Below are 72089 nucleotides of genomic sequence, written 5' to 3' on the forward strand. Positions count from 1 at the left end.
GAGCATTGTGATGACAAGGGACATGGAGCATTGTGATGAGAAGATCATGAAGCATTGGGCTGAAAATGTTCATGGAGTTTTGTGGTGACAGGGGTCATGTAGCATTGTGATGACAAAGGAATGGAGCATTGTGATTACAGGGTTCTTGGAACATTGTGATGAAAAGGGCATGGATCATTGTGATGAACAATGCATGGATCCTTTCCATGACAGGCTTCAAGGAGCATACTGATGACAAGTGTCAGGGAGCATTTTGATGACAAGTGTATTGAGCATTGTGATGACAAAGGTCATGGTGCATTGTGAGAAAAAGACCATGGATAATTGTGATGACGAGCATCATGGGGATTTGTGATGACAAATGTTATCGAACATTGTGATCAAAAGCTTTTGAACATTGTGATGACAGATGTCATGGATCATTTTGATTTCATTGTGATGACAATAGCATGAAGCAATATGATGATGGGCATGTTGCATTGTGATGACAGTGTTCATGGAGCATTGAGATGAAAAGGGGCATGGAGCATTGTGATTACATGGGTATTGGAGCATTTTGATGACAAGGGAATGGAACATTGTGATGAGAAAGCCATGGACAATTCTGATGACATGCATCTTGGAGCTTTGTGATGACAAGGGCATGGAGCATTGTGATTACAGACCAATGCTTTATGCACCTGTCATCACAATGCTCCATACCCTTGTCATCACAATGATCCACGAACCCTGTCATCACAATTCTCAGTGACTCCAGTCATCACAATGCTTCATGACCTCTGTCATCACAATGGTCCTTGCCCTGATCATCACAAGGTTTTGTGACCTTTGTCACAACAATGCTCCATTAGCTTTTCAACACAATATTCTGTGACCATTGTCATAACAATGTTACATGCTTTTGTCAGCACAATGCTTCATGACCCTTGCCATCACAGTGCTCCTTTCGCTTGTCAGCACAATGATCCATGATCCATGTCATCGCAATGTGCCATGCGCTTGTCATCACAATGCCCCACAACCTTGTCATCACAATGCTCCATGCACTTCTCATCAAAATGCTCTCTCACCACTGATACCACAGTGTTCCTTCACTAGTCATCACAATACTCCCTCACCCCTATCATCACAATGTTCGATGATACCTATCATCACAATGCTACACGCACTTATCATCACAATGCTCCATGAACACTGACATCACAATGTTCCATAACCCCTGTCATCAAAGTGATCCATGACCCTTTTCATCAAATTGCTCAATGATCCTGTCATCACAATGCACCCAGCCTTTCTCATCACAATGCACCACACACTTCTCATCAAAATGCTCCATGACTTTTGTCATCACCATGCTCCATGCCCCTTGGGATCAAAATGCTCCATGCCATTGTTATCAAAATGCACCGTGAACCATCTCATCACATTGCTCCATACCTTTCACATCACAATCCTCCATGCTCTCCTCATTAGAATTCTCCATGACCCATGTATCACAGTGTTCCATGACCTTGTCATCACAATGCTCCAAGACCCGTGTCATAAAAATGCTCCATGACACCAGCCATCACTATGTTCCTCGGCCTTGTCATCACAAGGCTCCATGATCATTGCAATCACAGTGTTCCACGACCACTGTAATCAAAATGGTCCATGCCTTTGTCATCACGAAGCCCCATAACACGTTATCAGAATGCTCCATGGCCTTCTCATCACAATGCCCCATGCCCTTGTCATTACAATATTCCTAGACTCCTGTAGTCAAAATGTTCCATACCGCTTTTCATCTCAATGCTCCATCAACCCTGTCATCACAATGCACCATGCCCATCATCATAATGCTTCATGCTATTGTCATCACAATGAAATCAAAATGCTCCATGACCTCTGTAATCACAATGAACCAAACCCATGAGAAAACAATATTCCATAACACTTGTCATCACAACACCAAATGACCCTCGTCATCACAATTTTCCATGGTCTTCTCATCACAATGCTCCATTAACTTTGTCATCTCAATGCTCCCTGACACTTCTCATGAGTATGCTCCTTGAACCCTGTCATGACAAGGCTCCATGCCTTTTTCATCACAATGATCCTTGCCCTTTTCTTCACAATGCTCCAAGACCCATGTAATCACAATGACCCATGTCCTTGTCATCACAAAGCTCCATGACATATGTCATCAAAATGCTCCATGGACTTCTCATCACAATGCTCCATGCCCTTGTCATCACAATGCTCCAAGAACCCTGTAATCACAATGACCCATGCCCTTTTTCATCAGAATGATATATGAGAATTTTCATGACCAGGCTCCATGGCCTTCTCATCACAATGCTCCATGACATTCTCATCACAATGCTCCATGACCACTGTCATCACGATGCTCCATGACCACTGTCATCACAACACTTGATGACCCCTGACAACACAATGATCCGGGACTCTTGTCATCAAATGTGATATGACACTTCTCATCACAATGATCCATGCCTTTGTCATCCCAATGCTCCATGACCCCTGTAATAACAATGCTCCGTGACAGTTGTCATCACAGTGCTCCATGAATTGTCTCATCAAAATGCTCCATGCCTTTGTCATCAAAATGCTACATGACATTGTCATCACAATGCTCCATGCGCTCATCATCAAAATCCTCCATGAACCTCGGGATCACATTGCTTCATGGCCTTTCATCACAATTCTCCAACCTCCTTGAAATCAAAATGATCCGTGACCTCTGTCATCACAATACTCCAAACCCTTGTGTTCACAATTTTCCATAACATTTGTCATCACAACGCTCCATGATGCATGTCATCATAATAATCCATGCCCTTGTCATCACAATGATCCATGACCTTTGTCATCAAAATACTCAATACGCTTGTCATCACAATGCTCCCTGACACTTGTCATCAAAATGCCCCTTGAAACCTGTCATGAAAAGACTCCATGTCATGTTCATCACAATGCTCCATGCCCATTTCATCACAGTGTTCCATGCCGTTGTCATGCCAATACTCCACAAGTTTCTCATCAGAATGCTCCCTGAAGCTTGTCATCAAAGTGCTCCATGACCCATGTCATCACAATGCTCCATGACACCTGTCTTCACAATGCTTCATTTCCCTTGTCATTACAGTGCTCGTTGACGCTCGTCATCACAATTATGCATGATCTTCTCATCACAATGTTCCACGGTCTTGCCATCACAATGCTCAATGTCCTGGTCATCACAATGCTCCATGTCCCTTGTCATCACAATTCCCCACGTTTTTTTCACCACAATGCTCCATGACACTTCTCATCACAATGCTCCATGTTATTGTCATCACAATGGACCATAACATAAGTCATCACAATGCTCCCTGACACCTGTCTTCAAAATATGCCATGCCCTTGTCATCACAATGCTCCATGCCCCTGTCATCACAATGCGCCATGCACATTGTCATCACAATAATCCATGAAACTTGTCAGAACAATGATCCATGCCCCTGTCATCACAATGCTCCATGCCCTTTTCATCACAATGCTCCATGACCCCTGTCATCACAATGCTCTTTGACTCCAGTCAACACAATGCTTCAAGGCCTTTGTCATCACAATGGTCCATGCCCTCGTCATCACGTGGCTCTGGGACCTTGGTCACCACAGTTCTCCATGAAATTTTCATCACAATGCTCTGTGACCCTTGACATCACAATGCTCCATGCCTTTGTCAGATCAATGTTCCATGCCTTTGTCATTAAAATGCTACATGACATTGTCATCACAATGTTCCACTCGCTTGTCATCATAATACTCCAGAACCTTGGGATCAAATTGCTTCATGCCCTTATCATCAAAATGTTTTATGCTCCTTGTAATCAAAATGATCCATGACCACAGTCATCACAGTGCTCCAAATACTTGTGATCACCATGTTCCATAACACTTGTCATCACAATGCTCCATGATGCCTCTCATCACAATACTCCATGCCCTTTTCATCTCAATGTTTCATGACCTTTGTCATCACAATGCTCCCTGACACTTCTCATCAGAATGCTCCTTGAACCCTTCATTAAATGGCTCCATTCATTTTACATCACAATGCTCCTTTCCCTTTTCATCAAAATGCTCCATGCCATTGTCATCACAATACACCACAATCTTGTCATCAGAATGCTCCAAGACCCTTGTCCTCACAATGCTCCATGAACACTATCATCACAATGCTCCATGACCCCTGTCATCACAATGCTACATCTCCCCTGTCATTACAGTGCTCCATAAGGCTCGTCATCACAATTATCCATGGTCTTCTCATCACAATGCTCCACGGTCTTGCCATCACAATGCTCCATGCCCTGGTCATCACAATGCTGCATGACACTTCTCATCACAATGTTACATTCCCTTGTCATCAAAATTCCCCTTGCACTTGTCATCCCAATGCTCCTTGACCCCTGTCATAGCAAGCTCCATGCGCTTGTCATCAAATGCTTCATGACATTGTCATCAGAATTTTCAATCGCCCTTGTCATCACAATGTTCCATGACCTTTTTCATCACATTCCTCCATGACACTTGGCATCACAATGCTCCATGCCATTGTCATCACAATGGACTATGACATATGTCATCACAATGCTCCAAGACACATGTCTTGACAATACTCCATGACCTTGTCATCACAATGTTCCATGTCCTTGTGACCAGAATGTGCCATACCCAATGTCATCACAATAGTCCAAGAAACTGGTCAGAATAATGCTACATGATCCTGTAATCACAAGGCTCCATGCCCTTGTCATCACAATGCTCCATGAACCCTGTCACCACAATGCTCCATGACTCCAGTCATCACAATTCTTCATGACCTTTGTCATCACAATGGTCTATGCCCTCGTCATCACAAGGCTCTCTGACCATTTTGACAACAATTCTCTATGAACTTTTCATTACAATGCTCTCTGACCCATGTCACCACAATGCTCCATGCCTTTGTCAACACAAAGCTCCATGACTCTTGTCATCACAATGTTCCATGTGCTTATCAGCACAATGCTCCATGACCCATTTCATCAAAATGTGCTATGCGCTTATCATCACAATGCTCCACAACCTTGTCATCACAATGACTTGAAAACATTGTCCTCACAATGCTCCATGTACTTCTCATCAAAATGCTCTCTCACCACTGATATCACAATGTTCCATCACTAATCATCACAATACTCCCTCACCACTGTCATCACAATGTTCCATTAACCCTGTCATGACAATGCTACATGCCCTTATCATCGCAATGTTCCATGACCCCTGACATCACAATATTCCATAACCCCTGTCATCAAAATGTTTCATGACACTTTTCATTAAATTGCTCTATGAAACTGTCATCACAATGTTCCCTGACCTTCTCATCACAATGCACCTCCCCCTTGTCATCAATATGTTCCATGACATTTGTCATCAAAAAGTTCCATGACCCTTGGCATCACAAGGATCCATGCCATTGTAATCAAAAGGCTTCATGAACCCTCTGATCACATTGCTCCAAGCCCTTGTCATCACAAAGCTCCATGACGCTTGTCTTCACATATGCTCGATGCCCTTCTCATCACAATGCTCCCTGCCCTTGTCATTACAATCCTCCATGACCAATGTATCACAGTGTTCAGTGCCTTTTTCATCAAAATGTTCCATGCCCACTCTCATCACAATAATCCATTAAATTTTTCAGACCAATGCTCCATGCCCTTGTCATCACAATGCTCCATTACCCCTGTCATAACAATGCTCCTTGAACCCTGCCATCACAATGTGACATGACATTTTCATCACAAGCCTCCATAACCCTTGTCATCACAATGCTCCAAGACCCCTGTAATCACAATGCCCAATGCCCTTGTCCTCACAAATCTCCATGACTCATGTCATCAGAATGCTCCATGGCCTTCCCATCACAATGCTTCATGCCCTTGTCATCACAAAGCTCCATAACGCATGCCATCACAATACTCCATGAACATTTTCAGCCAAATGCTCCATGACATTCTCATCACAATGCTCCATGACACATGTCATCACAATGCCCCATGACCACTGTCATCACAATAATCCATGACCCTTGAAACACAATGATTCGGGACTCTTTTCATCAAAATGTTCCATGAAAATTCTCATCAAAATGATCCATGCCCTTGTCATCCAAATGCTCCATGACCCCTGTAATGAAATGCTCCGACAGCTGTCATCACAGTGCTCCATGACTCTTTCATCACAATGCTTCATGCCTCTGTCATCAAAAGGCTACATTACCTTGTCATCAAAATGCTCCCTGTGCTTCTCATCAAAATACTCCATGAACCTTGTGATCACAGTGTTTCATGCCCTTGTCATCACAATGCTCCATGCTTCTTGAAATCAAATGATCCATGACCTCTGTCATCACAATGCTCCAAACTCTTGTGATCACAATGTTGAATAACACTTGTCATCACAACGCTTCATGATGCCTGTCATCACAATACTCCATGCCCTTGTCATCACCATGCTCCATGACATTTGTCATCACAATGCTCAATACACTGGTCATCACAATGATCCCAGAGATTTGTCGTCAGAATGCTCCTTGAATCCTGTCATGAAAAGGCTCCATGCCTTTTTCATCACAATGTTCCATGTTATTTTCATCACAATGATCCATGCCATTATCATCACAATACTCCACAAGCTTGTTTTCAGAATTTTCCATGACACTTGTCATCACAATGTTCCATGACCCCTGTCATCACAATTATCCATGACACCTGTCATCACAATGCTTCATGTCCCTTGTCATTATAGTGCTCCATGATGGTCGTCATCACAATTATACATAGTCTTCTCATCACAATGCTCCACTGTCTTGCCATCACAATGCTCCATGGCCTGGTCATCACAATGCTCCATGTCCCTTGTCATCACAATTATCCACGTCTTTGTCATCACAATTATCCATATTTCATGATAGTTTTCATCAAATTGCTCCATGACCGTGTCATCACAATGCTCCCTACCCTTCTCATCACAATGCACCACGCCCTTGTCATCAAAATGCTCCATGACCTTTGTCATTACAAATGTCCATCACCCTTGGCATCACAATGCTCCATGACATTGTCATCACAATGCTCCATGAACTGTCTAAGCACATCGCTCCATGCCCTTGTCATCACAATGCTCCATGACACTTGTCATCAAAATGGTCAATGCCCTTCTCATCACAATGCGCCATGCCCTTGTCATTACAATCCTCCATGACGCATGTATCACAATGTTCCGTGCTCCTGTCATCATAATGCTCCATGCCCACTCTCATCACAATAATCCATGAAACTTTTCAGACCAATGCTCCATGCCTTTGTCATCACAATGCTACATTACACTTGTCATAACAATGCTCCATGAACCCTGCCATCGCAATGTTCCACAGCGTAGGTATCACATGGCTCCGTGACCCATGTCACTACAATGCTCCAAGACCCCTGTCATCACAATGCTCCGTGCCCCAGACAACACAATGGTTCTGGACTCTCGTCATTAAAATGTTCCATGACACTTGTCATCCCAATGCTCCATGACACCTGTAATCACAATGCTCCATGACGCTTGTCATCATAATGCTCCATGGTAAATGTCATGACAATGCTCCATGTCCTTGTCATCACAATGCTCCATAACCCCTGTCATCACAATGTTCCATGACTCCAGTCATCACAATGTTTCATGACCTTTGTCTTCAAAATGGTCCATGCCCTCATCATCACAAGGCTCTCTGACGTTTGTCATCACATGGTTCCTTGAACTTCTCATCACAATGCTCCGTGAACCTTGTGATCACAATGTTCGAATCCTTTGTCAGCAAAATGTTCCATGACCTTTGTCACCACAATGCTCCATGCAATATTCAGCACAATGCAACATTACCCATGTCATCACAATGCTCCATAAACCTTATCATCACAATGCTCCATGCACTTCTCATCAAAATTATCTCTCACCACTGATATAACAATGTTCCATCACTAGTCATCACAATACTCCTTCACCGCTGTCATCACAATGTTCCATGACTCCTCTCATCACAATGCTACATGCCCGTATCATCACAATGCTCCATGACCCATGACATGACAATATTCCATAAAACCTGTCATCAAAATGCTCCAAGACACTTTTCATCACAATGTTCCATGACCCCTGACATCACAATGTTCCATAACCCCTGTCATCAAAATGTTCCATGACAATTTTCATCAAATTGCTCCATGACATTTTCATCACAATGCTCCCTGCACTTCTCATCACAATGCTGGATGGCCTTAACATCACAATGTTCCATGCCCTTGTCATCACAATCCTCCATGACACATGCATCACAGAGTCCCGTGCCTTGTCATCACAATGATCCATGACCCTTGTCATCACAATGATCCAAGAACCCTGTAATCACAATGCTACATGCCTTTGTCATCACAAAGCTCCATGACACATGTCATCAGAATGCTCCTGTCATTCTCATCACAATGCTCCATTCCCTTGTGATCACAATGCTCCATGACCCCTGTCATCACAATACTCCATGAATATTTTCTGCCCAATGCTCCATGAATTTCTCATCACAATGCTCCATAACACCTGTCATCACAATGCTCCATGACCACTATCATCACAAAGCTCCATGACCCCTGACAACACAATGATCCGGGACTCTTGTCATTAAAATGCTCCATGACCCTTGTCCTCACAATGATCCATGCCGTTGTCATCCCAATGCTCCATGACCCTTGTATTCACAATGCTCCATGACGCTTGTCATCACAGTCCTCTATGACACTTGTCATCACAATGTTCCATGCTTTTGTCAACAAAATTCTACATGACCTTGTCATCACAATGCTCAATACGGTTGTCATCACAATCCTGCATGAACTTGGGATAACATTGCTTCATACACTTGTCATCACAATGCTCCTTGCTCCTTTAAATCAAAATGATCCATGACCTCTGTCATCATGATGCTCCAAATTCTTGTGATCACAATGTTCTATAACACTTTTCATCACAACGCTTCATGATTCCTGTCATCACAATACTCCATTCCCTAGTCATCACAATGCTCATTGACACTTGTCATCACAATGTTCCATGACCCCAGTCATCACAATTCTCCATGACACCTGTCATCACAATAATCCGTGAAACATGTCATGAAAAGGCTCCATGCATTTTTCACATCAATGTTCCATGCCATTGACATCACAATACTCCACAAGCTTCTCATCAGAATGTTCCATGACCGTTGTCATCACCATGCTCCCTGACCCCTGTCATCACAATGCTCCATGACACCTGTCATCACAATAATCCATGAAACTTGTCAGACCAATGGCCCGTGCCCCTGTCATCACAATTCTCCATGCCCTTGTCATTGCAATGTTCCATAGCCCTCTCATCACAATACTCCGTGATTCCAGTCATCACAATGCTTCATGACCTTTATCATCACAATTGTCCATGCCCTCGTCATCACAAGGCTCTGTGAGATTTGTCACCACAATGCTCCATGAACTTTTCATCACAATGCTCTGTGACCCTTGTCATCACAATGCTCCATGCCTTTGTCATCACAATGCTCCATTACCCTTTTCATCACAGTGGTCTATGCGCTTGTCAGCACAATGCTCCATAACCCATGTCATCAAATGTGCCATGCACTTGTCACCATAATGCTCCACAAACTTGTCATCACAATGCTCCATAAACCTTGTCATCACAATGATCCATGCACTTCTCATCAAAATGCTCTCTCACCCCTGATATCAGAGTTTTCCATCACAAGTCATCACAATACTGCCTCACCACTGTCATCAAATGTTCCATGACACCTGTCATCGCAATGCTACATGACTTTATCATCAAAATGTTCCATGACCCCTGATATAACAATGTTCCATAACCCTTGTCATCAAAATGTTCCAGGACATATTTTATCAAATTGCTTCATGAACCTGTCATCACAATGCTCCCTGGCCTTCTCATCAAAATGCACCATGCCCTTGTCATTAAAATGCTCCAACATTTGTCATCCAAAGCTCCATGACACTTGGAATCTCAATGCTCCAAGCCATTGTCATCACAATGCTCCATGAAAACTCTCATCACATTGCTCCATGCCCTTGTCATCACAAAGCTCTATGACGTTTGTCATCACAATGTTCGATGCCCTTCTCATCACAATGATCAATGCCCTTGTCATTACAGTCCTCCATGACCCATGTATCACAGTGTTCCGTGTCCTTGTCATCACAATGATCCAAGCCAACTCTCATCACAATAATCCATTAAAATTTTCAGGAAAATGCTGCATGCCCAGGGCATCAAAATGCTCCATTACCCCTATCATAACAATGCTCTATGGCCCCTGCCATCACAATGTCCCACGGCCTTGTCATCACAAAGCTCCATGACGCATGTCATCAGAATGCTCCATGACCTTCTCATCACAATGCTCCATGCCCATGTCATCACAATGCTCCAAGACCTTGTCATCAAAATGGTCCATTACCTTAGGCATCACAATCCTCAATGACACTTGGCATCACAATACTCCATGCCACTGTCATCACAAAGGACCATGACATATTTCATCACAATGATCGCCTACACCTGTCTCCACAATAATCCATTACCTTGTCATCACAATACTCCAAACCCTTGTGATCACAAAGTTCCAAACACTTGTCATAAAAACGACACATCACGCTCATCACGACACTTATCCATGGTCTTCTCATCACAATGCTCCATGACCTCTGTCATCACAATGCTCAATAGGGTTGTCATCACAATGCTCCCTGATACTTGTCCTCATTATGCTCCTTGAACCTTGCCATGACAAGGATAAATGCCTTTTTCATCACAATGATACAAGTCCTTTTAATCACAAGGCTCCCAAACACCTGTAATTACAATGCTCCATGTCCTTGTCATTACAAATCTCCATGACACATGTCATCAGAATGCTCCATGGCATTCACAACACTATGCTCCATGTCATTGTCATCAAAATGCGCCAGGCCCCTTGTCATTACAGTGCTCCATGACGCTCCACATCACAATTTTCCATGGTGTTCTCAGCACAATGCTCCACGGTCTTGCCATCACAATGCTCCATGCCCTGGTCATCACAATGTTCCATGTCCCTTGGCATCACAATTCTCGACGTCCTTGTCATCATTATGCTCCATGACACATCTCATCACTGTGTTACAGGCTGTTGTCACCAAAATTTTCAATGCATTTGTCATCGCAATGCTCCATGACCCCTGTCATAGCAAGCTCCATGCGGTTTGTCATCTCAATGCTTCACGACGTTGTCATTAAATTTTTAAAAGGTCCTTTTCATCAAAATGCTCCATTCTCTTGTAATCACAATGCTCCATGACGCTTGTCTTCACAATGCTGCAAGCCATTGTCATCCCAATGATCCATGAACCCTGTCATAGCAAGCTCCATGCACTTTGTCATCAAATGCTTCACGAAGTTGTCATTAAAATTATCAATGGCCCTTGTCATCACAATGTTCCATGCTCTTGTAATCACATTCTTCCATGATCCTTGTCATCACAATGCTCCAAGACCTTGTCATCACAATTCTCCATTACCTTTGTCATCACATTCCTCTATGACACTTGGCATCAAAATGCTCCATGCCATTGTCATCACAAAGAACCATGATATATGTCATCACAATGCTCCCTGACACCTGTCTTCACAATAAGCCATGACCTTCTCTTCACAATGCTCCATGCCTTTGCCATCACAATGCGCCATGCCCACTGTCATCACAATAATCCATGAAAATTGTCAGACCAATGTTCCATGACACTGTCATCACAATGCTCCAAGCCCTTGTCATCACAAAGCTCCATTACCTTTGTCATCACTATCCTCCATGACACTTGGCATCACAATGCTCCATGCCATGGTCATCACAATTGATCATGATATATGTCATCACAGTGCTCGCTGACACCTCTATACACAATAATCCATGACATTGTAATCACAGTGCTCCATGCCCTTGTATCACAATGTGTCATGTGCACTGTCATCACAATAATCCATGAAAATTGTCAGGCCAAAACTCCATGCCCCGGTCTTCACAATGCTCTATGCCGTTGTCATCATAATGCTCTAAGCCCTTGTCATCGCAATGCTCCATTACCTTTGACATCATAATCCTCCATGACACTTGGCATCACAATGTTCCATGCCCTTGTCATCACAATGGACTGGACATATGTCATCACAATGCTCAATGACGCATGTCATCACAATGCTCCAGGGCATTCTCAACACAATGCTCCATGCCATTGTCATCACAATGTTCCATGACCGTTGTCATCACAACATTCCATATCCTTGTCATCACAATGCTGCATGACAATTTTCATCACAATGCTCAATACACATGCATCACAATGCTCCCTGACACTTGGAAGAAGGCTCCTTGTACCCTATCATGAAATATATCCGTGCCTTTTTCATCACAATGCTCCATGACCTTATCACCACAAAGCTCCATGCCATTGTCATCACAATGACCCATGACCCTTTTCATCAGAATGCTCCAAGCCCTTGTCATCACAATGCTCCACTACCTTTGTCATCACAATCCTCCATGACACTAGGCACCACAATGCTCCATGCCATTGTCATCACAATGGACCGGACATATGTCATCACAATGCTCCTTGACGCATGTAATCAGAATGCTACTGGGCATTTTCAACACAATGCTCCATGCCATTGTCATCAAAATGTTCCATGACCCTTGTCATCACAACGCTCCATGATGCCTGTCAGCACAATATTCCATGCCCTTGTCCTCATAATGCTAAATGAACAATGTCATCACAATGCTCAATACACTTGTCATCACATGCTCCCTGACACTTGGCAGAAGGCTCCTTGAACTCTCTCAAGAAATAGATCCATGCCTTTTCATCACAATGCTCCATGCCCTTATCATCATAATGCTCCATGCCATTGTCATCACAATGCTCCATGAACCTTGCCATCACGATGCTCCAAGCCCTTGTCATCACAATGCTCCATTACCTTTGTCATGACAATCCTCCATGAAATTTGGCATCACAGTGCTCCATGCCATTGTCATCACAATGGACCATGACATATGTCATCACAATGCTCCCTGACACCTCTCTTCACAATAGTCCATGACCCTGTCATCACAATGCCCCATTCCCTTGTCATCACAGTGCTCCAAGACCTTGTCATCAGAAAGCTCCATTACCTTTGTCATCACTATCCTCAATGACACTTGGCATCACAATGCTCCTTGCCATTGTCATCACAATGGACCATGATATAAGTCATCACAATGCTCCCTGACACATCTCTACTCAATATTCCATGACCTTGAAATCACAGTGTTCCATGCCCTTGTCATCACAATGTGCCATGTGCACTGTCATCACAATAATCCAGGAAACTTATCAGGCCAATTCTCCATGCCCCTGTCATCACAATGCTTTATGCCATTGTCATCACAATGTTCCAAGCCTTTATCATCACAATGTTCCATTACCTATGTCATCATAATCCTCCATGACACTGGGCATCAAATTCTCCATGCCATTGTCATCACAATGGACCGACATATGTCATCACAATGCTCCATGACACATGATATCAGAATGCTCCAGGGGATTCTCAACAAATTGCTCCATGCCATTGTTATCACAATGCTCTATGACCCTTGTCATCACAACGCTCCATGATGCCTGTCATCACAATATTCCATGTCCTTGTCATCACAATGCTCCATGACCATTGTCATCACAATGCTCAATACAGTTGTCATCACAATGCTCCCTGACACTTGCCAGAAGTCTCCTTGGACTGTGTGATGAAATAGCTCAATGTGTTTTTCATCACAATGCTCCATGCCCTTGTCATAACAATGTTCCATGCCATTATCATCACAATGCTTCATGACCCTTGTCATCAGAATGCTCCAAACCCTTGTCATCACAATGCTCCTTTACCATTATCATCACAATCCTCCATGACCCTTGGCATCACAAAGCTCCATGCCATTGTCATAAAAATGGACCATGACATAAAATATCACAATGCTCCCTGACAACTGTCTTCACAAAACTCCATGAACTTCTCATCACATTGCTCCAGGCCCTTGTCATCACAATGCTCCATGACCTTTTTTATGAAAATTCTCCGTGACTCCAGTCATCACAATGCCTCATGACATTTGTCATCACAATTCTCCGTGCCCTCGGCATCACAAGACTCTGTGACTTATGTCACCACATTGCTCCATTATCTTCTCATCACAATGCTCTCTGACCCTTGTCATCACAATGTTCCATGCCTTTATCACCACAATGCTCCATGACCCTTGTCATCACAATTGTCTATGCACTTGAGAGCACAATGCTCCATGACCAATGTCATCACAATATGCCGGGCGCTTGTCATCATAATGCTCCACAACCTTGTCATCACGATGCTCCATTAACCATGTCATCACAATGCTCCATGCACTTATCATCAAAATGCTCTCTCACCACTGATATCAGAGTGTTCCATCAATAGTCATCACTATACCCCCTCACCCCTGTCATCACAATGTTCCATGACCCCTGTCATCGCAATGCTACATGACATTATCATTAAAATGCTCCATGACTCATGACATCACAATGTTCCATAACTCCTGTCATCAAAATGCTCCAAGATACTTTTCATCTCAATGCTCCATGAACCCTGTCATCACAATGCACCATGCCCATCATCATAATGCTTCATGCTATTGTCATCACAATGAAATCAAAATGCTCCATGACCCTTGTCATCACAATGCTCCATATCCTGTGTCTTCACAATCCTCCATGACACTAGGCATCACAATGCTCCATTCCATTGTCATCACAATGGACTGGTCGTATGTCATCACAATGCTCCATGAAGCATGTCATCAGAATGCTCCAGGATATTCTCAACACAATGCTCCATGCCATTGTCATCACAATGTTCCATGACCCTTCTCATCACAACGACTCCATAATGCCTGTCATCACAATACTCCATGCCCTTGTCATCACAATGCTGCATGAACATTGTCATCACAATGCTCAATACACTTGTCATCACAATGCTCACGGACATTTGTCAGAAGGCTCCTTGAACTCTGCCAAGTAACAAATCCATGCATTTTTCATCACAATGCTCCATGCCCTTATCATCACAATGCTCCATGCCATTGTCATCACAATGCTCCATGCCCTTGTTATCACAATGCTCCAAGCCCTTGTCATTACAAAGCTCCATTACCTTTGTCATCACTATCCTCCATGACACTTGGCAACACAATGCTCCCTGACACCTGTCTTCACAATAGTCCATGACCTTGTCATCACAATGCTCCATGTCTTTGCCATCACAAGGCGCCATGCCCACTGTCATCACAATAATCCATGAAACTTGTTAGACCAATGCTCCATGACCCTGTCATCACAATGCTCCATGCCCTTGTCATCACAATGCTCCAAGCCCTAGTCATCACAAAGCTACATTACCTTTGTCATAACTATCCTGCATGACACTTGGCATCACAATACTCCATGCCATAGTCATCACAATGGACCATGATATATGTCATCACAATGATCCCTGACACCTCTCTACACAATACTCCATGACCTTGTAATCACAGTGCTCCATGCCCTAGTCATCACAATGTGCCATGCGCACTGTCATCAAAATAATTCATGAAACTTCTCAGACCAATGCTCCATGACTCTGTAATCACAATGCTCTATGCCGTTGTCAGCACAATGCTCCAAGCCCTTGTCACCACAATGCTCTATTACCTTTGTCATCATAATCCTCCATGACCCTTGGCATCACAATGATCCATGCCATTGTCATCACAAAGGACGAACATATGTCATCACAATGCTTCATGACACATGACATCAGAGCGCTCCAGTGGATTCTCAACAAAATGCTCCATGCCATTGTCATTAAAATGCTCTATGATCCTTGTCATCACAACGCTCCATGATGCCTTTCTTTACAGTATTCCATATCCTTGTCATCACAATGCTCCATGACCAATGCCATCACAATGCTCAATACACTTGTCATCACAATGCTCCCTGACACTTGTCAGAAGTCTCCTTGAACTCTGTCATTAAACAGCTCAATGCCTTTTCATCGCAATGTTCCATGCAATTGTCATCACAATGCTTCTTGATCATTGTCATCAGAATGCTCCAATCCCTTGTCATCACAATGTTCCATTACCTTTGTAATCACAATCCTCCATGACCCTTGGCATCACATTGCTCCATGCCATTGTCATCACAATGGACCATGACATATATCAGCACAATGCTCCCTGACAACTGTCTTCACAAAACTCCATGACCTTGTCATCACAATTCACCGGGCCCTTGTCACCACAATGCTCCATGACCTTTTATATGAAAATTCTCAGTGACTCCAGTCATCACAATGCTTCATGACATTTGTCATCACAATTGTCCTTGTCCTCATCATCACAAGACTCTTTGACTTATGTCACCACAATGCTCCATGAAATTCTCATCACAATGCTCTCTGACCCTTGTCATCACAATGCTCCATGCCGTTGTCACCACCATGCTCCATGACCCTTGTCATCACAATTGTCTATGCACTTGACAGCACAATGTTCCATGACAAGTGTCATCACAAAATGCCATGCGCTTGTCATCATAATGCTCCACAACATTGTCATCACAATGCTCCATAAATGATGTCATCACAATGCTCCATGCACTTTTCATCAAAATGCTCTCTCACCACTGATATCAGAGTGTTCCATCACTAGTCATCACTATACTCCCTCACTGCTGTCATCACAATGTTCCTTGACCCCTGTCATCGCAATGCTACATGACCTTATCAACAAAATGCTCCATGACCCCTGACATCACAATGTTACATAACCCCTGTCATCAAAATGATCTTGGACACTTTTCATCTCAATGCTCCATGAAATCTGTCATCACAATGCACCATGTCCATCATCATAATGCTTCATGCTATTGTCATCACAATGAAATCAAATGCTCCATGACCCTTGTCATCACAATGCTCCAAGCCCTTGTCATCACAATGCTCCATTACCTTTGTCATCATAATCCCCCATGACACTTGGCATCACAATGCTCCATGCCATTGTCATCACAAGGGACCGGACATGTGTCATCACAATTCTCCAAGACACATGACATCAGAATGCTGCAGGGGATTCTCAACAAATTGCTCAATTCCATTGTCATCACAATGCTCCATTACCCTTGTCATCACAACGCTCCATGATGCCTGTCATCACAATATTCCATGTCCTTGTCATCACAATGCTCCATGACCATTGTCATCACTATGCTTAATACACTTGTCATCACAATGATCCCTGAAACTTGTCAGAAGTCTCCTTGAACTCTTTCATGACATATCTCAATGCCTTTTTCAACACAATGCTCCATGCCCTTATCATCACAATGCTCCATGCCATTGTCATCACAATGCTTCATGACGCTTGTCATCAGAATGCTCCAATCCCTTGTCATCACAATGTTCCATTACCTTTGTCATCACAATCCTCCATTACTCTTGCCATCACAATGCTCCATGCCATTGTCATCACAATGGACCATGACATATATCATCACAATGCTCCCTGACAACTGTCTTAACAAAACTCCATGCACTTCTCATCACAATGCTCCAGGACCTTGTCGTCACAATGCTCCATGCCCTTGTCATAACAATGTTCCATGACCTTATTTATGAAAATTCTCCGTGACTCCAGTTATCACAATGCTTCATGACATTTGTCATCACAATTGTCCATGTCCTCGTCATCACAAGACTCTGTGACTTATGTCACCACAATGCTCCTTGAAATTCTCATCACAATGCTCTCTGACCCTTGTCATCACAATGCTCCATGATCCTTTTCATCTTAGTTGTCTTTGCACTTGTCAGCACAATGCTCCATGGCCCATGTAATCACCATATGCCATGCTTTTGTCATCATAATGCTTCACAACATTGTCATCCCTATGCTCCATGCACTTTTCATCAAAATGCTCTCTCACCACTGATATCACACTGTTCCATAACTAGTCATCACTGTACTCCCTCACCCCTGTCATCACAATGTTCCATGCCCCCTGTCATTGCAATGCTACATGACCTTATCTTCAAAATGCTCCATGACCCCCGACATCACAATGTTCCATAACCCCTGTCATCAAAATGCTCCATGACCCTTTTCATCTCAATGCTCCATGAACTCTGTCATCACAATGCACCATGCCCATCATCATAATGCTTCATGCTATTTTCATCACAATGAAATCAGAATGCTCCATGACCTCTGTCATCAAAATGCTCCAAACCCTTGTGATCACAATGTTCCATAACCCTTGTCTTCACAACGCCCCATGACACTCGTCATAACAATTATCCATGTTCTTCTCATCCCAATGCTTCATGAACTTTGTCATCACAATGTTCAATATACTTGTCATCACAATGCTCCCCGACACTTTTCGTCAGTATGCTCCTTGAACCCGTTCATGATAAGGCTCTATGTATTTTTCATCACAGTGATCAATACCGTTTTCTTCAAATTGCTCCATGACACCTGTAATCACAATGCTCCATGACCCGTTTCATCAGAATGCTCCCTGAGACTTGTCATCACAAGGCTCCAAGGTCTTCTCATCACAATTCTCCAGGAACTTTTCATCACAATCTCCATTGACTTGTCATAAAAAAAGCTCCATGACCATGTCATCAAAATACTCCATGAACATTTTCAGCCCAATGCTCCATGACCTTCTCATCACAATGCTCCATGACACCTGTCATCACAATGCTCCATGACGCCTGTCATCAAAATGCTCCATGACCCTTGCCATCACAATAATCCATTCCCTTGTCATCTCATTGCTCCATGACCACTGTAATCACAATGCTCCTTGACGCTTGTCATCACAGTGCTCCATGACACTTGTCATCCAAATGCTCCATGCCTTCATCAGCAAAATGCTACATGACCTTGTCATCACGATGCTCCATGCGATTGTCATCACAATACTCCATTCCCATTGTGACCACAATCCTCCATGAAACTTGGGATCACATTGCTTTCTACCCTTGTCATCACAATGCTCCATGCTCCTTGAAATCAAAATGATCCATGACTTCTGTCATCACAATGCTCCACACACTTGTGATCACAATGTTCCATAAAACTGGTCATCATAGCACTCCATCATGCCTGTCATCACAATATCTCATGCCCTTGTCATCACAATGCTCCATGACATTTGTCATCACAATTCTCAATACACTTGTCATCACAATGCTCGCTGACAATTGTCAGAAGTCTCCTTGAAGTCAGTCATGAAATAGCTCCATGCCTTTTTCATCACAATTCTCCATGACATTGTCATCACAATGCTCCATGCCCCTTGTCATAACAATGCTCCATGATGCCTGTCATCACAATATCCCATGCCCTTCTCATCACAATGCTCTATGGCATGTGTCATCACAATGCTCAAAACACTTGTCATCCAAATGCTCCCTGTCACTTGTCAGAAGACTCCTTGTAATCTGTCATGAAATAGCTCCATGCCATTTTCATCACAATGCTCCATTCCCTTATCATCACAATGCTCCATGCCCTTGCCATCACAATGCTCCAAGCCCTTGTCATCACAATGGACCATGATACATGTCATCCCAATGCTCATTGATAACTCTCTAATCAATACTTCATGACCTTATCTTCACAGTTCTCCATGTCCTAGTCATCACAATGTGTCATTCCCACTGTCCTCACAATATTCCATGAAACTTCTCAGTCTAATGCTACATTCCCCTGTCATCACAATGTTCTATGCCTTTGACATCACAATGCTCCAAGACCTTGTCATCACAATGCTCCATTATCTTTGTCATCACAATCCTCCATGTCACCTGGCATCACAATGGATCATGATATATGTCTTCACAATGCTCCCTGACACCTCTCTACACAATATTCCTTAACCTTGTCATCACAGTGCACCATGCCCTTGTCATCACCATGTGCCACCCACACTCTCATCACAATAATCCATGAAAATTGTCAGACCAATGCTCCATGCCCGTGTCATCACAATACTCCATTCCCTTGTCATCACAATGCTCCATGATCTCTTTTATGAAAATTCTCTTTGTCTCCTGTCATCACAATGCTTCATGACATTTGTCATCACAATTGTCCATGCCCTCGTCATCACAAGGCTCTGTGACTTTTGTCACCAACATGCTCCATGAACTTCTCATCTCAATGCTCCCTGATCATTGTCATAACAATGCTCCATGACTTTGTCAGCACAATAATCCATGACACTTTTCGTCACAATTGTCTATGCACTTGTCATCACAATGCTCCATGAACCATGTCATCAAAACGTGCCATGCGTCTGTCATCATAATGCTGAACAACCTTGTCATCACAATGTTCCTTAAAACTTGTCATCACAATGCTCCCTGCCATTCTCATCACAATGTACCATGCCCTTGTCATCAAAATGCTCCAACATTTGTCATCACAAAGCTCCATGACACTTGGCATCACAATGCTTGATGCCATTGTCATCGCAATGCTCCATGGAACGTCTCATCCCATTGTTCTATGCCCTTGTCATCACAAAGCTCCATGACGCTTGTCATCACAATCCTGGATGCCCTTGTCTTCACACTGATCGATGCTCTTTTAATTACAATCCTCCTTGACCCACGTATCACAGTGTTCCGTGCCTTTTTCATTACAATACTCGAGGCCCACTCTCTTTATAATAATCCATTAAAATTTTCAGACCAGTGTTGCATACCCAGGTCATCACAATGCTCCAAGACCTTGTCATCACAATGCTCCATTAACTTTTCATCACAATCCTCCATGACACTTGGCATCACAATGCTCCATGCCACTGTCATCACAATTGACCATGACATATGGCATCACAATGCTCCCTGATACCTTCTTTCACAATACTCCAAGACCTTGTGATCACAATGCTCCAAAATCTTGTGATCACAATGTTCCGTAACACTTGTCATCACAACGCCCCATGACGCTCATCGTCACAATTATCCATGGTCTTCTACTCACAATGTTCCATTAATTTTGTCATCACAATACTCCCTGACACTTGTCATCATTAAGCTCCTTGAAACCAGTCATGACAAGGCTCCATGCCTTTTTCATCACAATGATCCATGCCCTTGTCATCACAAAGCTCCATGACGCATATCATCAGAGTGATTCATGGCATTCTCAACACAATGCTCCATGCCCTTGTCATCACAATGCTCCAACCCCTGTAATCACAATGCTCCATGCCCCTTTTCATCAAAGAGCTCCATGAGACATCTCATCACAAGGCTCAACGGTCCTCTCATCACGATGCTCCAGGACATTGTCATCACAATGCTTCATTCCATTTTCATCACAATGCTCCATGACAATTGTCATCACAATGTTACAGGCTCTTGTCATCACAATTATCCATGCACTTCTCATCGCAATGCTCGATGACCCCTGTCATAGCAAGCTCCAAGCACTTTGTCATCACAATGCTTCACGATGTTGTCATTAAAATGTTCATTGGCCCTTGTCATCACAATGCTCCATGCACTTGCAATCAAAATGCTCCATGAACCTTGTCATCACAATGCTCCAAGCCCTTCTCAACACAATGCTCCATTGCCTTTGTCATCACAATCCCTCATGACACTTGGTATCACAATTATCCATGCCTTTGTCATCACAATGGACCATGACTTATGTCATCACAATGCTCCCTGACACCTGTCTTCACAGTAGTCCATCACCCTCTCATCACCATGAACCATGTCGACTGTCATCACAATAATCCATGAAACATGTCAGACCAATGCTCCATGACCCTGTCATTACAATGCTCCATGCGTTTGTCATCACACTCCTCCAAGCCATTTTCATCACAATGCTCCATTACCTTTGCCATCACAATCCTCCATGACTCTTGGCATCAAAATGCTCCATGACATTGTCATCACAATGGGCCATGTTATGTCATCACAGTGCTCCCTGACACCTCTCTACACAATACTCCATGACCTTGTCATCACAGTGCTCAATTCCCTTGTCATCAGAATGTGCCATGCGCACTGTCATCACAATAATCCATGAAACTTCTCAGACCAATGCTCCATGACTCTGCAATCACAATGCTCTATGCCGTTGTCAGCACAACGCTCCAAGCCCTTGTCATCACAATGCTCCATTACCTTTGTCATCATAATTCTTCATGACCCTTGGCATCACAATGCTCCATGCCATTGTCATCACAATGGACGGACATATGTCATCACAATGCTTCATGACACATGACATCAGAATGCTCCAGGGGATTCTCAACAAAATGCTCCATGTCATTGTCATTACAATGCTCCATGACCCTGGTCATCACAACGCTCCATGATGCCTTTCATTACAATATTCCATGTCCTTGTCATCACAATGTTCCATGACCATTGTCATCACAATGCTCAAGACACTTGTCATCACAATGATCCATGACTCTTATCGTCAAAATGCTCCTTGAACCGTGTCATGAAAAGGATCCATGCCTTTTTCATCACAATGCTCCATGCCCTTTTTATCACAATGCTCCATGCCATTGTCATCACAATACTCGACAAGCTTGTCATCAGAATGCTCCATGACACTTGTCATCACAATTCTCCATGACCCCTGTCATCACCATGGTCCATGACCCCTGTCCTCACAATGCTCAATGCCCCTTGTCATTACAGTGCTCCATGACGCTCATCATCACAATTATCCATGGTCTGCTCATCACCATTCTCCACTGTCTTGCCATCACAATGCTCCATGCCCTGGTCATCACAATGCTCCAAGCCATTGTCATTACAATCCTCCATGACACCTGGCATCACAATGCTCCATGCAATTGTCATCACAATGGACCATGAAATATGTCATCACAATGCTAACTGACACATGTCTTCACAGTACTCCATGCCCTTGTAATCCCAAAGTGCCATGCCCACTGTCATCACAATAATCCATGAAACATGTCAGACCAATGCAACATGACCCTGTCATCACAATGCTCCATGCCCTTCACATCAAAAAGCTCCATGACACCTCTCATCACAATGCTCCCTGACTCCAGTCATTACAATGCTTCATGACCTTTGTCATCACAATGGTCCATGCTTTTCTCATCAGAAGGCTCTGTGACATTTGTCACCACAATGTTCCATGAACTTTTCATCACAATGCTCCGTGACCCCTGTCAACACAATGCTCCATGACTCCAGTCTTCACAATGCTTCCTGAATTTTGTCATCACAATGGTCCATGCCCCCGTCATCACAAGGCTTTGTGACATTTGTCACCACAATGCTCCATGAACTTTTCATCAGAATGCTCCATGACCCCAGTCATCACAATGCTCCATGCCTTTGTCAGCACAATGCTCCATGCGATACTCATCACAATACTCCATTACCATTGTCATCACAATAGTCCATTACCATTGTCATCACAATCCTCCATGAACCTTCGAATCACATTGCTTCATGCCCTTGTCATCACAATGCTCCATGCTCCTTGAAATCAAAAGGATCCTTTACCTCTGTCATCACAATGCTCCATAAACCTTGTCATCACAATGCACCATGCACTTCTCTTCAAAATGCTCTCTCACCTCTGATATCACAATGTTCCATCAGTAGTCATCACAATACTTCCTCCCCACTGTCATCACAATGTTCCATGATCCCAGTCATCTCAATGCTACATGCACTTATCATCACAATGCACCATGACCCATGACATCACAATATTCCATAACCATCATCAAAATACTCCATGACCCTTTTCATCACAATTCTGCATGACCACTGACATCAAAAATGTTCCATAACCACTGTCATCAAAATGTTCCATGACCCTTTTCATCAACTTTCTCCATGACCCTGTGACCAAAATACTCCCTGCCCTACTCGTCACATGCACCATGCCCCTGTCATCAAAATGCTCCATGACATTTGTCATCACAAAGCTCCATGACCTTTGGCATCACAATGATCCATGCCAGTGTTATAAGAGTGTTCCATGAATCCTCTCATCACATTGCTCCATGCCCTTGTCATCACAAGGCTTCATAGTCTTGTCATAAGAATGTTCCATTCCCTTGGCTTCACAATGCTCCATGACAACTGTCATCACAATACTCCATGAACAGTTTCAGCCCAATGCTCCATGACCTTCTCATCATAATGCTCCATGACACATGTCGTGACAAAGCTCCATAACCACTGTCATCACAACGCCCCATGACCCCTGACAACACAATGATCCGGGACTCTTTTCATCAAAATGCTCCATGACCATTGTCATCACAATTATCCTTGCACTTGTCAGTCCAATGCTCCATGAGCCCTGTAATCACAAAGCTCCGTGATGCTTTTCATCACAGTGCTCCGTGACCATTGTCATCACACTTCTCCATGAATTTGTCATCAAAATGCTACATGACCTTGTCATCACAATGCTCCATGTGCTTCTCCTCACAATGCTCCAAGCCTTTGTCATCACAATACTCCATGACCCATGGCATCACAATGCTCCATGCAATTGTCATCATAGTGCACCTTGACATATATCATCACAATGCTAACTGACACCTGTCTTCACCATACTCCATGACCTTGTCATCACAATGATCCATGCCCTTGTCATCAAAATGAGCCATGCCCAATGCCATCAAATAATCCATGAAACTTGTCAGACCAATGTTCCATATCCCAGTCATCACAATGCTCCATACACTTGTCATCACAATGCTTCATGTCCTTTGTCATCACAATGCTCAATACAGTTCTCAACACAGTGCTCCATGACACTTGTCATCAGAATGCTCCTTGAACCCTATCATGAAAAGGCTCCATGCCTTTTTCTTCAAAATGCTCCATACCCTTTTCATCACAATTCTCCATGCCATTGTCATCACAATACTCCACAAGCTTGTCATCAGAATGCTCCATGACCTTTGTCATCACAATGCTACATGACACCAGTCTTGATAATTCTACATGACCACTGTCATCACAACGCTTCATGACCCCTGACAACAGAATGATCTGGGACTCTGGTCATCAAAATGCTCCATGACCCTTGTCATCACAATGATCCATGCCCTTGTCATCCCAATGCTCCATGACACCTGTAATCACAATGAACCGTGATGCCTCTCGTCACAGTGTTCCATGACACTTGTCATCACGATGCTCCATGCGATTTTCATCACAATGCTCCATTATCATTGTCATCAAAATATTCCATTACCATTGTCATCACAATCCTTCATGAAACTTGGGATCACATTGCTTCATGCCCTTATCATCACAGTACTCCATGCTCCTTGAAACCAAAATCATCCATGACCTCTGTCATCACAATGCTCCAAACCATTGATTGCAATGTTCCATAACTCTTGTCATCACAATGCTCAATGATGCCTGTCATCACAATACTCCATGCACTTGTCATCAAAATGCTCCATGACTTTGTCATCACAATGCTCAATACACCTGTCAGCAGAATGCTCCCAGACACTTGTCGTCAGAATGCTCCTTGAAACCTGTCATGAAATGCTTCCATGCTTTTTTCATCACAATGCTCCATGCCGTTATCATCACAATGCTCCATGCCATTGTCATACAATCCTCCATCAACCTTGGGATCACATTGCTTCATGCCCTTGTCTTCACAATGCTCCATGCTCCTTGAAATCAAAACGATCCATGACATCTGTCTTCACAATGCTCCAAACCATTGATCACAATGTTCCATAACACTTGTCATCACAATGCTCAATGATGCCTGTCATCACAATACTCCATGCTCTTTTCCTCACAATGATCCATGACCTTAGTCATCACAATGCTCAATACACTTGTCATCACAATGCTCCCTGACACTTGCCGTCAAAATGCTCCATGAACCCTGTCATGAAAAGGCTCCATGCCTTTTTCATCACAATGCTCCATGCCATTGTCATCACAATACTCCACAAGCTTGTCATCAGAATATTCCATGAACCTTGTCATCACAATGCTCCATTACCCCTGTCATCACAGTGCTCCATGACACCTGTCATCACAATGCTCCATGTCCTTGTCATTACAGTTCTCCATGAGGCTCGTCATCACAATCATCCACTGTTTTTCATCACCATGCTCCACGGTATTGCCATCACAGTGCTTCATGCCCTGGTCATCACAATGCTCCAAGTCCCTTGTCATCACAATGTTCCATAACCACTGTTATCAAAATGTTCCATGGCCCTTTTCATCAAATTACTCCGTGACACTGTCATCACAATGATCCCTGCATTTCTCATCACATTGCACAATGCCCTTGTCATCAAAATGCTCCATGATTTTCTCATCACAAAACTCCATGACCGTTTGCATCACAATACTCCATGCCATTGTCATCACAATGCTCCATGAAACCTGCCATCATATTGCTCCATGCCTTTGTCATCCCAATGCTCCATTCCCTTGTCATCAAAATGCTCCATGAACACTGTCATAACAATACACCATGAATATTTTCAAACCAATGCTCCATGACCTTCTCATCATAATGCACCATGAACCTTGTTGTCACAATGCTCCATAACAACAGTCATCTCATTGCTCCATGACCCCTGACAACACATTGATCAGGGACTCTTGTCATCAAAATGCTCCATGACACTTGTCATCACAATGATCTGGCCCTTCTCAGCCCAATGCTCCATCACCCATATAATCACAATGCTCCGTGATGCTTGTCATCACAGTGATCCATGATATTTTTCATCACAATGCTCCATGCCTTTGTCAGCAAAATGCTACATGACCTTACCATCACAATGTTCCATGCGCTTGTCATCACGATCCTCCATTACCATTGTCATCACAATCCTCCTTGAACCTTGGGATCACATTGCTTCATGCCCTTGTCATCACAATGCTCCATGCTCCTTGAAATCAAAATGATCCATGACCTCTGTCATCACGATGCTCCAAACCATTGTTATCACAATGTTCCATACACTTGTCATCATGAGGCTCCATAATGCCTGTCATCACAATACTCCATGAACTTTTCTTCACAATGCTCCATGACATTTATCATTACAATGCTCAATACACTTGTCATCACAATGCTCCTTGACACATTTCATCAGAATGCTCCATAAACCCTGTCAAGAAAAGGCTCCATGCCATTTTCTTCACAATGCTCCATGCACTGTTCATCACAATGCTCCATGCCATTGTCATCACAATAGTCCACAAGCTTCTCATTACAATGCTCCATGCCACCTGTCATCACAATGCTCCTTTCCCCTTGTCATTACAGGGCTCCATAATGCTCGTCATAACAATTATCCATGATCATCTCATCAACATGCTCCACGGTCATGCCATCACAATGCTTCATGCCCTGGTCATCACAATGCTCCAAGCCCTTGTCATCACAGTCCTATCTGCCACTTGGCATCACAATGCTCCATGCAATTGTCATCACAATGGACCATGAAATATGTCATCACAATGCTAACTGAAACCTGTCTTCACAGTACTCCATGCCCTTGTAATCCCAATGTGCCATGCCCACTGTCATCACAATAATCCATGAAACTTGTTAGAACAATGCTCCATGCCCCTGTCATCACAATGCTCCATGCGATTGTCATCACAATCCTCCATTACCATTGTCATCACAATTCTCCATGAACCTTGGGATTACATTGCTTCATGCCCTTGTCATCACAATGCTCCATGCTCCTTGAAATCAAAAGGATCCTTTACCTCTGTCATCACAATGCTCCATAAACCTTGTCATCACAATGCTCCATGCACTTCTCATCAAAATGCTCTCTCACCACTGATATCACAATATTCCATCACTAGTCATCACAATACTCCCTCATCACTGTCATCACAATATTCCATGACCCCAGTCATCACAATGCTACATGCACTTATCATCACAATACTCCATGACCCATGACATCAAAATGTTCCATTATCCTGTCATCAAAATGTTCCATGACCCTTTGCATCACAATTCTGCATGACCCCTGACATCACAATGTTCCATAACCACTGTCATCAAAATGTTCCATGACACTTTTCATCAAATTGCTCCATGACACTGTGACCACAATACTCCCTGCCCTACTCATCACAATGCACCACGCCCCTGTCATCAAAATGCTCCATGACCTTTTTCATCACAAAGCTCCATGACTCCTGTCAACAAAATGCTCCGTGACTCCAGTCATCAAACGCTTCATGAACTTTGTCATCACAGTGGTCCATACCCCCGTCATCACAAGGTTTTGTGATCTTTGTCACCACAATGCTCCATGAAATTTTCATCACAATGCTCCATGACCACTGTCATCACAAAGCTCCATGCCTTTGTCAGCAAAATGCTCCATGAGCTTGTCATCACAACACTCCATTACCATTGCCATCACAATCCTACATTACCATTGTCATCACAATCCTCCATGAGCCTTGGAATCACATTGTTTCATGCCCTTGTCATCACAATGCTCCATGCTCCTTGTAATCAAAATGATCCACAACCTCTATCATCACAATGCTCCAAACCCTTGTCATCACAATGTTCCATAACACTTGTCATCACAAAGCTCCATGATGCCTGTCATCACAATACTCCATGACCTTGTCATCAAAATGTTCCATGACACTTATCATCACAATGCTCAATACACTTGTCATCACAAGGCTCCTTGACACTTGTCGTCAGTATGCTCCATGAACCCTGTCATGAAAGACTCCATGCCTTTTCCAATACAAGGCTGCATGCACTTTTCATCACAATGCTCCTTGCCACCTGTCATCACAATGCTCCTTTCCCCTTGTCATTACAGTGCTCCATGATGCTCGTCATCACAATTTTCCATGGTATACTCATCAACATGCTCCACGGTTTTGCCATCACAATGTTCCATGCCATGGTCATCACAATGCTCCAAGCCCTTCTCATCACAATCCTCCATGACCCCTGACATCACAATGCTCCATGCAATTGTCATCGCAATGGACCATGAAATATGTTATCACAATGCTTAATGACACATGTCTTCACAGTACTCCATGCCCTGGTAATCCCAATGTGCCATGTCCACTGTCATCACAATAATCCATGAAACTTGTCAGACCAATGCTCCATGCCCCACTCATCACAATGCTCGATGCCCTTGTCAACAAAATGCTCCATGACCCCTGTCATCACAATGCAACCTGACTCCAGTCATCAAAATGCTTCATGACCTTTGTCATCACAAGGGTCCCTGCCTTCGTCATCACAAGGCTCTGTGACCTGTGTCACCACAATGCTCCATGAAATTTTCATCACATGCTCCATGACTCCTGTCATCACAATGATCCGTGACTCCAGTCATCACAATGCTTCATGACACTTGCCATCACAATGCTCCATGCCATTGTCAGCACAATCCTCCATGACCCTAGTCATCACAAAGCTCCATGAGCTTGTCAGCACAATGCTTCATGTCATATGTCATCACAATGCACCATGTGGTTGTCATCACCATGCTCCACAAACTTGTCATCACAATGTTCCATGAACCTTTTCATCACAATGCTGCATGCACTTCTCATCAAAATGCTCTCTCACCACAGATCTCACGATGTTCCATGACTCGTCATCACAATACTCCCTCATCCCTGTCATTACAATGTTCTATGACCACTGTCATCACAATGCTACATGGCCTTATCATCACAATGCTCCATGACCCCTGACATCACAATGTTCCATAACCCCTGTCATCAAAATGTTCCATGACCTATTTCATCTCAATTCTCCATGTCCCCTGACATCACAATGTTCCATAACCACTGTCATCAAAATATTCCATGACCCTTTTCATCAAATTGCTCCATGGCCCTGTCACAATGCTCCCTGTCCTTCTCATAACAATGCACCATGCCCTTGTCATCAAAATGCTCCATGACCTTTGTCATCACAAAGCTCCCTAGCCTTTGGCATCACAATGCTCCAGGCCATTGTCATCTCAATGCTCCATGAACCCTCTAATCACATTGTTCCATGCCCTTGTCATCACAAAGCTTCATGGTCTTCTCACCACAATTCTCCAGGCCCTTGTCATCAACATGTTCCATTCCATTGTATTCACAATGCTCCATGACACCTGTCATCACAATACTGCATGAATATTTTCAGCTCAATGTTCCATGACCTTCTCATCATAATGCTTAATGACCCCTGTCGTGACAATGATCCATAACTACTGTCATCACAACGCTCCATGACCCTTGACAACACAATGATCCGAGACTCTTTTTATCAGAAAGTTCCATGACCCTTGTCATCACAATTATCCTTGCCCTAGTCAGCCCAATGCGCCATGAGCCCTGTAATCACAAAGCTCCGTGACGCTTGTCATCAGAGTGCACCGTGACCCTTGTAATCACCATTCTTCATTCTTTTGTCAGCAAAATGCTACATGAACATGTCATCACAATGCTCCCTGTGCTTGTCATCACAATGCTCCAAGCCTTTGTCATCACAATACTCCATGACACCTGGCATCACAATGCTTCATGCAATTGTCATCACAATGGACCATTACATATGTCATCACAATGCTAAATGACACCTGTCTTCACAATAGTCCATGACCTTGTCATCACAAAGCTCCATGCCCTTGTCATCAAAATGAGCCATGCCCACTGTCATCACAATAATCCATGAAACTTGTCAGAACAATGCTCCATGTCCCAGTCATCACAATGTTCCATGCATTTGTCATCACAATGCTTCCTGACTTTTATCATCACAAGGCTCAATACAGTTGTCATCACAATGCTCCCTGACTCTTGTCATCACAATGATCCTTGAACACTGTCCCGAAAAGGTTCCACGCATTTTTCTTCACAATGCTCTATACAGTTTCCATCACAATGCTCCTTTCCATTGCCATCACAATACTCCACAAGCTTGTCATCAGGATGCTCCATGACCCTTGTCATCACAATGCTACATGACCCCAGGCTTCACAATTCTACATGACCACAGTCATCACAATGCTTCATGACCCCTGACAACACAATGATTCAGGACTCCTGTCATCAAATGGTCCATGCCCTTGTCATCCCAATGCTCCATGACACCTGTAATCACAATGTTCCGTGATGCATGTCATCACAGTGTTCCATGACACATGTCATCACGATGTTCCATGCTTTTTTCAGCAAAATGCTACATGACCTTGTCATCACAATGCTCCATTACCATTGTCATCACAATCCTCCATGAAACTTGGTATCACATTGCTTCATCCCCTTGTCATCACAATGCTCCATGCACCTGAAATCGAAATGATCCATGACCTCTGTCATCACAATGCTCCAAAGCCTTGATCACAGTGTTCCATAACACTTGTCATCACAATGTTCCATGATGTCTGTCATCACAATACTCCATGCCCTTGTCATCAAAGTGCTCCATGACTTTGTCATCACAATGCTCAATACACTGCCATCACAATGCTCCCTGACACTTGTCTTCAGAATGCTCCTTGAATCTTGTCATGAAAAGGCTCCATGCCTTTTTCATCACAATACTCCATGCCCTTTTCATCACAATGCTCCATGCCATTGTCAAACAATCCCCCATGAACCTTGGGATCACATTGCTTCATACCCTTGTCATCACAATTCTCATTGTGATTGTCATCTCAATGCTCCATTATCATTGTCATTTAAATACTCCATTACCATTGTCATCACAATCCTCCATGAAACTTGGGATCACATTGCTTCATGCCCTTGTCATCACAATGCTCCATGTTCCTTGAACTCAAAATCATCCATGAACTCTCTCATCCAATGATCCAAACCGTTGATCACAATGTTCCTTAACACTTGTCATCACAACACTCCATGATGCCTGTCATCACAATACTCCATGCCCTGGTCATCAAAATGCTCCATGACTTTGTCATCACAATGATCCCTGACATTTGTCGTCAGAGTGCTCCTTGCATCCTCTCATGAAAAGCCTTCATGCCTTTTTCATTACAATGCTCCATGCTCTTTTCATCACAATGCTCCATATCCTTGACATCACAATACTCCAAAAGCTTGACATCAGAAAGCTACATGACTCCTGTCATCACAATTCTCCATGACACATGTCATCACAATGTTCCGTGCCCTTGTCAGTACAGTGCTCCATGAGTCTAATCATCACCATCATCCATGGTTTCTCATCACCATGTTCCACAGTATTGCCATCACAGTGCTCCATGCCCTGGTCATCACAATGCTCCAAGTCCTTTGTCATCACAAATCTCCAGGTCCTTGTCATCACAATGCTCCATGACACTTACTATCACAACGTTACATGCTTTTGTCATAACTATTCTCCATGCACTTGTCATCGCAATGCTCCATGACACTTCTCATAGCAAACTCCATACGACTGACATCACAATGCTTCACGACCTTGTCATCAAATTCTCAATGTCCCTTATCGTCACAATGCTCCATGCCATTGTCATCACAATGCTCCAAGCACTTGTCATCACAATCCTCCACGACACCTGGCATCACAATGTTTCATGCAATTGTCATCACAATGGACCATGACATATGTCAAAACAATGCTAACTAACACCTGTCTTCAGAATACTCCATGAACTTGTCATCACAATGCTCCATGAACCCTCTCATCACATTGCTCCATGCCCTTCTCATCACAATGCTCCATTCCCTTGTCATCACAATGCTCCAAGAAACCTGTTATCACAATACTCCATGAATATTTTCAGCCCAATGCTCCATCACCTTCTCATCATAATGCTCGTGACTCTTGTCGTCACAATGTTCCATAACCAATGTCATCACATCGCTCCATGACCCCTGACAACACAATGATCCAGGACGATTTTCATCAAAATGTTCCAGGACCCTTGTCATCACCATGATCTTGCCCTTTTCAGCCCCATGATCCATGACCCATGTATTCACAATGCCCCGTGTCGCTTGTCATCACAGTGCTCCGTGACCCTTGTCATCACAATTCTCCATTCCTTTGTCAGGAAAATGCTACATGACCTTGTCATCACAATTCTCCATGTGCTTTTCATCATAATGCTCTATGTTCCTTGGAATCAATATGATTCATGACCTCTGTCATCACAATGCTCCAAACCCTTGTGATCACAATGTTCAATAACACTTGTCATCACAATGCTGCATGATGCCTGTCATCACCATACTCCATGACCTTATCATCACAATGCTTCATGACCTTTTTCATCTCAATGCTCAGTACACTTGTCATCACAATTCTCACTGACACTTGTCGTCAGAATGCTCCTTGAAACCTTTCACGAAAAGTCTCCATGCCAGTTTCTTCACAATGCTCCATTCCCTCTTCTTCACAATGCTCCATGTCATTGTCATAACAATACTCCACAAGCTTGACATCAGAATGCTCCATTACCTTTGTCATCACAATGCTCCATGCTCCTTGAAATCAAAATGATCCATGACCTCTGTCATCACAATGCTCCAAACCCTTGTGATCACAATGTTCCATAACACTTGTCATCACAATGCTTCATGATGCTTGTCATCACAATACAGCATTATTATTGTCATCACAAACCTCCATTACCATTGTTATCACAATCCTCCATGAATCTTGGGATCACATTTCTTCATGCACTTGTCATCACAATGCTCTCTGAACTTTGTCATCACAATGCACAATACACTTGTCATCACAATGTTCCATGACACTTTTTGTCCGAATGCTCCTTGAGCCCTGTCATGACAAGGCACCATGCCTGTTTCATCACATTGATCAATGCCCTTGTCATCAAAATGCTCCATGCCATTCTCATAAAAATGCTCCATGACCACTCTCATCACATTGTTCCATGCCATTGTCATCACAAAGCTCCATGACTCTTATCACCACAATGCTCAATGCCCTCATCACAATGCTCCATGACCTGTCATTGCAATGTTCCATGAACCATGTGTCAAAATGTTCCGTGCCATTCTCATCACAATGCTCCATGACCCTTTTCATCAAAATGCTCCAATAACACTGTAATCACGATGCTCCATATCCATCATCATAATGCTTCATGTCATTGTCATCACAATGTTCATTGCCCCTTATCATCAAAATGGTCCTCCACACCACTGTATTCACAATGTTCCAGGACACTTGTCATCACAGTTTTCCACGCCCATGTCATCACAAGGCTCCATAATCTTTGTCATCACAGTGCTCAAAGAACCCTGTATTTACAATGCTCCAATCCCTTGTCATCACAAAGCTCCATGACACATGTCATCAGAATGATCCATGGCATTCTCAACACAATGCTCCATATCCTTGTCATCGCAATGCTCCAAGACACCTGTAATCACAATGCTCCATGCCCTTGTCATCACAAAGCTCCTTGACGCATGTCATCAGAATGATCCATCGCCTTATCATCACAATGCTGCATGCAATTGTCATCACAATGGACCATGAAATATGTCATCAAAATGCTAACTGACACCTGTATTCACAGTACTGCATGCCCTTGTAATCCCAATGTGCCATGCCCACTGTCATCACAATAATCCATGAAACTTTTCAGAACAATGCTCCATGCCCCTGACATCACAATGCTCCATGCCCTTGTCCTCAAAATGCTCCATGACCACTGTCATCACAATGCTCCGTGACTTCAGGCATCACAATGCTTCATGACCATTGTCATCACAATGGACCATGCCTTCGTCATCACAAGGCACTGACATTTGTCACCAAAATGCTCCATGAACTTTTCATCACAATGCTCCATGACCCTAGTCTTCACAATGATCCATGCCTTTGTCAGCACAATGCTCCTTGCACTTCTCATCACAATACTCCATTACCATTGTCATCACAATCCTCCATTACCATTGTCATAACAATGCTCCATGCTCCTTGAAATCAAAATCATCCATGACTTCTGTCATCACAATGCTGCAAACCCTGGTGATCACAGTGTTCCATCACACTTGTCATCACAATGCTCCATGATGCTTGTTATCACAATACCCCATGCCCTTGTCATCACAATGCTCCTTAACCTTTATCATCACAATGCTCCATGCACTTTTCATCACACTGATCCATGCCATTATCATCACAATACTCCACAAGCTTGTAATCAGAATACTCCATGAACCTTATCATCACAATGCTCTATGACTCCTGTCATCACAAGACTCCATGACACCTGTCATCACAATGCTCCTTGCCCCTTGTCATTACAGTGCTCCATAACGCTTGTTATCACAATTTTCCATGGTATTCTCATCACCATGCTCCACGGCCTTGCCATGACAATGCGCCATGCCCTGGTCATCACAATGCTCCAAGCCCTTGTCATCACAGTCCTCCATGACACCTGACATCACAATGCTCCATGCAATTGTCATGACAATGGACCATGAAATATGTCATCACAATGGTAACTGACACCTGTCTTCACAGTAATCCATGCCCTTGTAATCCCAATGTGCCATACCCACTGTCATCACAATAATCCATGAAACTTGTCAGACCAATGCTCCCTGTACCTGTCATCACGATGTTCCATGCCCTTGTCATCACAATGCTTCCTGTCCTTTGTCATCACAATGTTCAATACAGTTGTCATCACAATGCTCCATGACACTTGTCATCAGAATGCTCCTAGAAACCTGGCATGAAAAGGCTCCATGCCTTTTTCATCACAATGCTCTATGCTCTTTTCATCAAAATGCTCCATGCCATTGTCATCACAACACTCCACAAGCTAGTCATCAGAATTTTCATGACCCTTGTCATCACAATGCTACATGACACCTGTCTTCACAATGCTACATGACCACTGTCATCACAACGCTTTGTGACCCCTGACAACACAATGATATGGGACTCTAGTCATCAAAATGCTCCATCACCCTTTTCATCACAATGATCCATGACCTTGTCATCCCAATGCACCATGACATCTGTAATCACAATATTCCGTGACACCTGTCATCACAGTGCTGCATGACATTTGTCATCACGATGCTCCATGCCTTTTTCAACAAAACGCTACATGACCTTGTCATCACAATGCTCCCTGCAATTGTCATCACATTGCTCCATTATCATTGTCATCAAAATACTCCATTACCAATGTCATCACTATCTTCCATGAAACTTGGGATCACATTGCTTCATGACCTTCTCATCACAATGCTCCATGCTCCTTGAAATCAAAATCATCCATGACCTCTGTCATCACAATGCTCCAAACCGTTGATCAAAATGTTTGATAACACTTGCCATCACAATGCTCCATGATGCCTGTCATCACAATAATCCACGCAATTGTCATCAAAATGCTCCATGACTTTGTCATCACCCTGCTCAATACACTTGTCATCACAATGCTCCCTGACACTTGTCGTCAGAATGCTCCTTGAATCCTGTAATGAATAGGCTCCATGCCTTTTTCATCACAATGTTCCATGCCGTTATCATCACAATGCTCCATGCCATTGTCATACAATCCTCCATGAAATTTGGGATCACATTGCTTCATGCCCTTGTCATAACAATGTTCCATGCTCCTTGAAATCAAAATCATCCATGACCTCTGTCATCACAATGCTTCAAACCCTTGTGATCACAATGTTCCATAACACTTGTCATCACAACGCTCCGTGATGCCTGTCATCACAGTAATCCATCCCCTTGTCATCACAATTCTCCATGACCATTGTAATCACAATGCTCAATACACTTGTCATCAGAATATTCCCTGACATTTGTCGTCAGAATGCTCCATGAAACCTGTCAGAAAAGGCTCCATGCTTTTTTCATTACAATGCTCCATGCTCTTTTCATCAAAATGCTCCATGCCATTTTCATCTCAATACTCCACAAGCTTTTCATCAGAATTCTCCATGTCCCTTGTCATCACAATGCTCCATGAACCCTGTCATCACAATGCTCCATGACACCTGTCATCACAAAGCTCCATGACCCTTGTCATAACAGCGCTCCATGAGGTTCCTCATCACAATCATCCAGGGTTTCTCATCACCATGCTCCACAGTATTTCCATCACAATGCTCCATTCCCTGGTCATCACAATGCTCCAAGTCCCTTGTCATCACAATTCTCCAGGTCCTTCTCATCACAATTCTCCATGACACTTCTCAACACAATGTTACATGCTCTTGTCATCACAACCTTCATGCATTTGTCATTGCAATGCCCCATGACCCTTTTCATAGCAAGCTCCATGCGCTTGGCAACAAAATGCTTCACGAGCTTGTCATCAAAATTCTCAATGCCCTTGTCATCACAATGCCCCATGCCCTTGTCATCAAAATGCTCCTAGCCCTTGTCATCACAATACACCATGACACCTGGCATCACAATGCTCCTTCCAATTGTCATCACAATGGACCATGACATATGTCAAAACAATGCTAAATGACACATGTCTTCACAATACTCCATGACCTTGTCATCACAATGCTCCATGCCATTGTCATCACAATGTGCCATGCCCACTCTCATCACAATAATCCATGAAACTTCTCAGACCAATGCTCCATGCCCTTAACATCAAAATGCTCCATGCCTTTGTCATCAAAATGTTCCATGAACCCTGTCATCACATTGCTCCGTGACTCCAGTCATCACAATGATTTATGTCCTTTGTCATCCCAATGGTCCATGCCCTCGTCATCACAAGGCTCTGTGACAGTTGTCACCACAATGCTCCATGAACTTTTCGTCACAATTCTTCATGACCACTATCATCACAATGCTCTGTGACTCCAGTCAACACAATGCTTCATGACCTTTGTCATCACAATGGTCCATGCCCTCATCATCACAAAGCTCTGTGACCTTTGTCATCACAATGCTCCATAAACTTTTCATCACAATGCTCTCTGACCCAAGTCATCACAATGCTCCATGAACCGTGTCATCACAATACTCCATGAATATTTACCGCCCAATGCTCCTTGACCTTCTCATCATGATGCTCCATGACTCCTGTCATCACAATGCTCCGTAAACAATATCACCGCATCACTCCATGACCCCTGACAACACAATGATCCGGGACGCTTCTCATCAAAATGCTCCAGGACCATTGTCAGCACAATGATCTTGCCCTTGTTAGCCCAATGCTCCATGTTCCCTGTAATCACAATGTTCCGTGTCGCTTGTCATCACAGTGTTCCGTGACACTTGTCATCCCAATGCTCCATGCCTTTGTCAGGAAAATGCTACATGACCTTGTCATCACAATGTTCTAGGCACTTGTCGTCACAATACTCCATTACCATTGTCATCACAATCCTCCATGAACCTTGGGATCACATTGTTTCATGCCCTTGTCATCACAATGCTCCATGGTCCTTGAAATCAAAATGATCCATGACCTCTGTCATCACAATGCTCCAAACCCTTGTGATCACAATGTTCAATAACACTTGTCATCACAACGCTGCATGATGCCTGTCATCACCATACTCCATGACCTTGTCATCACAATCCTTCAGGACCTTTGTCATCACAATTCTCAATACACTTGTCACCACATTGCTCACAGACACTTGTCATCCGAATGCTCCTTGAACCCTGTCATGAAATGACTCCATGCCTTTTTCTTCACAATGCTCCATTCCCTTTTCATCACAATGCTCCATGCCATTGTCATAACAATACTCCCCCAGCTAGTCATCAGAATGCTCGATTAAGGTTGTCATCACAATGATCCATGACCCCTGTCATCACAATGCTCCATGACACCTGTCATCACAATGCTCCATACCCTTTGTCATTACAGTGCTCCATGACTCTCGTCATCACAATTATTCGTGGTCTCTCATCACAATGTTCCACGGTCTTGCCATCACAATGCTCCATGTCCCTTGACATCAAAATTCTCTAAGTCCTTGTCATCACAATGTTTCATGACACTTTTCATCACAATGTTACATGCATTTGTCATCGCAATTCTCCATTCATTTGTAATTGCAATGCTCCATGACACCTGTCATAGCAAGCTCCATGCAATTGTCATCACAATGCTTCACGACATTGTCATCAAAATTCTCAATGGACCTTGTCATCACAATGCTCCATGCCCTTGTCATCACAATGCTCCCAGCCCTTGTCATCACAATGTTCCATTACCTTTGTCATCAAAATCCTTTATGACACTTGGCATCACAATGCTCCATGTCATTGCCATCACAATGGACCTTGACATATGTCATCACAATGCTCCCTGACATCTGTCTTCACAATAAACCATGACATTGTCATCACAATCCTCCATGGCCTTGTCATCACAATGATCCAAGACCCCTGTCATCACAATGCTCTGTGACTCCAGTCATCACAATGCTTCATGACCTTTGACATCACAATGGTCCATTCCCTCGTCATCACAAGGCTCTGTGATCTTTGTCACCACAATGCTCCATGAATATTTCGTCACAAAGCTCTGTGACCCTTGTCATCACAATGCTCCATGCCTTTGTCAACACAATGCTCCATGACCCTTGTCCTCACAATGCTCCATGCGCTTGTCAGCACAATGCTCCATGACACATGTAATCACAATGTGCCATGCGATTCTCATCACAATCTCCACAAATTTGCCATCACAATGCTCCATAAATTTTATCATCACAATCTCCATGCACTTCTCATCAAAATGCTCTATCACCACTGATATCACAATGTTCCATCAATAGTCATCACAATACTCCCTCACCCCTGACATCACAATGATCCATAACCCCTGTCATCAAAATGTTCCATGACTCTTTGCATCAAATTGCTCCATGACCCTGTCATCACAATGCTCCTTGCCATTCTCATCACAATGCGCCACACACTTGTCATCTAAATGCTCCATTACTTTTGTCATCAAAACCCTCCATGTCCCTTGGCAGCAAAATGTTCCATGCCATTGTCATCACAATGCTCCATGTAAACTCTCATCACATTACTCCATGCCCTTGTCATAACAAAGCTCCATGACGCTTGTCATCGCAATGATCGATGCCCTTCTGATTAAAATGCTCCATGCCCTTGTCATTGCAATCGTCCATAACCCTTGTATCACAGTGTTCCTTGCCCTAGTCATCACAATGCTCCATGCACACTCTCATCTCAGTAATCCATGATATATTTCCAAACAATGCTCCATGTCCTTGTCATCACAATGCTCCATTATCCCTGTCATAAAAATGCTCCATGACCCCAGCCATCACAATATTCCACGGCCTTGTCATCAAAAGGCTCCATGACACTTCTCATCACAATGTTCCAAGACACTTGTAATCACAATGCTCCATGCCCCATTTCATCTCAATGCTCCATGAACCCTGTCATCACAATGCATAATGACCATTATAAAAATGCTTTATGCTATTGTCATGACAATGAAATCAAAATGCTCCATGACCTCTGTCATCACAATGCTCCAAACCCTTGTGATCACAATGTTCCATAACCCTTGTCATCACAACGCTCTATGATGCTCGTCCTCACAATTATCCATGGTCTTCTTATCACAATGCTCCATAAACTTTGTCATCACAAAGCTCAATACACTTGTCGTCACAATGCTCCCTCACACTTGTCATCAGTATGCTCCTTGAACCCTGTCATGACAAGGTTCCATGCAGTTTTCGTCACAATCATCCATGCCCTTTTCATCACAATGCTCCAATACACCTCTAATCACAATGCTCCATGCCCATGTCATCACAGAGCTCCATGATGCATGTCGTCTGAATGCTCCATGGCATTTTCATCCAAATGCTCCATGCCCTTGTCATCACAATGCTCCAAGACCCCTGTAATCACAATGCTTCATGCCCCTTTTCATCAGATTTCTCCATGAGACTTGTCATCACAAGGCTCCATGGTATTCTCATCACAATGCTCCAGGACCTTGTCATCACATTGCCCCTTTCCCTTGTCATCACAGTGCTCCATGACCACAGTCATCAAAATACTCCGTGAACATTTTCAGCTCAATGATCCATGACCTTCTCATCACAATGCTCCATGACCCCTGTCATCACAATGCTCCATGAACACTGTTTTCACAACGCTTCATGACCCCTGAAAACACAATGATCCGGGACTATTGTCATCAAAAGGCTTCATGACAATTGTCATCCCAATGATCCACTCCCTTGTCATCCCAATGTTCCATGACACCTGTAATCACAATGCTACATAAAGCATGTCATCACAGTGCTCCATGACCCTTGTCATCACAATGCTCCATGCCTTTGTCAACAAAATGCTCCATTCACTTGTCATCACAATCCTCCATGAAACTTCTGATCACATCGCTTCATGCTCTTGTGATCAAAATGTTCAATGCTCCTTGATATCAAAATACTCCATGACCTCTGTCATCACAATGCTCCAAAGCCTTGTGATCACAGTGTTCCATAACACTTGTCATCACAACGCTCCATGATGCCTGTCATCACAATACTCCATGCCTTTTTCATCACAATGCTCCATGCGCTTTTCTTCACAATGTTCCATGCCATTGTCATCACAGTGTTCCATGACCCCGGTCATCACAATGTTCCATGACACCTGTCATCACAATGCTCCATGCCCCTTGTCATTACAGTGCTCCATGACGCTCGTCATCACAATACTCCATGAATATTTTCAGCCCAATGATCCATGACCTTCGTATCACAATGTTCCATGACCCCTATCATCACAATGCTCCATGACCCCTGTCATCACAACGCTCCATGAACCCTGAAAACAAAATGATCTTTGACTCTTGTAATTAAAATGCTCCATGACACTTCTCATCACAATGATCCATGCATTTGTAATCCCAATGTTCCATGACCCCTGTAATCACAATGCTCTGTGATGCTTGTCATCACAGTGCTCCATGACATTTGTCATCACAATGCTCCATGCCTTTGTCAGCAAAATTCTACATGACCTTGTCATTACAATGCTCCATGCACTGGTCATCACAATTCTCCATTACCATTGTCATCACATTCCACCATGAACCTTGGGATCACATTTCTTCATGCCCTTGTCATTACAATGTTCCATGCTCCTTGAAGTCAAAATGATACATGACTTCTGTCATCATAATGCTCCTAAACTTTGTAATCACAGCCTTCCATAACACGTGTCATCGCAACGCTCCATGTTGACTCTCTTCACAATGCTCCATGAGCTTTGTCATAACAATGTTAAATACACTTGTCATCACAAAGCTCCGTGACGCTTGTCATCAGAATACTCCTTGAAACCTTTCATGAAAATGCTCCATGCCTTTTTCATCACAATGATCGTTGCCCTTTTCATCACAATGCTCCAAGCCATTGTCATCACAATACTCCACAAACTTGTCATCAGAATGCTCCATGACCCTTGTCATCACAATGCTCCATGACCCCTGTCATCACAATGCTCCTTGACACCTGTCCTCACAATGCTCAATGCCCCTTTTCATTACAGTGGTCCATGACGCTCGTCATCACAATTATCCATGGTCTTCTCATCACAATGCTCCACGGTCTTGCCATCACAATGATCCATGCCCTAGTCATCACAATGCTGCATGTCCCTTGTCATCACAATGTTCCATGACACTTCTAATCACAATTTGCATGCTCTTGTCATCACATTTCTCCATGCATTTGTCATCGCAATGCTCCTTGACAACTGTCATAGCAAACTCCATGTGCTTGTCATCACAATGCTTCACGAACATGTCATTAAAATTCTCAATGGCCCTTGTCATCATAATGCTCCATGACCCTTGTCATCACAATGCTCCAAGCCCTTGTCACGACAATGGTCCATTACCTTTGTGATCATAATCCTCCATGACACATGACAACACAATGCTCCATGACATTGTCATCACCGTGGACCATGACATATGTCATCACAATGCTCCCTGACACCTGTATTCACAGTACTCCATGACCTTCTCATGACAATGCTCCATGCCCTTGTCATCACCATTCTCCATGACCCGTGCCATCACAAATCTCCATGACTCCAGTCATCAAATTGCTTCATGATCTTTGTCATCACAATGGTCCATGCTCTCTTCATCACAAGGCTCTGTGACCTTTGTCTCAACAAAGCTCCATGAACATTTCATCAAAATGCTCTCTGACCGTTGTCATCACAATGCTCCATGCCATTGTCAGCCCAACGCTCAATGCGCTTGTCAGCACAATGCTCCTTGACCCATGTCATCACAATGCACCATGCACTAGTTATCACAATGCTCCACAACCATGTCTTCACAATGCTCCATAAGCCTTGTCATCACAATGCTCCATCGACTTCTCATCTAAATGCTCTCTCACCACTGATATCACAATGTTCCATTACTAGTCATCAGAATACTCCCTCACCCCTATCTTCACAATGTTCCATGACCCCTGTCATCACAATGCTACATGCCCTTATGATCACAAGTCTCTGTGACCCCTGACATCACAATGGTCCATGACCCCTGTCATCAAAATCTGCATGACCCTTTTCTTCACAATGCTTCATGACCCCTGACATCACAGTGTTCCATAAATCCGTGATCAAAATGTTCCATGACAATTTTCATCAACTTGCTCAATGACCTGTCATCACAATGCTCCCTGCCCTTCTCATCATAAAGCACCATGTCCTTGTCATCAAAATGCTCCATGACCTCTGTAATGACAAAACTCCATGAACCTTGGCATCACAATGCTCCATGCCATTTTCATCACAATGCTCCATAAACACTCTCATCACATTGCTCCATGCACTTGTCATCAAAAATCTCCATGACGCTTGTCATCAGAATGTTCAATGCTCTTCTCATCACAATGCTCCCTGCCCTTGTCATTAAAAATATCCATGACCCATGTATCATAGTGTTTTGTGCCCTTGTCATCACAATGCTCCATGCCCACTCGCATCTCAATAATCCATGAAATTTTTCAGACCAATGCTCCATGTCCATGTCATTACAATGCTCCATTACCACTCTCATAACAATGCTCCATGACCCCTACCATCACAATATTCCACGGCCTTGTCATCACAAGGCTCAATGACCCTTGTCATCACAATGCTCCCAGACCCATGTAATCATAATGCTACATGCCCTTGTCATCATAATCCTGTAAAACCCCTGTAATCACAATACTCCATGCCCCTTTTCTTCTCAATGCTACATGGATCCTGTCGTCACAATGCACCATGCCCATCATTATAACGCTTCATGCTATTGTCATCACAAGGAAATCAAAATGATCCATGACCACTGTCAACACAATCCTCTAAACCCTTGAGATCACAATGTTCCATAACCCTTGTCATCACAACGTCCCTTGACAATAATCATCACAATTTTCCATGGTCTTCTCATCACAATGCTCCATGACGTTTGTCATTACAATGCTCAATGCACTTGTTATCACAATGCTCCCTGACACTTGTAATCAGTATGCTCCTTGAACCCAGTCATGACAAGGCTCCATGCCTTTTTCATCACAATGATCCATGCACTTTTCATCACAATTCTCCAAGATCCCTGTAATCACAATGCTCCATGCCTTTGTCATCACAAAACTTCATGACACATGTCATTAGAATGCTCCGTGGCCTTCTCATCACAATGCTCATTGCCCTCGTCTTCACAGTGCTCCAAGACTCCTGTAATCACAATGATCCATTCCCCTTTTCACCTCAATGCTCCATGAGAATTGTCATCACAAGGCTCCATGGTATCCTCATCACAATGCCCCAGGACCCTGTCATCACAATGCTCCATTCCCATGTCATAACGATGCTCCATGACCCCTCTCATCACAATACTCCATGAACATTTTCTGCCCAATGCTCCCTGACCTTTCAGTCACAATGCTCCATGACACCTATAATCGCAATGCTCCATGACCACTGTCAACACAGTGCTCCATAACCCATAACAACACAATGATCAGGAACCCTCGTCATCAAAATGTTCCATGACCCCTGTCATCACAATGATCCATGCCCTTGTCATTCCAATGCTCCATGACTTTTATCATCACAGTGCTCCATGACAATTGTTATTACCATTCTCTAAGCCTTTGTCAGCAAAATGCTACATGACCTTGTGATCACAATGCTCCATACGCTTGTCCTCACAATACTCCAATACCATTATCATCACAATCCTCCATGAACATCAGGATCACACTGCTTCATGTCCTTGTCATCATAATGCTCCATGTTCCTTGAAGTCAAAATGATCCATGACCTCTGTCATCACAATGTTCCAAAATCTTGTGATCACAATGTCCCATAAGACTTTTCATCACAATGCCCAAAGACGCTCGTCATCACAATTATCCATGGTCTTATCATCAAATTGTTCCATGACCTTTGTCATCACAATGCTCAATAAACTTGTCATCACAATGCTCCGTGACACTTGTCATCAGAATGCTCCTTGAACCCTGTCATGAAAAGGACCCATGCCTTTTTCATCAGAAATCTTCTTGCCTTTTTCATCACAATGCTCCATGCCATTGTCATCACAGTACTCCACAAGTTGTCATGAGAATGCTCCATCACCCTTGTCATCACAATGCTCCATGACCCCTGCCCTCACAATGCTACATGCCCCTTGTCATTACAGTGCTCCATGACGCATGTCATCACAATTATCCATGGTTTTCTCTTCACAATGCTCCATGGTCTTGCCATCACAACGGTCCATGCCCTGTTCATCAAAATGATCCATGTCAATTGTCATCACAATTCTCCACGTCCTTGTCATCACAATGCTCCTGGAAACTTCTCATCACACTGTTACATGATATTGTCATCACAATTGTCCATGCACTTGTCATCACATTGCTCCATGACCGCTGTCATAGCAAGCTCCATGCGCTTGACATCACAATGCTCCATTACCCCTGTCATAACAACGCTCCATAACACCTGCCATCACAATTTTCCACGGCCTTGTCATCACAAGGCTCCATGACCCTTGTCATAACAATGCTCCAAGCACCCTGTAATCACAATGCTCCATGCCCTTGTCATCACAAAGTTCCATGATGCATGTCATGAGAATGCTCCATGGCCTTCTCATCACAATGCCCCATGCCCTTGTCAACACAATGCTCCAAAACCCATGTAATCACAATGATCCATGCCCCTTTTCAGCTCAATGCTCCATGAAGCCTGTCATCAAAATGCACCATGACCATCATCATAATGCTTCATACTATTGTCACCACAATGAAATCAAAATCCTCCATGACTTCTGTCATCACAATGCTCCAAACCCTTGTGATCACAATGTTCCATAACACTTGTCATCACAATGCCCAATGACGCTCGTCATCAGAATTATCCATGGTCTTATCATCACAATGCTCCATGACTTTTGTCATCCAATGCTCAATACAGCTGTCATCCGAATGCTCCATGACACTTGTCGTCACTATGCTCCTTGAACCCTGTCATGACACGGCTCCATGCCTTTTTCATCACAATGATCCATGCCCTTTCCATCACAATGCTCCATGAACCCTGTAATCGCAATGCTCCATGCCCTTGTCATCACAAAGCTCCATGACGCATGTCATCAGAATGCTCCATGGACTTCTCATCACAATGCTCCATGCCTTTGTCATTACGATGCTCCAAGACCCCTGTAATCACAATGCTCCATGCCCCGTTTCATCAGAATGCTCCATGGCACTTGTCATCACAAGGCTCCGTGGACTTCTCAACACAATGCTCCAGGAACTAGTCATCACAATGCTCTATTCACTTGTCATCACAATGTTCCATTACCCCTCTCATCACAATACTCCATGAATATATTAAGCCCAATGCTCCATGACCTTCCTATTACAATGCTCCATGACACCTGTCATCACAATGATCCAGGACCATGGTCATCACAATGCTCGATGAACCCTAACAACACAATGATCCGGGACTCTTGTCATCAAAATGCTCCATGACACTTGGCATCACAATGATCCATGCCCTTGTCATCCCACTACTCCATGACCCCTATAATCACAATGCTTCGTGACGCTTGTCATCACAGTGCTCCATGCTTTTTTTATCACAATGTTCCACACACTTACGATCACAATTTTCCATAACTCTTGTCATCACAACGCTCCATGATGCATGCCATCACAATACTCCATGCCATTGTCATCACAATGCTCCATGACACTTATCACCACAATGCTCCAAGCCCTTGTCATCACAATGCTCCATTATCTTTGTCATCACAATCCTCCATGACACTTGGCATCACAATGCTCCATGCCATTTTCATCACAATAAACCATGACATATGTCATCACAATTATCCCTGACAACTCTCTTCACAATAATCCATGACATTTCATCACAATGCTCAATGCCCTTTTCATCACAATGCTCCTTCACCCATGTCATCACAATGCGCCATGTGCTTGTCCTCACAATGCTCCACAAGCTTGTCATCACAATGCTCCATAAACTTTGTCATCACAATGCTCCATGCACTTCCCATCAAAATACACTCTCACCACTGATATCACAATGTTCCATCACTAGTCATCACAACATTCCCTCACCCCTGTCATCAAAATGTTCCATGACCCCTGCCATCACAATGCTACATGCCCTTATCATCACAATGCTACATGACCCCTGACATCACAATGTTCCATAAACCCTGTAATCAAAATGCTCCGTAACCCATTTCATCACAATGCTCCATGACGCTTGACCTCACAATGTTCCATTAAAACTGTCATCAAATGATCCATGACAATTTTCATCAAATTGCTCCATGACCCTCTCATCACAATGCTCCATGACACTTCTCATCACACTGTTACATGCTCTTGTCATCACAATTCTCCATGCACTTGTTATCGCAATGCTCCATGACACCTGTCATAGCAAACTCCATCCGCTTTTCATCACAATGCTTCACGACATTCTCATCAAAATTCTCAATGGCCCTCGTCATCACAATGTTCCATGCTCTTGTCATCACAATGCTCCATTACCATTGTCATCAAAATCCTCCATGACAATTGGCATCACAGTGATCCATGCCATTGTCATCCCAATGAACCATGATATGTGTCATCAAAATGCTCCTTGACAAATGTGTTCACAATAATCCATGAGCTTGTCATCACAATGTTCCATGCCCTTGTCATAACAATGTGCCATGCCCATGTCATCACAATAATCCATGAAACATGTCAGACCAATGCTCCATGCAGCTGTCATCGCAATGCTACATAACATTGTCATCACAATGCTCCATGACCTCTGTCATAACAATGCTCCGTGACTCCAGTCATCACAATGTTTCATGACCTTTGTCATCACAGTGGTCCATGCCCTCGTCATCACAAGACTCTGTGACTCTTGTCACCACAATTCTCCATGAAATTTCCATCACAAAGCTCTGTAAACCTGCTCATCACAATGCTCCATGCCTTTGTCAACACAATGCCCCATGACCCTTGTAATCAAAATGCTCCATGCGCTTGTCAGCACAATGTTCCATGATCCATTTCACAACAATGCTCCATGCGCTTGTCTTCACAATGTTCCACAAATTTGTCATCACAATGCTCCATAAAACTCGTCATCACAGTGCTCCATGCACACCTCATCAAAATGCTCTCTCACCACTGATATCACAATGTTTCATTACTAGTCATCACAATACACCCCCACCCCTGTCATCAAAATTTTCCATGACCCCTGTCATCACAATGCTACATACACTTATCATCACAATGCTCCATGACGCTTGACATCACAATGTCCCATAACCCCTCTCATCAAAATGCTCCATGACTCTTTTCATCACAATGCTCCATGACACCTGACATCACAATTTTCCATAAACCCTTTCATCAAAATGTTCCATGACGTTTTTCATCAAATTGCTCCATGAAACTGTCATTGCAATGCTCCCTGCCCTTCTCATCACAAAGCAGCACGTCCTTGTCAACAAAATGCTCCATGACCTTTGTTATCACAATGCTCCATGCCATTGTCATCCCAATGCTCCATGAAAACTCTCATCACATTGCTCCATGCCCTTGTCATCAAAAAGATCCATGACACTTGTCATCACAATGATCAATGCCCTTCTCAACACAATGCTCCATGACCTTGTGATTACAATCCTACATGACCCATGTATCACAGTGTACCGTGTACTTGTCATCACAATGCTCCATGCCCACTCTCATCCCAATAATCCATGAAACTTTTCACACCAGTGCTCCATGCCCTTGTCATCACAATGTTCCATGATACCTGTCATTACAGTGCTCCATGACGCTCGTCATCACAATTATTCATGGGCTTCTCATCACAATGCTCCATGACCCATGTCATCACAATTCTCCATTACCCCTGTTATCACAACGCTCCATGATGCCTGTTATCACATTAATCCATGCCCTTGTCATCAGAATGCTCCAAGACACCTGTAATCACAATGGTCCATGCCACTTTTCATCAGAATGCTCCATGAAACTTGTCATCAAAAGGCTCCCTGGTCTTCTCTTCTAAATGTTCCAGGACATTGTCATCACTATGCTCCATTTCCTTCTCATCACAATGCTCCATGACCACTGTCATTACAATACTCCATGAACATGTTCAGCCCTATGATTCATGACCTTCTCATCAAAATGCTCCATGAGGCTGTCATCACAATGATCCATGACCACTGTCATCACAACGCTCCATGAACCCTGACAACAAAATGATCCTGGACTCTTCTCATCAAAATGCTCCATGACACTTTTCATCAAAATGATCCATGCGCTTGTCATCCCAATGTTCCATGACCTCTGTAATCACAATGCTCCTTGATGCTTGTCATCACAGTGCACCATGACCCTTGTCATCACAATGCTCCATGCCTTTGTCAGCAAAATGCTCCATGACTATGTCAACAAAATGCTCCATGAGCTTATCATCACAATCCTCCATGAAACTTGGGATCACATTGCTTCATGCCCTTTTCATCACAATGCTCCATCCTACTTGAAATCAAAATGCTCCATGCCCTCTTTCATCACAATGCTCCAAACCCTTGAGATCACAATGTTCCATAACAGTTGTCATCACAATGCCCCATGACGGTTGTCATCACAATTAAACATGGTCTTCTCATCACAATGCTCCATGACCTTTTTCATCACAATGTTCAATACACTTGTCATCACAATGCTCCCTGACACTTTTCGTCAGTATGCTCCTTGAACACTTGCATGACAAAGCTCCATGCCTTTTTCATCACAATGATACATGCCCTTTTCATCACAATGCGCCAAGCCCCCTGTAATCAAAATGCTCCATGCCCTTGTCATCACCAAGCTCCATGACACATGTCATCAGGATGCTCCATGGCCTTATCATCACAATGTTCCATGCCCTTGTAATCAAAATGCTCCAAGAACCCTGTAATCACAATGATCCATGCCCCTTTTCATCAGAATGCTCCATGAGACTTGTCATCACAAGGCTCCATGGTCTTCTCATCAAAATGCTCCAAGACCTTGTCAACACAATGTTCCATGACCCCTGTCATCACAATACTCCATGAACATGTTCAGCCCAATGATCCATGAAATTCTCATCACAATGCTCCATTACCCTTGTCATCACAATGCTCCATGACCCCTGACAACACAATCATCCCAGACTCTTGGCATCAAAAACCTCCATGTCCCTTGTCATCCAAATGATCCATGCCCTTTTCATCCCAATGCTCCGTGACCTCTGTAATCACAATGCTCCGTGAGCTTGTCATCACAGTGCTCCATGACGCTTGTCATCAAAATGCTCCATGCGTTTTTCAGAAAAATGCTACATGACCGTGTCATCACAATACTCCATGTGCTTGTCATCACAATACTCCATTACCATTGTCTTCAAAATCCTCCATGACCCTTGGGATCAAAATGCTCCATGCCCTTTTCATCAAAATGCTCCATGATCCTTGAAATCAAAATGATCCACGAAATCTGTCATCACCATGCTCCAAACCCTTGTGATCACAATGTTCCATAACACTTGATATCACAATACTCCAGGATGCCTGCCATCACAATGCTCCATGACCTTTGTCATCACAATGCTCAATACACTTGTCATCTCAATGCTCCCTGACACTTGTCGTCACAAAGCTCCTTGAACCCTGTCATGAAAAGGCTCCATGCCTTTTTCATCACAATGCTCCATGCCCTTTTCATCACAATGCTCCATGCCATTGTCATCACAAAACTCCACAAGCTTGTCATCAGAATGCTCCAAGACCCTTGTCATCACAATTCTCCATGACACTTGTCATCACTATGTTCCAAGACAACTGTCATCACAATGCTCCATTCCCCTTGTCATTACAGTGCTCCATGAGGTTTGTCATCACAATTATCCATGGTCTTCTTATCACAATACTCCACGGTCTTGCGATCACAATGCTCCATGCAATGGTCATCACAATGCTCCATGTCCCTTGTCCTCACAATTCTCCCCGTCCTTGTCATCACAATGCTCCATGACACTTTTCATAACAATGTTACATGCTCTTGACATCACAATTCTCCATGCACTTGTCATCACAATTCTCCATCACCCCTGTCATAGAAAGCTCCATGCGCTGGTCATCACAATGCTTCATGACATTGTCATCAAAATTCTCAAAGGCCTTTGTCATCAGAATGCTCCATGCACTTGTCATCACAATGCTCCAAGCCCTTGTCATCACAATACCCCATTACATTTGTCATCATAATCCTCCGTGAAACTTGGCATCACAATGCTCCATGCCATTGCCATCACAAAGGACCATGACATATCTCCTCACAATGTTCCATGCCCTTTTCATCACAATGCACCATGCCCCTTGTCATCCCAATAATCCATGAAACTTGTCAGACCAATGTTCCATGCCCCTGTCATCAAAATTCTCCATGCCCTTGTCATCACAATGCTCCTTGACTCCAGTCATCACCATGCTTCATGACATTTGTCATCACACTGCTCCATGCCCTTGTCATCACAAGGCTCTGTGACCTTTGTCACCACAATGCTCCATGAACTTTTCATCACAATGCCCTGTGACCATTGTAATCACAATGCTCCGTGCCTTTGTCAGCACAATGCTCCGAGTTCCTTGTCATCACAATACTCCATGCGATGATCACCACATTGATCCATGACCTTGTCATCACAATGCGCCATGTGCTTGTCATCACAGGGCTCCACTACCTTTTCAACACCATGCTCAATAAACCTTGTCTTCTCAATGCTCCAAGCACTTCTTATCAAAATGCTCTCTCACCACTGATATCACCATGTTCCATCACTAGTCATCACAATACTCCCTCACCTCTGTCATCACTATGTTCCATGACCCCGGTCATCACAATGCTACATGCCTTATCATCACAATGCTCCATGACCCCTGACATCACAATGTTCCATAACAACTCTCATCAAAATGTTCCATGACACTTTTCATCAAATTGCTCCATGACCCTGCCGTCACAATGCTCCCTGCCCTTCTCCTTACAATGCACCACACCCTTCTCATCAAAATGCTCCATGACACTCTCATCACAAAGCTCCATGACCCTTGGCATCACAGTGCTCCATGCCATTGTCCTCACAATGCTCCATGAAAACTCTCATCACATTGCTCCATGCCCTTGTCATTCCGAAGTTCCATGACACTTGTCATCACAATGTTCGATGCACTTCTCATCACATTGCTCCATGCCCTTGTCATTACAATCCTCCATAAACCATGCATCAGTGTTCCTTTCCCTTGTGATCACAATGCTCCATGCCCACCCTCATCACAATAATCCATGAACTTGTTCAGACCAATGCTCCATGCCCTTGTCATCACAATGCTCCTTTACCCCTGTCATAACAATGCTCCATGACCCCTGATATCACAATGTTCTAAGGCCTTATCATCACAAAACTCCATGACGCATGTCATCAGAATGCTCCATGGACTTCTCATCACAATGCTCCATGCCCTTTTCATCACAATGCTCCAAGATCACTGTAAGAACAATGTTCCATGCCACTTTTCATCTCAATGCTGCATGAACCATGTCATCACAATGCACCATGCCCATCATCATAATGCTTCATGCTATGTCATCACAATGAAATTAGAATGCTCCATGACTTCTGTCATCACAATGCTCCAAACCTTTCTGATCAAAATGTTCCATAACAGTTTTCATCACAACGTCCCATGATGCTCGTCATCACAATTATCCATGGCCTTCTCATCACAATGCTCCATGTCCTTTGTTATCACAATGCTCAATACACTTGTCATCACAATGCTCCCTGACAATTGTCATCAGTATGCTCCTTGAACCCTGTCACGACAAGGCTCCATGCCTTTTTCATCACAATGATACGAGCCCTTTTCATCACAATGCTCCAAGACCACTGAAATCACAATGCTCCATTCACTTGTCATCACAAAGCTCCAAGACGCATGTCATCAGAATGCTCCATGGTCTTCTCATCAAAATGTTCGAGGCCCTTGTCATCACAATGCTCCAAGACCCCTGTAATCACAATGGTCCATGCCGCTTTTCATCAGAATTCTCCATGAGACTTGTCATCTCAAGGCTCCATGGTCTTCTCATCAAAATGGTACAGGACCTTGTCATCACAATGCTCCATTTTGTTGTCATCACTATACTCCATGATAGCTGTCATCACAATAGTCCATGAACATGTTCAGCACTATGTTCCGTGACCTTCTCATCACAATGCTCCATTACCCCTCTCATCACAATGCTCCATGACCAGAGTCATAACAATGCTCCATGACCCCTGACAGCACAATGATCCGGGACTCGTCTCATCAAAATGCTCCATGACACTTGTCATCACAATGACCCATGCCCTTGTCATCCCAGTGCTCCATGACCCCTGTAATCACAATTCTCCGTAACGCTAGCCATCACAGTGCTCCATGTCCCTTGTCATCAAAATACTCCATGCCTTTGTCAGCAAAATGCTACATGACCTCGTCATCACAATGCTCCATGTGCTTGTCATCACAATCCTCCATTACCCTTGTCATCACAATCCTCAATGAACCTTGGGATTCCATTGCTTCATGCCAATGTCATCACAATTATCCATGCTCCTTGAAATCAAAGTGCTCCATGCACTCTATCATCACAATGCTCCAAACCCTTGTGATCACAATGTTCCATAACACTTGTCATCACAATGCTTCATGAAGCCTGTCATCGCAATACTCAATGCCCTAGTCATCACAATGCTCCATGAACTTTGTCATCACAATGCTCAAAACACTTGTCATCACAAAGCTCCCTGACACTTGTCATCAAAATGCTCCTTGACATTGTCATGGAAAGGCTCCATGCCTTTTTTTTATCATAATGCTCCATGTACTTTTCATCACAATGCTCCATGCCATTGTCAGCACAATACTCCACAAGCTTGTCATCAGAATGCTCCATGACCCTTGGCATCACAAAGCTCCATGACCTCTGTCATCACAATGCTCCATGACACCTGTCATCAAAATGCTCCATGCCCCTTGTCATTACAGTGCTCCATGACGCTCCTCATCACAATTATCCATGATCTTCTCATCACAATGCTCCACTGTCTTGCCATCACCATGTTCCATGCCCTGGTCATCACAATGCTCCATGTCCCTTGTCATCTTAGTTCTCCAGGTCCTGGTCATCACAATGCTCCATGACACTTCTCATCACAACGTTACATGCTCTTGTCACCATATTTCTTCATTCACTTGTCATCGCAGTGCTCCATGACCACTGTCAAAGGAACCTCCATGCGCTTGTCATGACAATGCTTCACGACCTTGTCATCCAAATTCTCAATGGCCCTTTTCATCACAATTCACCATGCCCTTGTCATCTCAATGCTCTATGACCCTTGTCATCACAATGCTCCAAGCACTTGTCATCACAATTATCCATTACTTTTTTAATCACAATACTCCATGACATTTGGCATCACAATGCTCCACGTCACTGTCATCAAAATGGACCATGATATATGTCATCACAATGCTCCCTGACACTTGTCTTTACAAACTCCAAGACCTTGTCATCACAATGCCCCATGCCCTTGACATCACAATGTGCCATGCCCATTGTCATCCCAATAATCCATGAAACTTGTCAGAACTATGCTCCATGCCCCTGTGATCACAATGCTCCTGTCCCTTGTCATCACAATGCTCCATGACCCCTGTCATCACAATGCTCCGTGACTCCAGTCATCACAATGCTTCGTGATATTTGTCACCACGAAATCCATGAACTTTAATCACAATGCTCTTTGACCCTTGTCATCACAATGCTCCATGCACTTGTTAGCACAATGCTCCATGACCCATGTCATCACAATGTGCCATGATCTTGTCATCACAATGCTCCACAACTTTGTCATCACAATGCTCCATAAACCTTGTCATCACAATGCTCCATGCACTTCTCATCAAAATGCTCTCTCACCAATGATATCACAATGTTCCATCACTAGTCTTCACAATTCTCCCTCACCCCTGTCATCACTATGTTCCATGACCCCTCTCATCACGATGTTACCTACCCTTATCATCACAATGCTCCATGACCCCTGACATCACAATGTTCCATAACCCCTGTCTTCAATATGTTCCTTGACCCTTTTCTTCAAATTGCTCCATGACCCTGTCATCACAATGCCCCCTGCCTTGCTCATCACAATGCACCATGCCCTTCTCATCAAAATGCTCCATAACATTTGTCATCACTTAGCTACATGACCCTTGGTATCACAATGCTCCATGCTTTTGTCATCACAATGCTCCATGAACCCTATCATCACATTGCTCCATGCCATTGTCTTCACATAGTTCCATGACGCTTGTCATCACAATGCTCGATGCCCTTCTCATCACAACATTCCATGACCTTGTCATTACAATCCTCCATGACACATGTATGAGAGTGTTCCGTACACTTTTCCTCACATGGCTCCATGACCCTTGTCATAACAATGCTCCAAGACCCACAGTGACAGTAATCAATGAGAAAGTTCCCATGTGTTAGTTCTCATAATGATAGTTCTTGTAAGAGTGCTCATGTTGGCAGTGCTAGTGGTGACAGTGTTCTTGGTGACAGTGCTCATGGTGGCAGTGCCCATGGTGGGACTACCAATGGTGACACTCTCCATGGTGACAGTGCACATGGTCATGGTGCATCTGGTGGTAATGCAATATAGTGACAGTCCTCATTGTGAGATTGCTCATGGTGATAGTGCCCATGGTGTGTTCCCATGGTTACAGTGCTCATGGTGACAGTGCCCATGGTGACAGTGAACACTTTGTTACTGCCCTTTGTGGTAAGGCCCTTGGTGATACTTCTTATCATGATAGTGCTCAAGGTACCGGTTTCATGTTAATAGTGCTCATGGTAGCATTGCCCACAATGAGAGTGCCAAGGGTGTGAATACAGACTTTGACAGTGCCCATGGTGACTTTTTACTCTGTGACAGTGCCCTTGGGAAAGTGAGCACGGTGAGATTTCTCAAGGTGATAGTGCCCATTGTATCAGTTTTCATAGTGACAAGATCCATGGCGTCAGTGTCCATCATGGCATTGCTCACAGTAATAGTTTTCACGGTGAGAGTGTCCATGGTGATATTACCCACGGTTACAGTAATCAGTGATAAAATGCTCATGGTGACAGTGCCCATGGCGATAGTGCCCATGGTGAGAGTCTGCACATTGATAGTGCCCATGGTGGCAGTTCCTATTGTGAAAGTGCTCATGATGACATTGTCCATGTTGGTAGTTACCATGGTGACAGTGCTCATGGTGATAGTAACCATGGTCACAGTGCACATGGTGGACGTGCCCATGGTGACAGTGCCCATGATGACAGTACTCATGGTGATAGTTCTCATGTTGAAAGTGCCCATGGTGACATTTCACATGGTGGCAGTGAAAAATGGTAACAGTGCCCATGTTGACTCTTCTCATTGTGAAAGTGCTCATGGTGAAATCCCATGCAGACAGTACTAACGGTGACAGTTCTCATGGGTGCAGTGCCCATGGTGACAGTGCTCACAGTGATAATGCCCATGGTGGCAGTGCCCATGGTGACACTGCCCATGATGACAGTTCCTATGGGGACAGTGCCCATGGCACCATTGCTTATGGTGACAGTGCTCATGGTACCAGTGCCCATGGTGTCAGTGACCACGATGAGAGTGCTCACAGTGAAAGTGCCCATGGTGAGAGAGCTCATGGTGCCAGTCCGCATTGTGCCAGTACCCATGGCGACAGTGCTCATGGAGACAGTGAGCACCGTGAGAGTGCTCACGGTGATAGAGCTCATGGTAATAATGCAAATGGTGATAGTGCAAATGTTGACAATACCCATGGTGACAGTACTAATGTTGAAAATACCCATGGTGGCAGTTCTCATAGCGACAGTTCTCATGGTGACAGTGCTCATAATAGCAGTGCCTAAGGTGGTGACAGTGCTAATGGTGACACTGCTCTTGGTGGCAGTTCCCATGGGGACAGTACTGATGGTGACACTGTGCATAGTTACACTGCCCATGGTAACCGTGCTCACGTTGATAGTGCACATCGTGACAGTGCTCATGGTGGTAGTTCACCTGGTGACAGTGCTAAATAGTGACAGTGCACATGCTGACAGTGTTCATGGTGATAATGCCCATGGTGACAGTGCACAGGGTGATAATGGGCACTATTACAGTGTCCATGGTGACAGTGCTCACAATGACATTGCCCATGCTGACAGTGCCGACAGTAACAGTGTCCATGGTGACACTTCTCACGGTGACAGTGCCCATGGGGACAGTTAGCATGGTGAGATTTCTCACGGTGATAGTGCCTGTTGTGACAGTGCTAACAGTGACAATGCCCATTGTGCCAGTGCCCATAGAGACATTCCGCATGGTCATATTTTGCATGGTGATAGTGCCTATGGTGATATTACCCATGGTGACACTGCACATGGTTGCAGTGCAAAATGATGACAGTGCCCATGGTGACATTGCTCATGGTGACTTTGCTTACTGTGATAATCCTTACGCTGAAAGTGCCCATGATGACACTGCACATAGTGTCATTGTTCATGGTAACAGTGTTCACGGTGATAGTTCCAATGGTGAGAGTGGCCATGGTGACAGTGCCCATAGTCACAATTCTCATGGTGTAGTGCTCATAGTGACACTGCCCATGGTGAAGTTATGCAGGGTGACAGTAATCATGGTGACAGTGCTCATGGTGATAGTGCCCATGGTGACAGTGCCAATGTTCCCAATTCTCACAGTGATAATGGCTATGGTGAGAGTACCTAGGGTGACAATGCCCATGGTGACAGTGCCCAAGGGGCCATGCCCATGGTGACAGTGCTCATCGTGACAGTGCTCACGTTGGCAGTGCCACTAATAAACGTGCTCATTGTGGCAGTGCTCATGGTGACAATGCTCATGGTGACAGTGCCCATGTTTTCAGTGTTTATTGTGATAGATGTCACGGTGTCAGTACCCACAAGGACAATGCCCATGCTGACAAAGCCCATGGTGATACTTCCCATTGTAAAAGTGCCCATGGTGACAGCGCCCATTGAGACAAGTCCCATGGTGACACTGCTCATGGTGACAGTGCCATTGGTGAGAGTGCCAAGAGTGACAGTGCTCATGGTGAAACTGCCCATGGACACATTGTCTATGGTGATAGTGCTCATGGTGACAACCACACGGTGACAGTGCCAATGGTGATAGTCCCAGTGGTGACAGTTCTTATGTTGAATGTGACCATGGTGAGATTTCTCATGGTGACAGTGCCTATGGTGAAAATTCTCATAGTGACAGTGCTCATGGTAACAGTGCTCATGGTGATATTACCCATGGTGACAGTACTCATGGTAAAAGTGCCCATGGTGACACTGCACATTGTGGCCATGCAAAATGGTGACAGTGCCCATGGTGATATTGATCATGATGACATTGCGTACGGGGAGAGTCCTTACGGTGATAGTGTGTATGGTGAAACTGCACACAGTTACAGTGCTCATGGTGACAGTGTTCATAGTGAGAGTGCCGATGGTGAATGTGTCCATGGTGACAGTGTCCATAGTCACAATTCTCATGGTGTAGTGCTCACGGTGACAGTGCCCATGGGGAAAAAACAGAGTGTGACAGTATTCATGGGGACATTGCTCATGGTGATAGTGCCCATAGTGAAAGTGACCATGTTCACAGCTCTCACGGTGATAGTGCCCATGGTGACAATACCCAGGGTGACAGAGCACATGGTAAAAGTGTTCACGTTGACAGTGCCCATGGTGACATTACCTAAGGTGAAAATTCCCATGCTAAGAGTGCTCATGGTAACAGTGCCCATTGTGACAAAACCCAGGGTGTCCTGCCTATGTTGACAGTGATCATGGTGACATTGCTCATATGGACAGTGCTATAAGTGACAGTGCTCATTGTGGCAGTGCTCATGGTGACTGTGCTCATGGTGACTGTGCCCATGGTTACAGTGTTTATGGTGATCGATGTCACGGTGGCTGTGCCGATGGGGACAGTGCCCACAATGACAAAGCCCATTTTGATACTTCCCATTGTGACAGTGCCCACGGTGACAGAGCAAATGGTGACAGTGCCCGAGATAAGAGTGCCCATGGTGAGAGTGATAACAGTGACTGTGCCAATGGTGACAGCAACCAGTGTGACAACTCCCATTGTTACAGTGCTCATGGTGGCCATGCCGATGCTGACAGTGCCGATGGTGATAGTGCCAATAGTGAGACTGCTCATGGTGAAACTGCCAATGGAGATACTGCCCATGGTGATAGTGCTCATCGTGACAACCCCTCGGAGGCAGTGCCAATGGTGAGAGTTCTCGTGGTGACATTTCGCACTGTGAAAGTGACCCTGTTGAAATTGCTCATGGTGACAGTATGCATGGTGACAGTGCTCAAGGTGATACTCTCCATTTTGACAGTGCCCATGGTGACTGTTCTCATGGTGGCAGAGCCTATGTTGATAATGCTCTTAGTGACAGTGCTCACGGTGACAGTGCCCATGGTAGACAGTGACCACGGTGACTGTTCTCACTGTGATAGTGCCCATGGTGACAGTGTTCACGGTGACACTGCATTGAGGTTGTGTCCGTGGTGACAGTGTTCAGGGTGATAATGCTCACAGTGATATTGCTCACGTTGACAGTGCCCAAGGTCACAATACTGATGGTGACAGTAATCATGGTGAAAGTGCCCATGGTGGCAGCTCTCATAGTGACAGTTCTTGTGACAGTACTCTTGTTGGCAGTGACTATGGTGAGACTACCGATGGTGACACTGCCCATGGTGACAGTGCACATGGTCATGCTGCATCTGGTGGAAGTGCAAAATAGTGACAGTGCCCATGGTGATATTGCTTATGGTGATAGTGCCCATGGTGAGAGTGCCCATGTTTACAGTGCTCATGGTGACAGTGCCCATGCTGACAGTGCCCCTGGTGACAGTGCAGACCGTGAGAGTGCTCATGGTGGCCGTGCCCATGGTGACAGTTCTTATCATGATAATGCTCACGGTAGCAGTGTTCATGGTAATAGTGCTCACGGTGGCAGAGCCCACAATGAGAGTGCCAAACGGGAGAATACTGACTGTGACAGTCCACATGGTGACATTTCTCTCTGTGACAGTGCCCTTGGGGACAGTTAGCATGGTGAGCTTTCTCATGATAAGATCTGTCACCATGGGCACGTCCACCAAGCGCACTCTCACGGTGTGCATTGTCACCAGGGGCACTGTCACTATGGGCACTGTCACCATGAGCATTGTAACCATGGGCCCTTTACCATGGGCATTATAACTATGAGCAATATCACCATGGGCACTGTCACTATTTTGCACTGCCACCAGATGCACCATGACTATGTGCACTGTCACCATGGGCAGTGTCACCATCGGTAGTCTCACCATGGACACTACCACCATGAGCACTGTCACCCACAGCACTGTCACCACGAGCACTGCCACCCTGAGCACTTTCACCATGATTACTGTCACTTTGGGCACTGTCAACTTGAGTACTATCACCGTGAACACTATCACCCTGAGCACTGTCACCACGGGCACAGTCTCAATGAGGACTGTCAACATGAAGAGTCACAATGGACACTATCACGGTGAGAACAGTCAACGTGGTTACTGGCACCAAGGGCACTGTCACTGTGAGCACTGTCAATAAGAGCATTATCACCATAGGCACTGTCACCGTGAGAACAGTCACCATGTGCAGTGTTAACATGGAGACTATCACCTTGAACACTGTCACTATGAGCAGTGTCACCATGAGCAATTACAACAGGGTCACTTTCACCGTGAGAACTGTCATCACCGGTACTGTCACTATTGGCACTGCCTCCGAAGGGTTGTCACGATGAGCACTATCACCATGGGCAGTGTCTCCATGGGCAGTTTCACCATGAGCACCCTCACTATTGGCACTATCACCATTGGAACTGTCAACATCGGCATGGTCACTGTGAGCACTCTCACAATGGGTGATGTCACACTGGTCGCTGTCACCATAGGCACAGTCACCATTGGCAGTTTCACCATGGACACCGTGATCTTGGGCAATGTCACCATGGGCTCTGTCACCGGGGCACTCTCACAAAGGGAAATATCATTATGGGCTATGTCAGCCTGGGCACTGTCACTGTGGGCCATGCAACCCTGACATCTATCACCATAAGCACTGTAAACATGGGCACTAACACCATGGGCACTGTCACCATGAGCACTACACCGTGAGAATTGTGACTATGGGCACTGTCACCATGGACACATTCACCATCGGCACTCTAGCCGTGGACACCGTCACCATGAGCACTGTCACTGTCTGCAGTTTCACCATACACACGATCACTGTAAGTACTATCACCATAAGCAATGTCACCATGAGCAATATCACCATGGACACTGTCACCATTTCGCACTGCAACCATGTGCAGTGTCACCATGGGCACTTTTACCATGAGTACTGTCACCATGGGTAATATCACCATGGGCACAGTCATTGTGAGCACTGTTACTATGATAATTTTCACCATAGGCACTGTCACCGTGAGAACAGTCACCATGGGCACTGTCAACATGGAGACCATCACCTTGAGCAAAGTCACCATGAGCACTGTCACCATGAGAAATGTCACCATGGTTTCATTCAACATAAGAACTGTCACCACGGGGACTATTACCATTGGCACTGTCTCCATGGGGTTGTCACCATGAACACTATCACCATGGGCAATGTCACAGAGGTGTTGTCACCATGAGCACTATCACCATGCGAAACGCCTCCATGGACAGTTTCACCATGAACACTGTCACCGTGAACACTGTCACCATGGGCCTTGTCACACTGTGTGCTGTCACCATGGGCACTGTCACCGTGGGCACTGTCACAAAGGGAAGTATCACAATGGGCTTTGTCAGCGTGGGCACTGTCCCCGTGGACACTGACACCTTGACATATATCACAATAAACACTGTAAACATGGTCACTGTCACCATGAGCACAGTCACCATGAGCACTGCCACAATGAGCAATGTTATTTATGGCACTGTCAACATGAGCACTGTTACCATGGGCATGACACCATGGGCTCTGTCACCATGGGCATTGTCACCCTATGTACTCTCACCATAGGCATTAGCACTGTGAGAATTGTGAACATGGGCACTGTTCCCATAGGCATTATCACAATGAGCACAGTCACCATGAGTACTGTCACCCTGGGTATTCACACCATGGGCACTGTCACTGTGAGCACTACACCATGAGAATTGTGACTATGGGCACTGTCACCATGGACACTCTCACCATGGGAACTACCACCGTGAAAACTGTAACCATGAACAATGTCACTCTGTGCAGTGTCAACATGCGCACTGTCACCGTAAGGACTATCATGGTAAGCAAATTCACCATGAGGAATGTCACCATGGGCAATGTCACCATTTTGCACTCCAACCATGTGCATTGTCACCATGGGTAATATCACAATAGACACTTTCACCGTGAAATATGTGATCATGCAGAATGTTTCTATGGACACTGGCACCATGGGCATTGTCACTGTGAGAACTGTCACAATGGGCACTATAACCATGACAAATTTCACCATGCTAAATATCCCTATGGGCATTCTCACTGTGAGAAGGGTCACCATGGGCACTGTTACTGTCAGCACTGTCACCATGGGCACTGTCATTGTGGACACTGTCACCATGTCTACTGCCACATTGGGCTCTGTCAACATGAACACTCTAACAATGCCCATTATCACCATGTACACTGTCACCATGGGCACTATCACCATGAGCACTGTCAGCATGTGCATTGTTACTATTTAACACTGTCACCAGGTGAACTACCACCATGGGCACTGTCACAATGTGCACTATCACCGTGAGCACAGTTACCATGGGCACTGTAACAATGCAAAGTGTCATCATCGGTACTGTCCCCATGGGAACTGCCACCAAGAGCACTGTCACCATTAGCACTGTCACCATGTGCACTCCAACTTTGGGCACTGCTAATATGAGCACTGTCACCATGAGTACTGTCGCTATGAGAAATGCCATCATGTGTATTTTCACCATGAGTACTGTCATCATGTGTATTGTCACCATTTGCACTATCACCATGAGCACTATTACCTTGAACACTATGACGGTGAGCACTCTCACTGTGGTCACTGTCACCATGGGTACTGGCACAATGCGGACTGGCACCATGAGCCCTGTCACCATGGGCACTATCACTGTGAGCACTCTAACCGTGGTCACTGTCACCATGGACACTGTTACCATGAGCACTGTCACCATAGGCAATTGCACCATGGGAACTGGCAACATGGGCACTCTCATCATGGGCATTGTCACCATGGTCATTGTTACCATGGGCACTAGCATCAATGGTGCTATCACTGTGAGCACTGTCACCATGGGTGCTGCAACCATGAGAAGTGTCTCTATGAGTACTTTCTGCATGGGTTGTCACCATGTGCACTGTCACCATGAAAACTGTCAACATGGGCAGGGTCTCCATTTTTCACTGACACCATGTGCAATGTCACCATGGGCACTATCACTGTGAGAACTGTCACCGTGAGTACTGTCACCATGGGAACTACCAAAATGGGCAATGTCATCATGAGCACTTTCACAATGGGAACTGCCACCATGGGTACTCTAAACGTGCGGACTCTCACCATGGTCACTATCACCATGGGCACTGTCACTGTGAGCACTGTTACCGTCGGCACTATCAGTATGAGCACTATTACTGTGAGCACTACCAGCGTGAGCACTCTCACCGTGTTAACTGTCACCATGGACACTCTCACTGTGAGCACTGTCACCTTGAGCAATGGCACAATGTAGACTGTCACCATGAGCATTGTCATCATGTGAACTATCACTGTTAGAACTGTCACTGTGGTCACTTTCACCATGTGAACTGTCACCATGGGCAGTGTCACCATTGGTAGTCTCACCATGGTCACTGCCACAATGAGCACTGTCACCAAGAGCCCTATCACCACGAGCACTGCCACCATGAGCACTGTCAAAAGAACTGTCACTATGAGAACTGGCACCATGGGCACTTTCACCATGATTACTGTCACCGTGTGTATCATCACCTTGGGCACTGTCAACGTGAGTGCTATCACCGTGAGCACTATCACCCTGAGCACTGTCACCATAGGCACAGCCTCAATGAAGACGGTCACAATGAACACTGTCTCCATGGGCACTATTACGGAGAGAACAGTCACCGTGTTCACTGTAACCATGGGCACTCTCACCGTGCGCACTGTAACTAAGGGTATTATCACCATAGGCACTGTCTCCGTGAGAACAGTCACCATGGGCACTGTCAACATGGAGAAGACTATCACCTTGAGCACTGTCATCTTGAGCACTGTCACCATGGGCACTATTAACATGGGTAATGTTTTCATGGGCAAATACCAGGTGAGCACTTTCAACATGGGCACTGTCATCATGGGCACTGTCACGAAGAGCACTGCCACAATGAGCAGTGTCACCATGTGCACTCTCACCATGTTCACTATCACCAACTGTAAGTTTACCATTGGCCCTATCACAAAGTGCAGTGTCACCATCGGTTCTGTTCCCATGGAAACTCTCACCAAGTGCACTGCCACCATGAGCACTGTCAAAATGAGCACTGTCACTTTGGTCCCTGCTATAATGAGCACTGTCACCCTGAGAACTATCACTATGAAAAATGCCACCATGGGTATTTTCACCATGAGAACTGTCACCATGGGTATTGTCACTAGTTGCACTGTCACCATGAGGACTATTACCGCGAGCACACTCACTGTGAACACTGTCACCATGGGCACTTCTACAATGTGGACATTCACCATGAGCCCTGTCACCATGGGCACTGTCACCATGAGCACTGTCACCGTGAGCACTGTCACCGTGGGCATTGTCACCATGGGCCCTGTCATCATTGGCACTGCCACCATGGGAACTGTCACTGTGAGCACTGTCACCATGGATACTGCAATGATGAGCACTGTCACCGTGAGCACTGTCACCATGAGCACTGTCACTGTGTGCAGTGTCCCCATACACACTATCACAATAAGGACTATCACCGTAAGCAATATCACCATGAGCAATGTAACCATGGGCCCTGTCACCATGTGCACTATCAGCATGGGCAGTGCCACCATGGGCCCGTTATCATTGAGGACTGTCAACATGGGTAATATCACCATGGGAACTGTCACCGTGAGAACTATCACCGTGAGCAATGTCATAATGGGCCCTGTCGCCTTGGGTCTTGTCACTATGAGCACTGTCAGAATTGGTATTATCACAGTGAGCACTCTCACCATGGTAACTGTCCCCATGGGCACTGTCACCATGATAACTGTCATCATGGGCACTGTGACTGTGGACACTGCCACCGTGAGCATTATTACCATGAACACTGCAACCGTTAGAACTATCCTCATAAGTACTGTCAACATGGGCACTGTCACGATTGGCATGGCCAACATGGGCACTCTCAAGGAGTGCACTCTTACCCAGGGCACTGCCACCATGGGCACTGTCACAGTGAGCACTGTCACCGTGAGCAATGCCACAATGAGCACTGTCACTTCTGGCACTGCTTACATGAGCAGTGTCACCATGGGCATGACACCCTGGAAAAAGGTACCATGGGCACTGTCACCATGCGCACTCTCAGCTTGGGCATTACACCCTAGGTACTGGGACCATGGGAACATTCACCATGAGCATTGTTATCATGAGCTCTGTCTCCCTGGGTATTGTCACCATGGGCACTATCAATGTGAGAATTATGATCATTGACACTGTCAACATAGGCACTATCACCATGAGCACTGTCACCATGAGTAATGTCACCCTGGGTATTGTCACCATGGGCTCTGTCACCGTGAACACTACACCATTGGAATTGTGACTATGGGCACTGTCACCATGTGCACTATCACTGTGAGCAAGTTTACCATGGGCAATATCACAATGTGCAGAGTCACCTTCGGTAATGTCCCCAGGGGATCTGCCACCAGGTGTACTGTCACCACTAGCAATGGCACCACGGGCACTGCCACCATGAGCATTATTACGATTAACACTGCTACTGTGAGCAGTATCATCATAAATACTGTCACCATTGACACTGTCGCAATTGGCATGACCACCAATTGCATACTCATGGTGTGTACTGTCACCAGTGGCACTGCCACCATATGCAGTGTCATCATGAGCACTGTAACCATGGGCACTCTCACCATGGGCACTGACATTATGGGCAGTGTCACCGTGGGCAATGTCAGCAGGGGCCTGGTCACATGGGTGCTGTCAAAATGGGCATTCTCACCTTTAGCACTTTCACTATGGGTACTGTCAGCAGGGGTACTACCACCATGGGTAATGTTATCAGGGACACTTTCCAGGTGAGCACTTTCAACATGGGCACTGTCATCATGGGCACTGTCAACATGGGCACTGTCACCATGGCCATTGTCTTCGTGGGCACTGTCAACAGTTTCACTGTCACTCTAAGCTCTCTCACCTTTGCACTGTGATGGTGAGCACTGTCACCATGCGTCTATAACCGTGGGCATTGGCAGCATGAGCAGTGTCACTTAGGGCACTGCCTCCATGAGCACTATCACCATGAGCACAGCCACTGTGAACTCTATCACCATAAGCACTCTCATCATTCTGCACTGTCCCCATGTGAACTGCCACAATGAGCAGTGTCACCATGGGCACTTCCACCATGAGCACTGTCACCAAGAGCACTGTCACAGTGAGCCATGTCTCCATGATCAATGTCAACCTGTGTACTCTCACCAAGTGCACTATCCTCGATAGCAAGCTTACCATTGGCTCTGTCACAAAGAGCTGTGTCACCATCAGTACTGTTCCCATGGGAACTGTCACCAAGTTCACTGTCACTATGAGCATTGTCATCACGAGCACTGCCACCTTGTACCCTGCCATTATGAGCACTGTCACCCTGGGAACTATCGCTATATAAACTGCCACAATGGGTATTTTCACCATGAGTACTGTCACCATGGGTATTGTCACCATTTGTACTGTCACCATGTGCACTATCACAGCAAGGACTATCACCTTAAGCAATATCACCATACACAATATCACCATAGACACTGTCACCATTTTGCACTGCCACCGTTTGCACTATCACCATAGGCAGTGTCACCATAGGCACTTTATTATTGAGTACTCTCTCCATGGTTAATATCACCAAGGGCATTGTCACTGTGACAACTATCACCATGAGCAATATCATGATTGGCCCAGACGTCATGGGACTTGTCACTATGAGCACTGTCACAATGGGCACTATCACCATGAGCAGTCTCAGTGTGGTATCTGTCAACATGGGCACTGTCACCATGGGCACGGTCATTTTCGACACTGTGCCATGGGCACTGTCACTGTGGGCACTGCCACTGTGAGCAGTATTATGATGAACACTGCTACTGTGAGCAGTATCATCATAAATACTGTCCCCATGGACACTGTCACAATTAGCACGGCCACCATGGGCATACTCATGGTGTGCACTCTCACCAAGGGCACTGACATCATGGGCAGTGTCACCGTGGGCACTGTCACCAGGGGCCTTGTCACATGGGTGCTGTCACCATGGGTATTCCCACCATTAGCACTTTCACTATGGATACTGTCACCAGGGGCACTACCGCCATGGATAATGTTATCACGGGCACTTTACAGGTGAGCACTTTCACCATGCGCACTGTCATCATGGGCACTGTCAAAATGGGCACTGTCACCATGAGCACTCTAACCATGGCCATTGTCTTAGTGGGCACTGTCAACAGTTTCACTGTCACTGTAAGCTCTCTCACCATTGCACTGTGATGGTGGGCACTGTCACCATGCGTCTATAAACGTGGGCATTGGCAGCATGAGCAGTGTCACTGAGGACACTGCCTCCATGAGCACAGCCACTGTGAACTCTATCACCATAAGCACTGTCATCATCGGCATTGTCCCCATGAGCACTGCCACAATGAGCAGCGTCACGATGGGCACGTCCACCATGAGCACTGTCACCATGAGCACTGTCACAGTGAGCCGTGTCTCCACGGTCAATGTCAACCTGTGCACTCTCACCAAGTGCACTATCCCTAGAGCAAGCTTACTATTGGCTCTGTCACAAAGTGCAGTATCACCATCGGTACTGTTCCCATGGGAACTGTCACCAACTGCACTGTCACTATGAGCATTCTCATCACGAGCACTGCCACCTTGTACCCAGCCATTATGAGCACTGTCACCCTGAGAACTGTCGCTATAAAAACTGCCACAATGGGTATTTTCACCATGAGTACTGTCACCATGTGTATTGTCACCATTTGTACTGACACCATGTGCACTATCATCGCATGGACTATCACCTTAAGCAATATCACCATGCACAATATCACCAGGGACTCTGTCACCATTTTGCACTGCCACCATGTGCACTATCACCATAGGCAGTGTCACCATAGGCCCTTTATTATTGAGTCCTCTCACCATGGGTAATATCACCATGGGCATTGTCACCGTGACAACTATCACCGTGAGCAATATCATGATTGGCCCTGACGCCATGGGACTTGTCACTATGAGCACTTTCACAATGGGCACTATCACCGTGAGCAGTCTCACTGTGGTATCTGTTACCATGGGCACTGTCACCATAGGCACTGTCACTTTCGGCACTGTGCCATGGGCACTGCCACTATGAGCATTATTACGATGAACACTGCTACTGTGAGGAGTATCATCATAAATACTGTCACCATGGGCACTGTCCCAATTGGCATGGCCACCATGTGCATACTCATGGTGTGCAGTGTCATCAGGGCCACTGCCACCATGGGAGTGTCACCATGAGCACTGTAACCATGGGCACTGTCACCATGGGCACTATCACCATGGGTAATGTTATCATGGGCACTTTCCAAGTGAGCACTTTCACCATGGGCAATGTGATCATGGGCAACGTCAACACAGGCCCTGTCACAGTGAGAACTGTCACCATGGGCACTGTCACTTTCAGCACTGTCCATGGGCACTGTCACTGTGGGCACTGCCACCGTGAGCATTATTATGATGAACATTGCTACTGTGAGCAATATCATCATAAGTACTGTCACCATGGGCACTGTCCCAGTTAGCACGGCCACCATGTGCATACTGATGGTGTGCACTGTCACCAGGGCCACTGCCACCATTGGCAGTGTCACCATGAGCACGGTAACCATGGGCACTGTCCAAATGGGCACTATCACCATAGGTAATGTTTTCATGGGCAATTTCCAGGTGAACACTTTCAACATGGGCCCTGTCATCATGGGCAGTGTCACGAAGAGCACTGCCACAATGAGCAGTGTCACCATGTGCACTCTAACCATGTGCACGATCACCAAGTGAAAGTTTACCATCGGCCCTGTCACAAAGTGCAGTGTCACCATCGGTTCTGTTCCCATGGAAACTCTCACCAAGTGCACTGTCACCATGAATACTGCACAATGAGCACTGTCACTTTAGACCCTGCTATTATGAGCACTGTCACCCTGAGAACTGTCACTATGAAAACTGCTGCCATGGGTATTTTCACCATGAGTACTGTCACCATGGGTATTGTCACCAGTGGCACTGTCACCATGAGCACTATTACCGTGAGCACTATCACTGTGAACGCTGTCACCATGGGCACATGTACAATGTGGACTTTCACCATGAGCCCTGTCACCATGGGCACTGTCACTGTGAGCACTGTCACCGTGAGCACTGTCACCGTGGGCATTGTCACCATGGGACCTGTCATCATTGACACTGCTACCATGGGAACAGTCACTGTGAACACTGTCACCATGGGTACTGCAATGATGAGCACTGTCACCGTGAGCACTGTCACCATGAGCACTGTCACTGTGTGCAGTGTCCCCATACACACTATCACAATAAGGACTATCACCGTAAGCAATATCACCGTGAACATTGTCTCCATCGACACTGTCACCATGTGCACTATCACCATGGGCAGGGCCACCATGGGCCCGTTATCATTGAGGACTCTCAACATGGGTAATATCACCATGGGAACTGTCACCGTGAGAACTATCACCGTGAACAATGTCATTAGGGGCCCTGTCGCCATAGGCCTTGTCACTATGAGCACTGTCAGAATTGGTATTATCACAGTGAGCAGTCTAACCATGCTAACTGTCACCATGGACACTGTCACCGTGATAACTGTCACCATGGTCACTGTGACTGTGGGCACTGCCACCGTGAGCATTATTACCATGATCACTGCAACCGTTAGAACTATCCTCATAAGTACTGTCAACATGGGCACTGTCACGATTGGCATGGCCATCATGGGCACTCTCAAGGTGTGCACTGTTATCCAGGGCACTGCCACCATGGGCACTGTCACAGTGAGCACTGTCACCGTGAGCAATGCCACAATGAGCACTGTCACTTCTGGCACTGCTTACATGAGCAGTGTCACCATGGGCATGACACCCTGCTTATTGTCACCATGGGCACTGTCACCATGCGCACTCTCAGCATGGGCATTACACCCTAGGTAGGTACTGGGACCATGGGAACATTCACCGTGAGCATTGTGACCATGAGCTCTGTCACCCTGGGTATTGTCACCATGGGCACTATCACCGTGAGAATTATGAACATGGACACGGTCACCAAAGGCACTATAACCATGAACACTGTCACCATGAGTAATGTCACCCTGGGTATGGTCACCATGGTCTCTGTCACTGTGTGGACTACAGCATGGGAATTGTGACTATGGGCACTGTCACCAGGTGCAATACCACCATGGTCACTGTCACCATGTGCACTATCACTGTGAGCAAGTTTACCTTGGGCAATATCACAATGTGCAGCGTCACCTTCGGTAATGT

Source organism: Mesoplodon bidens, assembly GCF_964165515.1.
Source record: "Mesoplodon bidens genome assembly, chromosome: Y".
Classification (NCBI taxonomy): Eukaryota; Metazoa; Chordata; class Mammalia; order Artiodactyla; family Ziphiidae; genus Mesoplodon; species Mesoplodon bidens.